Source organism: Bos taurus, chromosome 10 (genome assembly GCF_002263795.3).
Source record: "Bos taurus isolate L1 Dominette 01449 registration number 42190680 breed Hereford chromosome 10, ARS-UCD2.0, whole genome shotgun sequence".
NCBI classification, from domain to species: Eukaryota; Metazoa; Chordata; class Mammalia; order Artiodactyla; family Bovidae; genus Bos; species Bos taurus.
Window position 1 is genome coordinate 71,327,602 of NC_037337.1, and position 72,089 is coordinate 71,399,690.

At 39.6% G+C, this 72,089-nt stretch overlaps 1 protein-coding gene across 5 annotated transcripts; it reads right to left on the reverse strand.

Moving 5' to 3' along the window:
* Window positions 1-9,525: 9,525 nt before the first annotated feature.
* On the reverse strand, window positions 9,526-31,637 carry LOC112448504 (potassium channel subfamily K member 16-like). 5 transcript variants are annotated; one of them, XM_059890883.1, is made up of 7 exons: window positions 31,548-31,636; window positions 27,268-27,446; window positions 17,536-17,650; window positions 16,297-16,463; window positions 13,381-13,549; window positions 13,022-13,168; window positions 9,526-9,903 (listed from the first exon to the last, which is right to left on the reverse strand). In XM_059890883.1, the coding sequence occupies exons 1-6, from the start codon at window positions 31,579-31,581 to the stop codon at window positions 13,059-13,061; spliced, it is 774 nt and encodes a 257-aa protein (XP_059746866.1). In that variant the 5' UTR covers window positions 31,582-31,636; the 3' UTR covers window positions 9,526-9,903; window positions 13,022-13,058. The 5 variants fall into 5 exon arrangements, with proteins under 5 accessions (XP_059746866.1, XP_059746864.1, XP_024853842.1 ...); XM_059890881.1 differs by lacking the exon at window positions 13,022-13,168 and having other exon boundaries at window positions 16,366-16,463; window positions 31,548-31,637; XM_024998074.2 differs by lacking the exon at window positions 13,022-13,168.
* Between the last annotated feature and the right edge of the window lie 40,452 nt (window positions 31,638-72,089).

Below are 72,089 nucleotides of genomic sequence, written 5' to 3' on the forward strand. Positions count from 1 at the left end.
CCAGCCCCGGTGGATCCAGGGAATTCGAAAGGGAGACGGCATCGGAGATCAGGAAAAAACAGCTTATTTAAATGTTAATTAAAGATATAAAGAGTGGTTAAATAAGGATAGCTCAGTGAGGAAATGCAGTGGAGAAAAGAGGCTGAATAATTCAGCCAAAAGGTGAGAGAAAGAACAACATGGGGAGACCAAGCTTTGGTGAACAAGGCCCGCACTTTATTTTCCAAACTAGTTCTTATACCTTAAGTTATGCATAGAGGATAATGGGGGAAGGGGTGGAGTCATGCAGTAAGCCAGGCTTTCTTCCTGCAAACTTATCATATGCAAAAGTTTAGGTGATTTGCATCATCTTCTGGCCCGGAGGCCTGTTAACATTTTAAGACCCTTTCTTCAAAAAACTTTTTTTTCTCTAAAGGTGATTAGTCGGGTGCCACCCTCCAAAAGCATTAAAGTTGCATTCCTATAGGGCAAAGGTGTGGTGGGCTATACCAAGAAAAAGAATTAACTCAAGGGTCCCAGGTTACAAACATTAAAGCTACTACTTATACCAATCATATTAATCAATACACTGCCAGGGACACAGCAGGTAAGGGATATGGAGACTTAGCAGCAAACATTGGCCCAACAAGTGAAAAACCCTTCACCAATACAATTTCTAATCAATCTTTTAACTGCTCAAAGGAATCTGTATTTAGACAGTTTAGAACATCTCATGCCTCTCACAGTTGGGAGGCTCTGAGCAATCACATGTGGCGGGAAAAACCTATTCAGGCAGGCTAGAGGACTTCCAAAGGAGTTTGTAGGTTGAAACACTATCACACCCAGGAACTTTATTAACTGGAGCTGTAAGTTAACTCTTTTTTTCAGAGAGAGGTAGTGGGGGACAGCCCCCCGTAAAGTCAGAGGTGTAGGTGAGAGCACAAAGCAGAAAGTAGGCAGACTTTGGTTTTGGGGGTAGATGCTCGAGAATTTCCAGGGGGACTCCTGAGGCTCGATCCCGCCTTTGCGTATGCCAAGCCTCCTTCCTCATGACCTTTGCCACGAGTGGAGCTCCTCACCGCCGGCTCCCGGCACCTGTATATCAACGTTTACCTAGCTGAACATTATTCTAAGTGTGCCTGTGAAGGAGTTTCTAAATGAGATTAATGTTTGAATGAGTAGACTGGGTGAAGCAACCTGCTTTCCCCGATGTGAATGGACCTGATCCAATCTGTTGCAGGCCTGAATAGAATAAAATGCAGGGAGGGGAGGAGTTTGTTCTCTCTCTTTGACTGTTTTTGAACTGGAATATTGACTCTCCAGGTTCTTAGACCTTCTGACTCAGACTGAAACTATGCCACTGGCTCTTATGGGTCTTTAGCTTGCTGACAGCAGATCATGGGACTTATCAGGCTCCAGAGTCTTGTAAGCCAATTCCTTATATTAATAGTTTCTTTATATATATATATATATATTTTTTTTATATATTTCTCCGTAATCTGGAAACCAAGCTAGAAGCTATGATAAATTGTGTAAAATATTCTGAAATGTTTATAGTTAATGATCAATTTCAAATGAATTAATATTTCTAAGTATTATAATTTGCTAGGTCTCATGTCAAAAGAAAGACATGTAGAACATTAATTTTTGGCTGCTTATTGAAAGAGGTGAAGAAGTTGTAAAACCAACTAAAAGTATTTGATTTTGTATATTAATTAAGGAATCTGCCTGGATGTGAAGGAGATATTCACTGGAAATTGCTCACATTTTTGTTTGCAAACTTATTCATTATGGTAGTCATAGTCTTTCAAAGTCAGCTCTTTAGAATTTATACTTTAGATGTCCTAAATCATTTTATACTAACTTAGAAATTGTCTTTGGTATTAGACTGCAAAAATAATAATGTAAAATGTTTGGAATATATAGAAAGTATCAAATCACTTAAAATTGACCACTGAAGAGGGTACAATTCAAAGAATGAACCCTAATGTGAACCACAGATGTTAATTAGTAAAAGGTATAAATACAGGTTCATTGATCTTAACAGTTGTACCACACTAACACAAAATGTTAATAATAGGGAAAACTGTGCAGTGAGATAAGTGGTATCTGGAAACTCTCTGTTCTCTATTCTCTGTGCAATTTTTCTGTAAACTTAAAACTACTCTAGAAAATATGTATCAAAACTTTAAAAAGTAAACCCATTCATCTGTGGTCAATTTATTTCTCCATTCTCACTTCTGTTGATCTATGTGTCTATCCTGTGTGGGTACCATTGCTGTAAATTTGTAATTTTTTATCCAGGTATAGTGAGTCCTCAAACACTTTTTTTTTTTTTTAATATAAATTTATTTATTTTAATTGGAGGTTAATTACTTTACAATATTGTACTGGTTTTGCCATACATCAACATGAATCCACCACAGGTATACACGAGTTCCCCATCCCAAACCCCCCTCCCTCTACCATCCCTCTGGGTCGTCCCAGTGCACCAGCCCCAAGCAACTAGTATCATGCACCGAACTTGGACTGGCGATCAGTTTCATATATGATATTATACATGTTTCAATGCCATTCTCCCAAATCATCCCACCCTCTCCCTCTCCCACAGAGTCCAAAAGACTGTTCTATACATCTGTGTCTCTTTTGCTGTCTCGCATACAGGGTTATTGTTACCATCTTTCTAAATTCCATATATATACTGTATACTGTTAGTATACTGTATTGGTGTTTTTCTTTCTGGCTTACTTCACTCTGTATAATAGGTTCCAGTTTCATCCACCTCATTAGAACTGATTCAAATGTATTCTTTTTAATGGCTGAGTAATACTCCATTGTGTATATGTACCACAGCTTTCTTATCCATTCATCTGCTGATGGACATCTAGGTTGCTTCCATGTCCTGGCTATTATAAACAGTGCTGTGATGAACATTGGGGTACACATGTCTCTTTCAATTCTGGTTTCCTCACTGTGTATGCCCAGCAGTGGGATTGCTGGGTCATAAAGCAGTTGTTTACAGTTTTTTAAGGAATGTCCACACTGTTCTCCATAGTGGCTGTACTAGTTTGCATTCCCACTAACAGTGTAAGATGGTTCCCTTTTCTCCACACCCTTTCTAGCATTTATTGCTTGTAGACTTTTGGATCGCAGCCATTCTGACTGGCATGAAATGGTACCTCATTGTGGTTTTGATTTGCATTTCTCTGATAATGAGTGATGTTGAGCATCTTTTCATGTGTTTGTTAGCCATCTGTATGTCTTCTTTGGAGAAATGTCTATTTAGTTCTTTGGCCCATTTTTTGATTGGGTCATTTATTTTTCTGGAATTGAGCTACAGGAGTTGCTTGTATATTTTTGAGATTAGTTGTTTGTCAGTTGCTTCATTTGCTATTATTTTCTCCCATTCCGAAGGCTGTCTTTTCACCTTGCTTATAGTTTCCTTTGCTGTGCAGAAGCTTTTAAGTTTAATTAGGTCCCATTTGTTTATTTTGCTTTTATGTCCAATATTCTGGGAGGTGGGTCATAGAGGATCCTGCTGTGATTTATGTCGGAGAATGTTTTGCCTATGTTCTCCTCTAGAAGTTTTATAGTTTCTGGTCTTACATTTAGATCTTTAATCCATTTTGAGTTTATTTTTGTATATGGTGTTAGAAAGTGTTCTAGTTTCATTCTTTTACAAGTGGTTGACCAGTTTTCCCAGCACCACTTGTTAAAGAGATTGTCTTTTCTCCATTGTATATTCTTGCCTCCTTTGTCAAAGATAAAGTGTCCATAGGTGGGTGGATTTATCTCTGGGCTTTCTATTTTGTTCCATTGATCTATATTTCTGTCTTTGTGTCAGTACCATACTGTCTTGATGACTGTGGCTTTGTAGTAGAGTCTGAAGTCAGGCAGGTTGATTCCTCCAGTTCCATTCTTCTTTCTCAAGATTGCTTTGGCTATTCGAGGTTTTTTTGTATTTCCATACAAATTGTAAAATTATTTGTTCTAGCTCTGTGAAAAATACCATTGGTAGCTTGATAGGGATTGCATTGAATCTATAGATTGCTTTGGGTAGTATACTCATTTTCACTATATTGATTCTTCCAATTCATGAACATGGTATATTTGTCCATCTATTAGTGTCCTCTTTGATTTCTTTCACCAGTGTTTTATGGTTTTCTGTATATAGGTCTTTAGTTTCTTTAGGTGGATATATTTCTAAGTATTTTATTCTTTCCGTTGCAATGGTGAATGGAATTGTTTCCTTAATTTCTCTATTTTCTCATTATTAGTGTATAGCAATGCAAGGGATTTCTGTGTGTTGATTTTATATCCTGCAACTTTACTATATTCATTGATTAGCTCTAGTAATTTTCTGGTGGAGTCTTTAGGGTTTTCTATATAGAGGATCATGCCATCTGCAAACAGTGAGAGTTTTACTTCTTTTCCAACTTGGATTCCTTTTATTTCTTTTTCTGCTCTGATTGCTGTGGCCAAAACTTCCAAAACTATGTTGAATAGTAGTGGTGAAAGTGGGCACCCTTGTCTTGTTCCTAACTTTAGGGGAAATGCTTTCAATTTTTCACCATTGAGGATAATGTTTGCTGTGGGTTTGTCATATATAGCTTTTATTATGTTGAGGTATGTTCCTTCTATTCCTGCTTTCTGGAGAGTTTTTATCATAAAGTTCCTTAGATTTCCACATAAATTTTACTATTAGCTGGTTAATTTCTGCAAAAAAAAAAAAAAGTAGTTGAAATTTTCACAAGAAAATGTATAGATTGAATCTGTAGATCAATTTTAGGACTATTTTCAATCTTACAACATTGTCTTCAATATATAGACATAAATCTCTCTACTTATTTAGGTCTTGTTTTTTTCATTAATGTTTTGTAGCTTTCAGTGTGCAAATCTTGAACTTTCTTGATTAAATTTGGTCCCAATTATTTTATTCTTGTTCCTGAAATTGTAAAGGAAATTGTTTTCTTAATTTCTTTTGAGATTTTTCATTGTTAGCATTTAGAAATACAACTGATATTTATTGGTATTATCTTCTTCAACCTTGCTCTCTTTCCTTTATTCTGTTTTAATTATTCCATTTTTCATTCTGAAAAGTTTGCTTGATTTGTAACTCTATTGCTTTATGTAGCTTTGGTAAAAATCTGCTTGCAGTGCAGGAGACCAGATTCGATACCTGGGTCAGGATTATCCCCTGGAAGAGGAAATGGCAACCCACTTCAGTATTCTTACCTGGGGAATCCCATGGACAGAGGAGCCTGGCAAGCTACAGTCCATGGGGTTGCAAGAGTCAGACATGACTTAGTGACTAAAGAGAGAGAGAGGTATAGTTTCTGGTTCTCAAATAAATGCCTCTAATGATATATGTAGTTTAGTTAGGGAATCGTGGTGGTAAAAATATTTAATATGAGATCTACTCTCAACAGAAATTTAAGTGTAAGGTGCAGTATTGTTAACCAAAGGCTCAATGTTGTTCAGTAGATGTCTAGAATTAAATCATGTTCTATAACTAAATCTTTATATACCCATTGAATAACAACTCACTATTTCCCCTCCAGCCTTGGGCAATCACCATTCTGCTCTCTGTTTCCGTGTGTTTGACTACTTTAGATATCTCATATGAGTGGAATCATGAAGTATCTGTCCTTCTGTAACTGGCTTATTTCACTTAGCATGATGCCATTAAGGTTTGTTCATATTGTCACATATGGCAGAATTGTTAAGGCTGAAAAATATTCTATTTATACGTATCACATTTTCTTTATATATCCATCCATCATTGACATTTAGGTTACTTCCACATCTTAGCTGCTGTGAATAATGCTGCAGTGAACTTGGGAGTAAAAAATCTCTTTGAGATCCTGATTTCAATTCTTTTGGATAAATCTCCAGAGGTGGGATTACTGAATCATATGTTTATATTTTCAGTTTCTTAAGGAAACTTTATATTTTACACAGAGGCTGCAATATTTTGCTTTCATACCAAGAGTGTAAAAAAGGTTCCAATTTCTCCATATCTTTGCTAACGTTATATTTTTTATAACCATCCTAACATGTATGGATTTTTAATTTACATTTAGTAATTTTGAGCATCTTTTCATATGCAATTTTGGTAATTTGCATGTCTTCTTCAGGGAAATATTTATTCAAGTCCTTGGCCCATTTTAAAAAATAGGATGTTTTTAACTTGCTATTGAGCTAAAGCAGATCTAGGGGGGATGAACTCCCTCAGAATTTTTTGGTCTGAGAAAGATTTTATCTCTCGTTCACTTTTGAAGGACAATTTTGCCAGGTATATATAATATTCTTGGTTGACAGCTTTTTTTTTTCTTTCAGCACTTTGAATATATCATCTCAGTCCTTTCTGTAATGTTTCTGCTGAGAAAACTGCTGATGATCTTATGGAGGTTCCCTTGTATGTGACAAATTGCTTTTCTCTTGCTGCTTCCTAAATTCTCTCTTTGAGAGTAGGTCTTGTGGCTCAGACAGTAAAGAGTCTGCCTGCAATGCAGGAGACCTGGGTTTGATCCCTGGGTCAGGAAGATCCCCTGGAGAAGGGAATGGCAGTTCACTACAGTGTTCTTGCCTGGAGAATTCCATGGATGGAGGAGCCTGGCAGGTTGCAGTCCATGGGGTCACAAAGAGTTGAACACAACTGAGCAACTAACACACACACACTTAGCCATTCTCATTACACACAAAAAATGATTATATACCTATTAAGGATGATTTTTTCTAAATTCAAAACAATGGGATAAATTGGAATATACTTTTCTTTATATACAGTTCTGCTCTTGAATCTCTCTTGCCCATCCTTCCAAACAAAATTCACAAATTTCTTCCACATATTTCTAAGATGTATGTCAGTGGTAATGTTTTTATTAGATAACTGCCTCAAAAAAGCAAGAAAGAAACTTTTTTGTCTTTGATTTTTGACAATTTGATTATTAAGCGTCTAGGTGTAGATTACTTTGGATTCATCATATTCAAATTCTGTGGGGTTCATGGATCTGGATGTACATTTCCTTCCCAGGTTTAAGAAATCTTCAGCTGTTATTTCTTTGAATAAGATTTCTGCCTCTTTTTCTTTCTCTCTTCTGCCTCCAGAACTCCCATAGTGTATCTATTCATCTGTTTGGTGGTGTCCCATATTCTCCTTAAGCTTTCTACATTATTTTTCCTTATTTTTTTTCTTTTGCTTCTTTGACTAGATAAGTTCCAATGACTGGCCTTCACGTTTTTTAATACTTAATTCTGCTTATTGTTGAATCTGTTGTTGAACTCCAGTGAATTTTTTCACTTCTATTATTTTATTTAGCTCCATTATTTCTGTTTGGGACTTTTTATATTTTTATTTCTGTTGAAGTTTTCACTTTGTCAGTTTGTTCTCCTGATCTTGTAGAACACATCTTTGTAACAGCTATCTTAAATTCTCTGTCAGATAAGTCATATATGCCCATTTCATTAGTTTCTGATTACTGATCTTGTAATTTTGTTTGGGAAATATTTCCCCATTTCTTTTTTTTTTTTTAACTTTCCTTGACTCTTTGTGTTGGTATCTGTATATTAGACAAGACAGCCACCACTCCCAATCTTCACAGGTGTATAAGGACTTTACCTGAAGTATTTATAACTCTATGCCAAAGCTACTCCCTACCCAAGGGGGAGAAATCTCCAAACTGTGGTTGATCTTTTCTGGCCAGATCCCTCACTTAAGTAGTTATACCAAAAAATTAAGGTCTTGACTTCTTCTCTTGGCACAATACTGGACAATGACTCATTGTTTGCACAATATTGGGCAGTGACTCATCTTTTAAGACTTTCACACCTGAGTACACATTTTGAGCCTATGTAATTGAAGTTCCTGTTCCCCATTATAACTACATCCATTCATTAGCAAACACCAAGAAACTTTGTCCTTGTGATTAACAGACTCTAAGCATCACAAAACTTTCAGAGTTTTTCCTCTCCTAATCTCTTTCAATTCAGCATTATCCATCCAGTCTGAAGTCCCAGATGTATCCTCCTTCCACCCACAATGCAGCTCCATTTTGTAGACACAAAAACTGCTTGTGTCCTAAACCGAATCTCTTGCCCTACTATTATCTTTTCAGATCTCCATCTTCTGGGCACTATCAAGTCCTATCTCTTTACCCCAACCATCCCAGCTTGATTCACCTACAAGAGTCTTCAGGTGATTCAGACTCATATCACAGCTACCTTCTTGTGGATGCTGATTCGAATTTTCTGCAGTCATAACCTAGGCTTTTCCTTCTTTGATCTCAAAGCATTTTGATCCTGATTATGGTACTCATTTATCTGTATAAATAATGCATGAACACCAGAAGATATAAATCAATGCTCTGTACTTAACATGTCTTCAAAATGTAAATGCTAGATTTGGATTATTTTGTTTTTCTTACAATATATGAAAGATGACTTGGGGATATTACAAAGCTTAAATGAACTATGTTCAGCATCTTAGTTGCTGAGTGACTTGGGTAAATTAACATAGATTATTGCTTCATTTGTGAAATGTTATTACTTACCCACTTCTAAGATTTTGTCAGGATTAGAGAAAATGAGGAATGCAAATAATTTGCATATAAATTCTCAATATGTTTTAGTTATTCAAAACATTTGCCACAGTGAATGGCACACAACAGGCTTTCATTATTCTGCACCTTATGTTAGCTGATGTTTAATTTCCATTAAGACAGTGACTATATCATATTTCTCACAGTCATTTACAGGGCAGTCATTTACATTGGTTAGGTTCTCAATTAATTTGGTTAAATATATTAATCAGAAAATATCTTTAAACAAAATGGGAAATAGTATTAGAAAATATAAAATACATTTTAATTAAGAACTTCTGTTGATCAAAATATGCCATAAAAAGTGGAAAGATGAACAACAAAGTGGATATGATGTCTACAATAAATATAACTGAAAGTATATTAGTATTCAGAGTTTATTAAAAATAAAGTAACTCTTGCAAATTACTAAATAGAAGACAAGTAACCCAGTAAAAAAAAAGTGAGCAAAAGTCATGAAGAGGCAATTTACAAAAGAAAAAAAACCACAGTAGCCAGAAATACAAAGTACTCAGCCTCTATGGTAATCAGGAATAAACAAATCAAAACTACAGTGAGATCACATTCTTTACCCATTATATGGGTAACAATTTTAAATCTGACAATATCAAGTTTAAGTGAAAATACAGAATAATGAAAACTCACATGTACTTCTAGTGTGAGCCTAAATTGAGTAACTACTTTAAAAAATAACGTGGTAATCATGTATTAACATGGGTCGAAATAATTGTTGCCTCTGAGGAGCCAAGAGGATGGTATTGGGGAGCTTCACACAAGTAGTTTCAATTGGGTTGTCATTAATTCTACTTCACAAGTTATATGGTGGATTCATGGAAATTTATTATACTTTTTAACTTGCGTGATTGTGTAAGTCATTTTGTATATATCAAATGTTGCATACTGAAAGCCTTTGAAAATGAAAGGTTCAATGAGAACAGTTAAAATCGTGTGTTTTCAATTAGTTATTTAATACAATTCAAAATAAAATATGAATTTCAAAGCTTCACTGTGAATGTGATCCATATGGCAGGTTAATGGAAAAAAAATGCTTATTCTCTTTTATCACCTTGTCCCACTATTTTAAAAAAAGAAAAGTTTGAGATACTCTTTGATTATCTTCGCAGAGAAGGCCAGAAATGCGATCTTTTCCCAGAAAACTTTCTTTCTCTTTGCCATAACGTATTGCAAGTAACACTTATTTTAGTTTTTTCCAAATTTTTTGAAAGCAAATCAAAAAAAAGAGCCATCCAAGCAATACCAAAGGTACACCAAAGTGTTACTATTGCCATGTAAATATTTGAATAATTCTTAGAAGGATTTACACCTAAAGGCAAAAGGAAATCACATTTAAATTATTCAAGCACAACTTTTGCTTCCAATCTTCTCCTTGTAAACTATATCACAGTAGTGTAAACCCATAAAAAGTCAACTTTTAAATTCTAACCACCAATTGCTAAAGACCAACTAAAAACTAAAAAGTAGAATTTCTGAAATGAATATCGTATTCAACAGAATATGGAATTATAGTTACACATTTTAATTTACAGTAAATGTTTTGTAACATATCTATTACATGAAGGTTAAAAAAATGCTCTACTTCTATGTATGGTTTGAAAAGTGTGGAAATATATTAAGCTGAATTCTGAACATGTTACAGGATGGATTAGAATACAGATACAAATGTGCATAAGAGTTTGGGATACATGTATGTTAATTGGATCATTTCTTTTACTTGCTGTAGGAAATTTCTAAAAACAAGCATAAGATATAAAAAAAACTTTTAGAAATTCAAATTTTATTTAATGTATCATTCACAAATATATATTCCTACTCTGCCATTGGTTTTGGAGAAGGAAATGGCAACCCACTCCAGTGTTCTTGCCTGGAGAATCCCATGGACAGAGAAACCTGGTAGGCTGCAGTCCATGGGGTCACACAGAGTCGGACACAACTGAAGCAACTTGGCGGCGGCGGCGGCAGCCATTGGTTTATTCTTTATGGTTACAAATATGCCAGATATTTTGTAACTTTTTATTATGAAAATCAATTTGAAATAATTAGAAACACAAAGAATATGCATAATCCCAACAACCGTCTCACACTATCAGTCATGTCTGGCTCTTTGCAACACAATGGACAGCAACACGCCAAGGCCTCCCTGTCCATCACCAACTCCTGGAGTTTGCTCAAAGTCATGTCCATTGAGTCGGTGATGCCATCCAACCATCTCATCCTCTGTCATCCCCTTCTCTTCCTGCCTTCAATTATTCCCAGCATCTCACACTATATTGAGCCTCAATAAACATTGGCAGTATGCCCCTAATCTCTGTGCTATTTTTTTCTCAATATCCTTTAATATTTTATATCAAAATGTAAATAATCATATGAACTTTGGTGGCATTCTGGGTTTTGCTAATGAAGAAAATATGTCCTTCAATAAAAACTTCCAAGGAACACATGATAAAGTATGACTATTGAGCAAAAGAACACATTTTAACTGTACTTAAGATTATTTTAGGACGAGAAAGAGACTAAAATGTAAACCTATGGCATACATTTAGCAAACTTAACTTTATGAAAGACAGCATAATTTCACTGACCAAGATGAATGTTGAAAAGACTTTGTTTTCCAGTTTAATGGCCCATTAATTGGAGTCCCTTACCCAACTCCCTCAAATTTATACGAAAACATCTATGAAGTCCCCATTCCAGCTAGGTAATTATTGTTTAGTCGTTAAATCATGTCCAACTCTTTTATGACCCCATGGACTATCGCCCGCCAGGTGTCCATGTGATTTCCCAGGCAAGAATACTGGAGTGGGTTGCCATTTCCTCCTCCAGGGGATCTTCATGACCCAGGGATTGAATGCACATCTCCTGCATTAGCAGGTGAATTCTTTACCAGTGAGCCACCATAGAAACCCTCCAGCTAGGTAATGAGAGGATACAAAAGTTTCCTATTCCATAGTGAAAAAGAGAACAAACAAAATGAAAATCATTTTCAGTGGTCCCAGAGAAAAGCAATGGCTGCAAGAAACCTTGATTAGCTAAATTCTAGAGAGGAATAACGGAGAAGGCAATGGCAACCTACTCCAGTACTCTTGCCTGGAAAATCCCATGGACGGAGGAGCCTGGTAGGCTGCAGTCCATGGGGTCGCCAGGAGTCGGACACGACTGAGCAACTTCACTTTCAATTTTCACTTTCATGCATTGGAGAAGGAAATGGCAACCCACTCCAGTGTTCTTGCCTGGAGAATCCCAGGGACGGGGGAGCCTGGTAGGCTGCCGTCTATTGGGTCGCACAGAGTCGGACATGACTGAAGCGACTTAGCAGCAGCAGCAGCAGCAGCATCATAGAGGAATAAACTTTTCATAAGTGAGCGGAGAGATGTGGCATCTTTCCTACCTGAGCTGGCTGTATATGGGCATGGCAGACCTGCCAGAGAAGGTGGGGAATTGCAGACACAGAGTGAAATTATTCATTCTTTAAATGGCAGGGTGGGTTTGCAGGATGGATTGGAATCCAAATGTGCCAACCCCTCAAAAAAGATCACTCAGCCAAATAATTCTCTCACTCCCCACCATTCCAAATTTTTCCAAAATACTGGCATTGTAGGAGGGCCAGCACAATGCAGTCTTCAGCATAATTGCTTCTATTTCTGATCCAATACCATATACACCACACATACTATGTTCTTTTTCAGTATCGCCTTTCTAAATAAAGTGACTGCTACAGATTATTTCACTTCTGTGACATAGTGATTAAAAAACAAAACCCCCAAATGTCTATATATGTCCTTTTTGGTAACTTAATCAGAAATAGGTAAACATTAGAGCTGAAAGATTTATAAGTATTCTTCCTGAACTATTAGTTATTTTTCACTCCGTGACTGCTAAATTTATCTCTCTCCTTATGTTAGTTGCTCAGTCATGTCTGACTCTTGTGACTCCATGAACTGCAGCCCACCAGTGTCCTCTGTCCATGGAATTCTCCAGGCAAGAATACTGGAGAGGGTAGCCATGCCCTCCTCCAGGGAATCTTCCCAACCCAAGATTCGAATCCACATCTCTTGCACTGCAGGCAGATTCTTTACTGCTGAGCCACTAGGGAAGCCCCACATACATGCATAATGGGGTGCTATACCTGTGTTCTTTGGGCTAAATTTAAAAATATGTTAATAATAAGAATGATGCCTGATATGATGATGCTAATTTGGGGCAGAAGTGAGCCAAGAGCAGTGGAAAAGTTTCCCAAAATATATAGTCTGAAGATTTGCTTTGCTCCTTTAAGGAAGTTACAAACACGAAAAGGCCATATAGAATAAGCCTTTATACAAAAGACTTCTTGGATATTTTACGGTTGAAATTTAGGTATGTACGTGATTATTTAATATCTGGGAGGGTCTTTGTTTCTTCCGTGTGCAATTTGAAAGTGAACTTACCTACTGGAAAATATACTAAACGCATGTTGCATAGAATTCATCCTTTGTACCTACTGTTTCCATCACACATGAGCTTTAAATGCTTGTGTAAGTGGTAACATACTTTGTAAGAATTCTTCTGTTCCATTTTCCCATAATTAGTGTACTCTGTGGCCCAAACAAAGGAGAAAGTTTGATGGAAAGCATTTATTTGGGACTTTTTTGTGGATTGTCAGGTGGTTGAAAATTTTAAAACATCTTTGGCCTCTAAGTCCTGTAAGATATATGCTATCTTTCTGGTTATACATTTATTTCAAATTTTATTGATGCTGTGGCTATGAATGATAATACAATTCTAAGATTAATATCAACTGACTTACCTATTATGTAGTCACCAAAGCCAATGGTACTTAAAGAGATGAATGCAAAATATAATCCTTCATTGTAAGTCCAGCCCTCCATTTTCATGAAAAGTAATGGTGGTAGCAGGATGAAAATGGAAAGTCCAGTTACCAAGAAAAAGAGGAGCTCACAAGTTCTAATTTGTGTCTAAAGAAAAGAGAAAAACAAGAAAGAAAGAAGAAGAGAGGAGTGGAAGGGAGAAGAGGGAGGGAGGAAGGAAGGAAGATGTTAACATCAGCCTAATAGCAATCAGAGAGCTATAGTCGATTCAGTTGCCACTTCCTCTTACAAATCCTTTCCTGACCCAGCATGTTCTACTGTACTCTGACTTGCAGGTTTCCTTTGCATCCAGCAGTATATCCCAGTTCCATCAACTGAATCATCATCTTTCTCATGAATCTCTGTTGCTAATCTTTTATTTCTTCTGTTTTCTGTCTTCATGCATTGTACTTTTTGTGACTTTTATATAAAACAATCCCTGTCTTCCTGCCCTCCCTAGGTCTTAGACTAAAATGTTCTTTTGCTTTGCAACCTGCTTACTCTCACCTCTAGTTCTGGGTCCTTACTGCAAAATGGCTCTGCAAGAGTGTAGAATGGACAATCACCAAATGGAAGCTCAGGACATTAAGTTTTTTAAGCAAATAAAATAATCTTATTCTGATAAGAGACAGTCCAACACCTTAAATTGTTAGAGAAAGTATTTTCCCATCTAAAAATGGGATAATCCATTTATATAGTTCTACATCATATTAATTGATTAAATGTCTTTTATGGTATAATTAAAATTCATTCAACAAGCCTTTTTTGAGTGTTTCCTATTAGTACCATGGGAGATACTCAAGATACAAGGTAAAAATTAGACAGTTGGTACACACAGAGGTTATAGTTTTGGGAGGGAGAGGAGAGAGACAGACAAGTAAAACAATATTAGAAATAATATGTTTTAAACTTTTACATATAGAGTACCTCATACTGGACAGACCCTGTGCTAAGAACTTTGCATATTTTTATTATTATGTTCCTGGAACACCTTGTAAATATTTCCTTAAATTTTAACACATATTATATGCTTAGTGCAATGATTACGCTAATTTTATAAATTGTGGGATTTGTAATACTTTCTAAATTTGGTAGGTTATAAAGCTGATGTTATAAAAATTTTTACATGTCTTGTTTCTCCAAAAATTTGGAAACAGACACTCGTTATCAACTTTGGAGATACTCTAACCTGTGCAAGATACCCAAAGCAGAATACAGCAGAATTAGAGGAAAGTGGAAGAAATAGATAGCTGACTTTTAATGTCTTTTGGAGCCATTTAAAGAGCTTTCAGAAAAGGGGAAGACTGATATTGAAGGTTTCATTTTCTGTAGAATTACTGTTAATAGCTCCTTTTGTTTAACTTTGTACAGTGATAATAAGCTCAGAGCATTCTATATCACTGATACAATTTTATCTATTATTTGGTGCATTTGAGTGACTGTCTGATGAGTTTGTTTAGACATGTGTGTAAGCATATTACAAGGTCCAACTTTAGCTCTATGTAGGTTTTGAAAAGCAACTTTTAAGCAATCTCAAATCTCTGATATGGCGAAATCCTTGATCTCAGATATAATTACAAGGATTGGTAACATGGCTCCAGGAAAAAGAAAATGGGCAAAATCTTTCCAGATGCTGTCTGATCTTCTTTGAAGGGCAAAGAAACTTCTCTGGTCGAACTATTCCACGTAAGATTTTTGGTCCCTAAGGAATGCTCAAAGCTCTTGCCTCTTAGTCCATTTCTCCCAGAATTCACCTCTAAGAAAGAATTACTGGTAGGAATGGGTCAAGTCCAAGAATAGTCATCACCACCACTCTGGGATAGGTGGTTGAATGATTTTCCAGGAGTTTCTTTCTCTGGACTCCACTTCCTTGAGTCTAGTGGGAGAAACACCAGCCAGGGCCTGCTCTTACTGGCACTGCTCTTTGCTAAGAAGGCCTGGGGTAGCTGGCTTTGACCAGGCCTGTTTAGACAACAAACTGACCTTTTAGTTATTACTCTTAAGCCAGTGGATGTGAGTCCCGAGAGGAAGAGAAAAGAGCATGCTGCCTCAGTTGTCTCCTTAAATTGGGTAAGTTAGGTGTTAGGGATCACTGCTAAAGTGCAGCCTGGGTCACAGGAATTCCTCAAGGCAATAAGAGCAAACAATTTACCTGTCCTTATCCTCTCAGCATCTCTTTTTCTGGGACACCTGGACTGTCAGGAATGGACCATCCATCCATGTCATCTCTCTTTGTCTCATATGCCTCAACTCAACACAAATTTGACTAACAGTTTTCCAAACAGTCTCCTTTAATTATAGGCATATTTGTTTATATAACATATATAAATAAATTAAAGCCCTTATAAATAAATTAACATTAAATTAAATTTAAATAAAATAATATTAATTCCTTGCCCGTAGCAGTGCTGACAAATGTATTGTGGACAGAAAAGAGCTCAGAACCTAATATCAGAAAAATTTAAGTTGATTCTTTCCTCTAGAAAACCTAGATGTTAGGTTTTATACCATACTTATTTCAGAAGGTGGTTTAGGGAATTAAACAAGATCATGGTTGTGAAGTTGCATTTATACTATATTATTCTACAATGTTCTTTGGAATATCATTCCTTTTTTCTGAAGAAAAATAAAACACTATATAGTTATATTGGTCTGAATACCATTTATTGATCTAGGAATTCCATAAAAAAGAGCAAGCATATACCAGACGTATAACTACATATACATGTGTGTGTGTGTGTGTGTGTGTGTATACTTTTAGCATGTGTTTAACAAGAATATAATGTGTTGTGTGTTTATTCTACTTAAGGTTATGAACCTAAGCACATGTAAAAAAATCATTTGGTAGACTTTACCTCTTTCATTTCCATATTCTGAAGATATTTCTCAAATTCTGAAAGTGGTTGTAATAATGCATTACTCACAGATTGCAGGAATATGATAGTTAGAGGGATCCCCAGTAAAGAATAGAAGACACAGAACATCTGGCCCATAGGAGTTCTGGGTGCAATTAACCCATAACCTGATGGATAAGAGACAAATTTAATATCTGCTCAGTATTACTTTTGATGCACTTTTGATGTTTTGTTGTTGATGTTTTCTTATAAGAGATACTCCCAGAAGCACACACAGCTTTTGAGAGAAGCATATTATGCAGTCATTTCACATCCAGGAATTTTTCCTAAGGAAATGACCAGAAAACTGAGAAGTATGGATTTTCCCCTCAGGACAGAAACCAGAGGTCATGGTAACACTCTGACCTCATGTGGACCCATAAAATGCAAGATCTTAATTCTTTTATTGAAATATAATATACAACTAAGACTTCCAAAACAAATATCATTTTGCTGGAAATTTGCAGGCATTAGTCTCCATAACTGCAAATACACATCCTATTTTTAGTAAGGGAAAATAGATCTGAGTATGCCATACTTGAGGATCACGGTCATCACTTATTAATCTTCTCTATTCCCATGAGAAGGAAAATTCCATGACAGTGCCCGAGGTCTTTGCAGTCTAAGGTGGTATTTTCCAGGAATCTCCTGGGGGTCTCTGTCTACAGCTATCTTAAGCTATGCTTTTTTTTTTTTATAAATCCTAATGGCTCTTGGTTGATAATAAACTATCTTAGAATTGTCTAAATTTCAGCAGAAATCTATGCTGACTTTGTAATGTTTTGTTTTTAAGTTACAAAGTTCTCTAGCTACAGAATAGCTGAATTCCAGAGAAATTGTGGACATCATAGTTTATCAGAAATCCTGGAAAATCTGGCTGGATCTGGCTTTGTTTTTTATCTCACCAATAGTGTTGGAAGACTAGGTGGAAATGCCATTGCCAAGACCACCCATTAAAGAGAATGGGAACATAGAACTTGTTATGGAAGGGACAAATGATTTAAAGATAGAAAATAAAGGGGAAGCTACGTGTACTGATGAAACATCATCTTAAAAATAAAAGCAGGCTCTGAATTTGCAGGTTGAAGGGTTATGACTCATGTAGACAAAGTTCCATGCTATGATAAAAATTTAAATTACTGACCTCCTAAATTTAAAAAATAAAACTAAATTAAACTAAAAATAAAGCACCTTACTTACCTATTGTGCTTAATGTAGATGTCACAAATGAAAACGAATTCCTAAAATCCCAGCTAAAATAAATAGCTCCATTTCTTACGGGGATTATTCCATGTTTTATAGACAAACTCAGTATCTACAAGTTCAAACAAAAAAGACAAGCATTAATTTGATGAAATGTATAACCTGACCTTTCCCTTCTGAAACAGCGTATGAAAAAAATCTACCGTTGTGGAATTTAGACTCTAGCAGGGGGAGACAAACGCAATCATTCTATAACATGTTGAGACGTGATAAGAGATAAGGAGAACAAAGTGGAATGGATATGTTGGAGGGGTATAATCAGGGAAAATCTCATCAAGAAAATAAGATAGAACAAGGACTTGAAGGCAGTGAGAAAGTTAGCCAAACAAGTATTAGAGGAAAGAGTATTCCCAGCAGGGGAAATAACCAGATCAAGGGTAAAAGCCTTAAGGTAAGACCCTGGAATATTCTAGAAACATCAAGCTAGAGAAAGGTTGAGGACAGAATAATAGAAGAGGAAGTCAGAGAGGAAGCAAAGGAGGAGCACTGGATTCTGTAAGATCAAAGAAGTTTAGTTTTCATCTGAATGCAATGGAAAGGATCGCTGAAGACAATGAGCAGAGAAAGTGACTTAGATACCAGAAAGACACCAAAAGGATTACTTTGGTTGCTGTATTTAAAAGGGGATGTAGAAAGCAAAGTTGAAGCCAAGAGATCTATTAGGAGAATACTGCAGAACTCAGGATGCTCCAGAAAAGTCCAACCAGATTTTGGCTTAGTGAGACCAGCGACAACAGTGGTGATGGGGAGCATGTTTCTGAAGCCCCAGCCGGCAGGATTTTCTGAGAAACTAAAGCTAAGTCTAGAAAGAGCATAGACAAAGATGACTCTGAGAGCTCTCACGTGATGGTTGAGGGGTGGTGGCAGATTTTTCTTTTGAAAGGAAAAGGACGGTGATCATTTTTGGAAACGATGAATCTAAGTAGTTTGCTATACATTCAAGTGGAGATTTCAAACTAGTTCAATTCAGTGGCTCAGTGGTGTCCAACTCTGCAACCCCATGGACTGCAGCATGCCAGGCTTCCCTGTCAATCACCAATTCCCAGAGTTTGCTCAAACTCATGTCCATCAAGTCGGTGATGCCATCCAACCCTTTCATCCTCTGTTGTCCTCTCTCCTCCTGCCTTCAATCTTTTCCAGCACCAGGGGCTTTTCAAATGAGTCAGTTCTTCCCATCAGGTGGCCAAAGTATTGGAGTTTCAGCTTCAGCATCAGTCCTTCCAATGAATATTCAGAACTGATTTCCTTTAGGATGAACTGGTTGGATCTCCTTGCAGTCCAAGGGACTCTCAAGGATCTTGTCCAACACCACAGTTCAACAGCATCAATTCTTCGGAGCTCAGCTTTCCTTATAATTCAACTCACATCCATACATGACTACTGGAAAAACCATAGTATTGACTAGATGGACCTTAGTTGGCAAAGTAATGTCTCTGCTTTTTAATTTGCTTGTCTAGGTTAGTCATAGCTTTTCTTCCAAGGAACAAGCATCTTTTATTTATTTTTTTTTAATTTTATTTTATTTTTAAACTTTACAATATTGTATTAGTTTTGCCAAATATCGAAATGAATCCGCCACAGGTATACCCGCGTTCCCCATCCTGAACCCTCCTCCCTCCTCCCTCCCCTACCCTCCCTCTGGGTCGTCCCAGTGCACCAGCCCCAAGCATCCAGTACCGTGCATTGAACCTGGACTGGCGACTCGTTTCATACATGATATTATACATGTTTCAATGTCATTCTCCCAAATCTTCCCACCCTCTCCCTCTCCCACAGAGTCTATAAGACTGATCTATACATCGGTGTCTCTTTTGCTGTCTCGTACACAGGGTTATTGTTACCATCTTTCTAAATTCCATATATATGCGTTAGTATACTGTATTGGTGTTTTTCTTTCTGGCTTAGTTCACTCATCTTTTAATTTCATGGCTGCAATCACCATCTGCAGTGATTTTGGAGCCCCCCAAAATAAAGTCTCTCACTATTTCCATAGTTTCCCCATCTATATTCCATGAAGTGATGGGACCAGATGCCATGATCTTAGTTTTCTGAATGTTGAGTTTTAAACCAACTTTTTCACTCTCTTCTTTCACTTTGATCAAGAGGCTCTTTAGTTCTTCTTCACTTTCTGCCATCAAGGTGGTGTCATCTGCATATCTGAGGTTACTGATATTTTTCCCAGCAATCTTGATTCCAGCTTGTGCTTCCTCCAGCCCAGTGTTTCTCATGATGTACTCTGCATATAAGTTAAATAAAGCAGGGTGACAGTATACAGCCTTCATACTCCTTTTCCTATTTGGAACCAGTCTGTTGTTCAGTCCAGTTAGTTAGAACTGGAACAGTCCAGTTCTAACTGTTGCTTCTTGACCTGCATACAGATTTCTCAGGAGGCAGGTACCGTGGTCTGGTATGCCCATCTCTTGAAGAATTCAGCACAGTTTGTCATGATCCACACAGTCAAAGGCTTTGGCATAGTCAATAAAGCAGAAGTAGATGTCTTTCCTGGAACTCTCTTGCTTTTTCAATGATCCAAAAAATGTTGGCAATTTGATCTCTGGTTCTTCTGCCTTTTCTAAATCCAGCTTGAACATCTGGAAGTTCGCAGTTCACTTTCTGTTGAAGCCTGGCTTGGAGAATTTTGAGTACTACTTGGTTAGCATGTGAGATGAGTACAATTGTGAAGTAGTCTGAACTTTCTATGGCATTGCCTTTCTTTGGGATTAGAATGAAAACTGACCTTTTCCATTCCTGGAACCACTGCTGAGTTTTCCAAATTTGTGGCATATTGAGTGCAGCACTTTCACAGCATCATCTTTAGGATTTGAAATAGCTCAACTGGAATTCCATCACCTCCACTAGCTTTGTTCATAGTAATGCTTCCTAAGGCCCACTTGACTTCGCATTCCAGGATGTCTGGCTCTAGGTGAGTGATCACACCATTGTGGTTATCTGGGACATGAAGATCTTTTTTGTATAATTCTTCTGTGTATTTTTGTTACCTCTTCTTAATATCCTCTGCCTCTGCTAGGTCCATACCATTCTGTCCTTTATTGTGCCCATCTTTGCATGAAATATTCCCTTGGTATCTCTAGAAGAGATCTCCAGTCTTTCCCATTCTATTGCTTTCCTCTATTTCTTTGCATTGATCACTGAGGAAGTCTTTTCTTATCTCCTTGCTATTCTTTGGAACTCTGCATTCAAATGGATATAGCTTTCCTTCTCTCTTTTGCCTTTACCTTCTCTTCTTTTCTCAGCTATTTGTAACACCTCCTCAGACAACCATTTTGCCTTTTGCATTTCTTTTTCTTGGGGATGGTCTTGATCAGTGCCTCCTGTGCAATGTCATGAACCTCAATTCATAGTTCTTCAGACAACTCTGTCTTTCAGATCTAAACCCTTGAATCTATTTGTCACTTCCACTGTATAATCATAAGGGATTTGATTTAAGTCATACTTGAATGGTCTAGGGGTTTTCCCTACTTTCTGCAATTTGGCAATAAGGAGTTCATCATCTGAGCCACAGTCAGCTCCTGGTCTTGTTTTTGCTGATTGTATAGAGCTTCTCCATCTTCGACTGCAAAGAATATCATCTTCTGATTTCGGTATTGACCATCTGGTGATGTCCATATGTAGAGTCTTCTCTTGTGTTGTTGAAAGAGGGTGTTTGCTATGATCAGTGTGTTTTCTTGGCAAAACTCTATTAGCCTTTGCCCTGCTTCATTCTGTACTTCAAGGCCACATTTACCTGTTACTCCAGGTGTTCCTTGACTTCCTACTTTTGCATTCCAGTCCCCTATGATGAAAAGGACATCTTTTTTGGGTGTTAGTTCTAGAAGGTCTTACAGGTCTTCACAGAACAGTTCAACTTCAGCTTCTTCAGCATTACTGTTTGGGGCATAGTTTTGGATTACTGTGATATTGAATGGTTTGCCTTGGAAACAAGCAGAGATGATTCTGTTGGTTTTGAGATTGCATCCAAGTACTGCATTTCAGTCTCTTTTGTTGACTATGATGGCTACTCCATTTCTTCTAAGGGATTCTTGCCCACAGTAGTAGGTAAAATGCTAATCTGAATTAAATTCACCCATTTCAGTCCATTTTAATTTGCTGACTCCTAGAATGTCAATGTTCACTCTTGCTATCTCCTGTTTGACCACTTTCAATTTACCTTGATTCATGGTCCTAACATTCCAGGTTCCCATGCAATATTGTTCCTTACAGCATCCAATTTTACTTCCATCACCAGTCACATACACAACCCGGTGTTCACTGCCAAGCTCTTCCCTGACCCACACCTCTGCCAGAGACTCCTGGACACTCACAGGCAAGTCTGGGTCAGTCTCTTGTGGGGTCACTACTCCTTTCTCCTGGGTCCTGGTGCACCCAAGGTTTTGTTTGTGCCCTGCAAGAGTCTGTTTCCCCAATCTTGTGTATGTTCTGTAATAAAATCCCACTGGCCTCCAAACTCCAATTCCCTGGAGGTTCTCAGTCCCTTTGCCAGATCCCCAGGTTGGGAAATCTGTTTTGGGTCCTAGAACTTTCTTAACAGTGCAAGAATTTATTTGGTATAATTGTTCTGCAGTTTGTGGTTCATCTGCTCTGTGGCTCTATGGTAGGGTTTATGGCAACCTCCTCCAAAAGGGCTTATGCCACATGCTGTGTGACCCAGGTCTGCTGTGCCCAGCTGACCGGTACCTCCACAGGAGACACTCAAACCCTCAAAGGCAGTTCTGGCTCAGTCTCTGTGGGGTCTCTGGGTCCTAGTGCACACAAGATTTTGTTTGAGCCCTCCGAGCATCTCTGGAGGGTATGGGGTTTGATTCTAAATGTGATTTTGCTCCTCCTACCATCTTGATGGGCTTTCTCCTTTGCCCTTGGATGTGGAGTATCTTTTTTTGGTGGGATCCAACATTCTCCTTTTGATGATTGTTCAGCGGTGTGTTGTAAATTTGGAGTGCTCACAGGAGATGATGAGTGTACATCCTTCTACTCTGCCATCTTGTGTGTATACATGTTTCAAATATGCAAGCGATTTCAAATAGGCAAATGGTTATACAATATGGAGTTTGTGAGAAAGGCCTAAGCTGAAAATATAAATTTATGAGTTACTGGAATTTAAAGGAAATGAGTTGAAATAGAAAACAGGAAAGGCCTGAAGACTGAGCCCAGGAGTCCTTCAAAGGAACCAGCAAAGACAACTAGCAACAACTAATAAAAATTAGGTGGAAAATCAAAATTAGAATGTGAGATCTTGGAAGCCATATGAAGGTAGTTACCAAGAGGGAGAAAGCAATCGACCATGCAAACAGTTGTCAGGTAAGGACAGATTGTCAAATTTTAATTATGGCCACGTCCTTGAGTGAATCTATAGGAAGGAATGTATGGATTCCTGATTATTTCAGAAATTTAGGCAGGCACCATAATAATTTGTACACAGTGTATATCTTCCCTGGTGGCTTAGATGGTAAAGAATCTTCCTGAAATGCAGGAGACCTGGGTTCAATCTCTGTGTCAGGAAGATCCCCCAGAGAAGGAAATGGCAATGCACTCCAGTATTTTTGCCCGGAAAATCATCATGGACAGAGGAGCCTGGTGGGCTAGAGTCCATGGGGTGGCAAAGAGTCAGACACAACTGAAAGACTAAAACACATACACATGCAAAGAAAGGCATAGAGACCACATTAGGGCTGTCTGTGAATTAAAGCAATGGAATGGACTCTTTATTCTTGCCTGTTCACCTAAAATTCCATTAAAATAACACTAAAATTATATACTGGTGTGCTGCAGTCCATGGGGTCGCAAGGAGTTGGACATGACTGAGCAACTGAACAATAGCAACAAAATTATACAAAACAAAATAATGAAACATAACATTTATGTTATGTTATGGCAAGAAGCATAGAGAAATCTGATTTGTGGAGAATTTTTAAAAGACATTTAAAAGTTATATTGATTGCTAAAGAAACAGTATAGCACAGGAAACTATACTCAATGTTTTATAATAACCTATAAAGGAGAAGAAACTGAAATATGTATATATATATATTTATATGCATATACACACACATGCTGAAAGCTCAAAAGAAAACTCGGGGCAATCTGCATGGAGATGAATGCTGCTTTCACACAAAAATCCCAAAGGTACTTCAAACTCAGCATCATTCATTAAACATCAGCTAGACAGACGCTGCTGTCTGTGGGGTTGCACAGAGTTGGACACAACTGAAGCGACTTAGCAGCAGCAGCAGACAAACATATATAATAGTTATCAAAGGAAGAAAGGGAGGAAAAGAGGAGGCAGATTGGGGAGGGGCAAAGGAAAGAAGAAAATAAAAAGGGAAGGAGGGAGGGAAGGAAGGAGGAGGGAGAGAGGGATAAAGAGGATAGGAGAAGAGGGAAGAAAGGTTGGTTTTCTTTCAGTGTTCTATAAAAAAAATCTGCATAACTCTGACAGCACAGGAAAAAAATAGCATAAAACAATGCTTACACAACTCTGAATATACTAAAAACCATTGAATTGTAAACTTTAAATAAGTGAATTGTGTAAAATCTCATTAAAGCTGCTATTGTTAAAAAGCACATAATGACTTATATAGTCGCCATCACAGTCAACATTTAGAGCTATTCTGTCAACAAAACACAAAGGTCTTCCTCATGCTCCCTGTTTTCGGTCGCATGTACCACCACTGCCTTCTATCCTGAACCTCTGGTAACCACTAATCTGTTTTCCATCTCTCTGATATTGTTCTGATGCTCTTTTAAATGCGAATTTAGAAAGATGGTAACGATAACACTGTATGCAAGACAGCAAAAGAGACACAGATGTATAGAACAGTCTTTTGGACTCTGTGGGAGAGGGAGGTGGGGGATGACTTGGGAGAATGACATTGAAACATGTATAATATCATATAAGAAATGAATCGCCAGTCCAGGTTCGATGCAGGATACAGGATGCTTGGGGCTGGTGCACTGGGATGACCCAGAGGGATGGTATGGGGAGGGAGGTGGGAGATGGGGTTCAGGATGGGGAACACGTGTACACCCGTGGTGGATTCATGTTGATGTATGGCAAACACAATACAATATTGTAAAGTAATTAGCCTCTAATTAAAATAAATAAATTTAAATTAAAAAAAAGAATTTCAGCATTTCCTGAAATCCTCTACCCTTTCCTTGATTTTCTTAAATTATTAACCACACATTTAAAGGTCTTTAGATCACAACTTCATATCAAATTATAGATGAGTCTCTTTCTAATGACTGTAGTTTCACTTAGTTTCCAGTCAGTTGTTTCTACATTTAATTATACTTCCTAATTTTTAATTGGATTCTGGCCATTGTACATGAAAACTTGTAGAGACTCTGGATGTTGCTATGTTGCCTAATAGATGGTTCCGGGTTTTGTTTTGCAGGCAGATAGAATACCAGCAGATCACCCTTGCCCTGCTGAGAGTTATTTTCAAACTTGGTTAGGGCTTGCTCCAGTTTCAGGGTTACTTCTAAGGTGTGTTGTTTCTGGTATCTCAATGGGCCTGGGCATTTACTGAATCCCTCTAACTTGCTGAGCCTGGAATTCTAATTTCTGTCTCTCCAGCATCAGAGCCCTGCTAAAGTCTCTGCATGGTTCTTTAGAATCACAGATGCTGCTTTCATTTGCTTTTCTGAGGTCTTGGTCTGAACATGCACAGTTTAGAAGTGGACCAATGGTTTGAGAGGAATTCATAGCGGATTTAGAATTTGGGGGCTTTCTCACTCTGAAGATATCTCCTCTTTGTGATTTTGTCCTCAAATTCCAACTACTATTAAGCGTCCTCGAGCTCTGACTTTTCAATGCTTCAACCCTGTAAAATTACAGCTTTCTGCTAGGGCTTGTTGCCCCTCACCATGCTGGGTATTAATAGGGGAGTCCCCACAGAGGAAAGGACAAGTAACCGTGGAACTCAGCTCACATGCCTTATTTTATTTTTTAAAGGATTTTTTAATGTGGACCATTTTAAAATCTCTATTGAATTTGTTACAGTATTGTTTCTGTTGTTCATGTTCTGGTTTGTCAGCCACGAGGCATGTAGGAGCTTAGCTCCCCAACCAGGGATGGAACCCACACCTTCTGTATTGGAAAGATGAAGTCTCAACCATTGGACCACCAGGGAAGTCCCTCGTGCTTTCTTTAAATGGCCCTGTCCTTTTGGGTTCTGCCTCATTTGCTTACACCACTGTTTTCTGTTCTCTCTGTAATTTATGCTTTGTTTTATAATTGTTATCAGTGGTAGAGTTAGCCCAACACTAGTTTTTCTCTCCTGATCTTCAGCATTTCAGCATATCTTATATAGTTCCTATCAGTCAGTTCAGTTGCTCAGTTGTGTCCGACTCTTTGCAACCCTATGAACCATGCCTGGCCTCCCTGTCCATCACCAACTCCCAGAGTCAACCCAAACCCATGTCCACTGAGTCCGTGATGCCATCCAACTCTCATCCTCTGTCATCCCCTTCACCTCCTGCCCTCAATCTTTCCCAGCATCAGGGTCTTTGCAAATGAGTCAGCTCTTCGCATCAGGTGGCCAAAGTATTGGAGTTTCAGCTTCAGCATCAGTCATTCCAATGCTCACCCAGGACTGATCTCCTTTAGGATGGACTGGCTGGATCTCCTTGCAGTCCAAGGGATTCTCAAGAGTCTTCTCCAACACCACAGTTCAAAAGCATCAATTCTTCGGCGCTCAGCTTTCTTTATAGTCCAACTCTCACATCCATACATGACCACAGGAAAAACCATAGCCTTGACTAGACAGACCTTTATTGACAAAGTAATGTCTCTGCTTTTTAATATGTTATCTAGGTTGGTCATAACTTTCCTTCCAAGGAGTAAGTGTCTTTGAATTTCATGGCTGCAGTCACCATCTGCAGTGATTTTGGAGCCCAAAAATATAAAGTCAGCCACTGTTTCCACTGTTTCCCCATCTATTTCCCATGAATGTTGGGACAAGATGCCATGATCTTTGTTTTCTGAATGTTGAGCTAAACCAACTTTTTCACTCTCCACTTTCACTTTCATCAAGAGGCTCTTTAGTTCTTCTTCACTTTCTGCCATAAGGGTGGTATCATCTGCATATCTGAGGTTATTGATATTTCTCCTGGCAATCTTGATTCCAGCTTGTGCTTCATCCAGCCCAGCATTTCTCATGATGTACTCTGCATATAAGTTAAATAAGTAGGGTGACAGTACACAGCCTTGACGTACTCCTTTTCCTATTTGGAACCAGTCTGTTGTTCCATGTCCAGTTCTAACTGTTGCTTCCTGACCTGCATATAGGTTTCTCAAGAGGCAGGATAGGTGGTCTGATGTTCCCATCTCTTTCAGAATTTTCCACAGTTTATTGTGATCCACACAGTCAAAGGTTTGGGCATAATCAATATAGTTCCTATAGCCTTGTGATATCTGCTCTGTAATTTTTCCTCTTATCTGTATTGGTCTTATCCCTTTACATTCTTATACTGTTCTGTTTTCTTTATATCTCTTATTACTAAAAATGCTTGTCTTTTTTTTTCATCTCCAGATGACAGAAAACTAGTGCTATTTAAGTAAAACACAGAGAAAGGCTTTCTTTAAAATCTTCTGTCTACATCTCTCTTAAACACAACTGGCAAATTTATGACTCTCCCTTTATCTCTTACCTGCAAAAAGATCTCAAGTTCTTCTGAAGTTATGTTGACATAGGTCTCCATTAAATTTGTTTCAGCATCCAAAAAGGCAAGTTTCAACTCTTCCTGAATGTCTGTCTCCAAAGCTTGAAATATCTTTGCTCCCATCATGCAGTAGCATATAAAACCAATGAGCAGTACATACCTAGAGGCTTAAGAAGCAACTGGCTCTATTAAAAAGCTAAAGACCAGTGTAATGAGAAACACAGGAGGTCAGATTGCTTTAATAAAAATGTCTTCTCCACAAAACAAAACCAAACAAACTAAAAGGGTCTCTTCCCAATAAAGAAAGATAGCAATCTTATATTGAAACAAATATACAAAAGTAAACAATCCCAAAATAATCACAGCAAAATGAAATTGGAACTCCAGTTTTATCCTGACATGAAATATCCTGGACTGTGAAAAATCATGGGAAATTTTCTGTTTCTGAGGATGTTAGTTAACAAGAGTAAGGGAGGGGAGTTTTTCCAATACCACAATTTAATCACTCATATGCTGGCAGTTAGAGGCAGATGAGTCCAATACAGCTTATTCTTAGGGAAATAATTATTGTATGCTTGAAAATATGTATTATTACTTAGTTTGCCCAATCCAGATGGATTTGGGTGGATTATTTACCCAGAGGTCTCTTTTTCTAATCTTCATTTTCTGTTCCTCTGTACTGCTCAGTAGGAAGGAATAAAAACTACCTTTTAAGTAGAAAGATAACCATTATCTTAATGAGTTCTGGCTCTTAATATTAAAACAATTCAGCCAAATGATTGTCTTGCTTCTCAGAGAAATTCCTTGTAAATATCCTTCATTTTTATTTAGTAGTCCCATCAGATTAACCCTACCTCCCTACCAATCTCTTCCATCAGAAACTGAATTAGATCTCAATCGTATAAGCCCCCAGAACTTTGGGATAACTTTGTTATTGTTTGATTTACAAACTAAAAAGTAGCCTTGTATTACTGAAATGTCATAGTCATAACAGTTAAAACACTTCCTTAAGTATTAAATATGAAGTCAGTATACCAGTTGGAGTAAATACTTTAAAATATTAAGTGCACTACTGTAGAAATAGATGATAGATACATAGATAAACATTCTTCAAAGGATAGTAAATTTAATCTCTCTGTGTACAGATAGTTCAACTTATGTTAAAACAATAAAAGTGGGAACTTTAATTTTCTTCCAAATTTTGGCATGATGTTATTGTTTACTGGTCTATGTTTAAACTAAAGAATATTATTAGATTTCAAGAGAAAGGGACCTGTGCTAAGTACCATCTATCAGATTCATTTTTGTTCATATTTTATATTAGAAATTAATTCTAAGGTTTACCATGAGAGTATGAAAAATGAAAATGGATTCAGTAATGTCCAAGTCTATGCCCCGACCAGTAATGCTTAAGAAGCTGAAGTTTAACTGTTCTTTGAAGACCTACAAGACCTTCTAGAACTAACATCAAAAAAAGATGTCCTTTACATCATAGGGGACTGGAATGCAAAAGTAGGAAGTCAAGAGATACCTGGAGTAACACTCAAATTTGGCCTTGGAGTACAAAATGAAGCAGGTCAAAGGCTAACAGAGTTTTAGCAAGAGAACACACTGGTCATAGCAAAACCCTCTTCCAACAAAACAAGAGAAGACTCTACATATGGACATCACCAGAAGGATACCAAAATCAGATTGATTATATTCTTTGCAGTCAAAGATGGAGAATTTCTACACAATAAGGAAAAACAAGACCAGGAGCTGACTGTGACTCAGATGATGAACTCCTTACTACCAAATTCAGACCTAAGTTGAAGAAAGTAGGGAAAACCACTAGACCATTCAGGTATGACCTAAATCAAATCCCTTATGATTATACAGTGGAAGTGACAAATAGATTCAAGGCTTTAGGTCTGAAAGACAGAGTGCCCGAAAAACTATGGATTGAGGTTTGTGACATTCTACAGGAGGCATTGATCAAGACCATCCCCAAGAAAAAGAAATGCAAAAAGGCAAAATAGGTATCTGACAGGGCCTTAAAAATAGCTGAGAAAAGAAGAGAAGCAAAAGGTAAAGGAGGAAAGGAAAGATATACCCATTTGAATGCAGAGTTTCAAAGAATAGCAAGGAGAGATAAGAAAAGCCTTCCTCAGTGATCAATGCAAAAAAATAGAGGAAAACAATAGAATGGGAAAGACCAGAGATCTCTTCAAGAAAATCAGAGATACCAAGGGAATATTTCATGCAAAGATGGGCACAATAAAGGACAGAAATGGTGTGGACCTAACAGAAGCAGAAGATATTAAGAAGAGATGGCAAGAATACACAGAAAAACTATACAAAAAGGATTTTTACAATCCAAAAAATCACAATAGTGTAATCACTCGCCTAGAGCCAGATGTCCTGAAATCTGAGGTCAACTGGGCCTTAGGAAGCATCACTACGAATAAAGCTAGTCGAAGTGATGGAATTCCAGTTGAGCTCTTTCAAATCCTCAAAGATGATGCTGTGAAAGTGCTGCACTCAATATGCCAGCAAACTTGGAAAACTCAGCAGTGGCCCCAGGAATTTGAAAGGTCAGTTTTCCTTCCAATCCCAAAGAAAGACAATGCCAAAGAATGCTCAAACTACCACACAATTGCACTCATCTCATATGCTAGGAAATTAATACTCAAAATCCTCCAAGCCAGTCCTCAACAGTACGTGAACTGTGAACTTCCAGATGTTCAAGCTGGATTTAGAAAAGGCAGAGGAACAAGAGATTAAATTGGCAAAATCCACTGGATCATTGAAAAAGCAAGAGAGTTCCAGAAAAACAATGCTTAAAACCTTTGGTTCTGTGGATCACAACAAACTGTGGAAAGTTCTTCAAGAGATGGGAATACCAGACCACCTTACCTGCTGCCTGAAAAATCTGTATGCAGGTCAAGAAGCAGCAGTTAGAACTGGACATGGAACAGCAGACTGGTTCCAAATCGGGACAGGAGTACATCAAAGCTGTATACTATCACCCTGCTTATTTAACTTATATTCAGAGTACATCATGCAAAATGCCAGGCTGGATGAAGCACAAGCTGGAATCAAGATTGCCAGGAGAAATATTAGTAACCTCAGATACGCAGGTGACACCACCCTGATGGCAGAAAGCAAAGAACTAAAGAGCCTCTTGATGAAAGTGAAAGAGCAGAGTCAAACATTGGCTTAAAACTTAACATTCAGAAAACTAAGATTATGGCATCTGGTCCCATCAATTCATGGCAAATAGATGGGGAAAGAATGGAAATAGTGAGAGACTTTATTTCTGGGGACTCCAAAATCACTGCAGATAGTGATTGCAACCATTGAAATTAAATGATGCTTGCTCCTTGGAAGAAAAGCTATGACCAATTTAGCCAGCATATTAAAAAGCAGAGACATCACTTTGCCAACAAAGGTCCATCTAGTCAAAGCTACGATTTTCTCCAGTAGTCATTTATGGACTATAAGGAAGCTATAGAGTTGGACTATAAGAGTTGGACTATAAGGAAGCTGAGCACCAAAGAATTGATGATTTTCAACTGTGGTGTTGGAAAAGACTCTTGAGACTGCAAGGAGGTCCAACCAGTCCATCCTAAAGGAAATGAGTCCTGATTATTCATTGGAAGGACTGATGCTGAAGCTGAAAGTCCAGTACATAGGTCAGCAAAGAACTGACTCATTTGAAAAGACCCTGATACTGGGAAAGATTGAAGGCAGGAGGAGAAGGGGACAACAGAAGATGAGATGGTTGGATGGCATCACCAACTCAATGGACATGAGTTTGAGTAAGCTCTGGGAGTTGGTGATGGACAGGGAAGCCTGGCGTGCTGCAGTCCATGGGGTGGCAAAGAGTCGGACATGACTGAGGAACTGAACTGAACTCAACTGAATGTCAAAAATCTCTTATTACACCATTAGAGAAAACAACTCCCCAGGAAGTCTTCACCAAGAGTAGGCTAGAGCTTGTCAGGCCAAGCTTCAACTCAAATGTGTGTGTACATGTACTGAGTTGCTCCAGTCATGTCTGACTCTGTGTGCCCCTATTAACTGGAGCCCCCCAAGCTCCTCTGTCCTTGGGATTCTCCAGACAAGAATACTGGAGTGGGTTTCCATGCCCTCCTCCAGGGGATCTTCCCAGCCCAAGGATCAAACCCATGTCTTTTATGTCTCCTGAATTGGCAGGCGTATTCTTTTACCACTAGCACCACCTGGAAAGTCCTCCACTCAAATAGAATACCTTAAAGCAGTCCTACCTTTTGAAAGTTTTTCTTTATCTTCATTTTCCATGGTATGCTTAGACAATACTCCTTCAGCATCGGAGTGGTGATTTAGAATCCTTTGAGTAATCTCTTGTCAACATCATAATTCTCTCTGGAACCTTGGGAGGGGCTAGTTTTATAAATAGCCCCCCTCCTTTCAATCACAGTGTACTGGTTTCCCATGGCCACAGTTTACCTCAGCCTCAGTGGTTAAATTAGCACAAATATATGATTAAAAGTTTAGAGGTCATATATTCAAACTGGGCCTCATGAGGTGAAGTCAATGTTTTGACAGGACTGCATTACTAGGGGAAAATCTGTTTCCTTACCTTTCCAATTTATGGAGGTTGTCTGCATTCCTTGGCTCATCCCTCTCCCTCCATCCTCAAAGTGAGCAGATAGCATCTTTGAATTTCCCTGTGATACTAACTTTACTGCCGCCGTCTTTCACATATAAGAACCCTTGTGAAATTTTGCCTACTCTCACCATCCAGAGTAATCTCCCTGTCTCAAGTTCAGTGAATTGACAGCCTTAATCTCTCTCTTGCCAAGTAAAATGCTATATATATTAAATAAATAATACAGTTAAAAATCTTGACTCATAAGACATGGACACTACCTAAATGCCCACCAACAGATGAATGGATAAATATATAAAGTCATATATGCGTCTATATATGGATATATATATATATCCCATTGACTATGCCAAAGCCTTTGACTATATGGATCACAATAAACTGTGGAAAATTCTGAAAGAGATGGGAATACCAGACCACCTGACCTGCCTCTTGAGAAACCTGTATGCAGGTCAGGAAGCAACAGTTAGAACTGGACATGGAACAACAGATTGGTTCCAAATAGGAAAAGGAGTATATCAAGGCTGGATATTTCACTCTACTTATTTAACTTATATGCAGAGTACATCATGAGAAACGCTGGGCTGGAGGAAGCACAAGCTGGAATCAAGATTGCCAAGAGAAATATCAATAACCTCAGATATGCAGATGACATCACCCTTATGGCAGAAAGTGAAGAAGAACTAAAGAGCCTCTTGATCAAAGTGAAGGAGGAGAGTGAAAAGTTGGCTTAAAGCTCAACATTCAGAAAACAAAGTTCATGGCATCTGGTTGCATCACTTCATGGCAAATAGATGGGGAAACAGTGGCTGACTTTATTTTGGGGGGCTCCAAAATCACTGCAAATGGTGACTGCAGTCATGAAATTCAAAGACACTTACTCCTTGGAAGGAAAGTTATGACCAACCTAGGCAGCATATTCAAAAGCAGAGATATTACTTTGCCAACAAAGGTCTGTCTAGTCAAGGCTATGGCTTATCCAGTGGTCATGTATGGATGTGAGAATTGGACTATAAAGAAAGCTGAGTGCAGAAGAATTGATGCTGTTGAACTGTGGTGTTGGAGAAGACTCCTGAGAGTCTCTTGGACTGCAAGGAGATCGAACCGGTCCATCCTAAAGGAGATCAGTCCTGAGTGTTCATTGGAAGGACTGATGCTGAAGCTGAAACTCCAATACTTTGGCCACCTGATGTGAAGAACTGATTTATTTGCAAAGACCCTGATGCTGGGAAAGATTGAGGGCAGGAGGAGAAGGGGACGACAGAGGATGAGATGGTTGGATGGCATCACGGACTCAATAGACATGGGTTTGGGTGGACTCCGGGAGTTGGTGATGGACAGAGAGGCCTGGCATGCTGCGGTTCATGGGGTCACAAAGAGTTGGACATGACTGAGTGACTGAACTGAACTGATGTCCCATTTATATATACACATACACAGCTTCTCTGGTGACTCAGTCAGTAAAGAATCCACCTGCAATACAGGAGATCTGAGTTTGATGCCTGGGTTGGGAAGATCCCCTGGAGGAGGGCATGGAACCCACTCCAGTATTCTTGCCTGGAGAATCCCCATGAACAGAGGAGACTGGTGGGCTGCAGTCCATGGGGTTGCACAGAGTTGGACACAACTGAGCAACTAAGCATAGCACAAACATACACACACAATATAATACTGCTCCGCCATAAAAAAAAGATGAAATCTTGCCATTTGAGAAAACATGGATGGACTTTAAGGGTATTTTGCCAAGTAAAGTAACATACAGAAAGATAAATACTATGTGATTTCATTCATGTATATATATAAAAACAAGCTAAAGGAACAAAAACAACACATAGAGGGAATTCCCTGGTGGTCCAGTGACTAGGACTTAGTGGTTTCTTTCAGTGCCATGGACCCAGGTTCAGTCCCTGATTGGGAAACTAAGATCCTGCAAGTCATGAGACACAGCCAAAACAAAAAACAACAGATACAGAGAACAGAGTAGTGGTTACTAGAGGGAAGAAGAAGTAGAGTGAAACAGGTAAAGAGGGTTAAATGTATGGTAGCAAGTGGAAACTGAATTTCTGGTAATTAACACACAATAGTATATACAGAATTGGAGAAGGAAATGGCAACCCACTCCAGTGTTCTTGCCTGGAGAATCCCAGGGACAGGGGAGCCTGGTGAGCTGCCGTCTATGGGGTCGCACAGAGTTGGACACGACTGAAGCGACTTAGCAGCAGCAGCAGCAGCAGCAGCAGTATATACAGAAGTCAAAATATAATGTACAGATGAAACTTATCTAATGTTATAAAGCAATATTACCTCAAATTTAAAAAAGGGATTGTGAAAAAATCTATTTGACCTTGGGTTTGGTGACGACTTTTTATATACAACCCATGAAAAAAATTAAATTGGACTTCAGTATAATGAAAAACTTGTGTTCTCCAAAAGACACTGTTAAGAGAATGAAAAGGCAAGCTACACTTAGAGAAAATCTTTGCAAAACACATATCTGTTAAAGGACTAGTACCCAAAATATAGAAAGAATTCTTAAAATTCAAAAATAAAAAATGAACAACTCAATTTAAAACAATTTAAAACTAGCCAAAGACTCAAACACCTCACCAAAGCTACACAGATATCAAGTAAGCATATCAAAGAATTTTCATCATGTGTCATTAGAGAATTGAAAATTAAAACAACTATGAGATACCACTTACATACCTATTAGAATGGTCACTGACAATACCAAATGCTGGTAAGAATGTGGAGCAATAGGAACTCTCATGCATTACTGGTGGGAATGCAAAATGATCACCACTTTGGAAGACAATTTGGCATTTTCATATACATATAAACAGATTCTTACCATATGATCCAGCAGTTATGTTCCTTGCTATTTAACTAAGTTAATTGAAAACTTGTGTCCATACAAAAACCTGCACACAAGTGTTTATTACAGATTTACTGGGCTTCCCTGTAGCTCAGTTGGTAAAGAATCCACCTGCAATGCAGGGGACCCCGGTTCGATTCCTAGGTGAGGAAGTTTCACTGGAGAAGGGAATGGCTACCCACTCCAGTATTCTGGCCTGGGGAATTCCATGAACTGCATAGTCCACGGGGTCACAAAGAGTCAGACATGGCTGAGCAACTTTCACTTTCACTCATAATTGCCAAAACTTAGAAGCAACCAATAGGTCCATGTATCAAACTTTGATAAACTTATACAATGGAATGTTATTCAGCATTACAAAGAAATTAGTTATCAAGCTGTTTAAGACATAGGGGAACTATATTCATATATTGCTAAGTGAAAGAAGCCAATCTGAAAAGACTGCATACTATATAATTCCAACTGTATGACATTCTGGAAAATACAAAACAATAGAGAAAACAAAAGACCAATGTTCAATAACCAAAAAACAAACACTCTAATTTAAAAATGGACAATGAATTTGATGCCTTTCCAAAGAAGGTATACAAATGGCTAGAAAGCACATAAAAGATATTCAACATCATTAATCATCAGATCAGATCAGATCAGTCTCTCAGTCGTGTCTGACTCTTTGTGACCCCATGAATCACAGCACGCCAGGCCTCCCTGTCCATCACCAACTCCCGGAGTTCACCCAGACTCATGTCCAATGAGTCAGTGATGCCATCCAGCCATCTCATCCTCTGTCGTCCCCTTCTCCTCCTGCCCCCAATCCCTCCCAGCATCAGAGTCTTTTCCAATGAGTCAACTCTTCGCATGAGGTGGCCAAAGTACTGGAGCTTCAGCTTTAGCATCATTCCTTCCAAAGAAATCTCAAGGCTGATCTCCCTCAGAATGGACTGGTTGGATCTCCTTGCAGTCCAAGGGACTCTCAAGAGTCTTCTCCAACACCACAGTTCAAAAGCATCAATTCTTCAGCGCTCAGCCTTCTTCACAGTCCAACTCTCACATCCATACATGACCACAGGAAAAACCATAGCCGTGATTAGACAAACCTTCGTTGCTTCCTGACCTGCATACAAATTTCTCAAGAGGCAGGTCAGGTGGTCTGGTATTCCCATCTCTTTCAGAATTTCCCACAGTTTATTGTGATCCACACAGTCAAAGGCTTTGGCATAGTCAACAAAGCAGAAATAGATGTTTTTCTGGAACTCTCTTGCTTTTTCTGTGATCCAGCAGATGTGGGCAATTTGATCTCTGGTTCCTCTGCCTTTTCTAAAACCAGCTTGAACATCAGGAAGTTCACAGTTCACATAGTAATGCAAATCAAAATCACAATGAGATACCATTCCATATCCATTAGAATGGCTATTATTTTAAAAAAATGAAAGACAAGTGTTGGTTAGGATGTAGAAAAATTAAATCTCTTGTGCATTGCTAGTGGGAATGTGAAATGGTACAGCTACTGTGGAAAGTAATTTAAAAATAGAATTACCGTATGATCCAACAATTCACTCCTAGGTGAAAACCCAAAGGAATTGAAAGCAGGGACTCAAACAGATGGGGCTTCCCAGGTGGCTCAGTGGTAAGGAATCTGCTTGCCAATGCAGAAGACACAGCTTCAATCCTTGGGTCAGGAATATCCCCTGAAGAAGGAAATGGCAACCCACTCCAGTATTTTTGCCAGGGAAATTCCATGGGTAGAGGAGCCTGGCGGGCTACAGTCGTTGGGCTCACAAAAAAGTCGGCCACAACTGAAATAGCAACAACTCAAACAGATGCTTGCACATCAATGTTCAGCAGCAGCATTTTTTTTTTGCAACTGTCAAGAAGGAGAAACAACTGAAGGGTATATCAATAAATGGATAAACAAAATGTGATATATACATACAATGGAATATTACACATTACAAATATAAAAAATATAATATTACAAATATAAAAAAATTCTGGTACATGCTACCACATGGCTGAACTTTGAATGAATATGCCGAGTAAAACAAGCCAGGTACATATTGTATGATTCTACTTATATGAAGTATCTAAAATAGAGAAATTGATAAAGATAGAAAATATTAATATAATAGAAGTTACCAGGTGCAGGGATAGGGTGGGAGAAATGGAGTATTATTGTTTATACAGTTTCTATTTGGGTTGACAAAAAATTTTTGGAAATTGAGAGTGATGGTGATTATACATAATTGTGAATGTCCTTCAGTTCAGTTCAGTTGCTCAGTTGTGTCCAACTCTTTGTGACCCCATGAACCGCAGCACACCAGGCCTCCCTGTCCAACCCCCCAGTTTACCAAACCCCCGGAATTTACCCAAATTCATATCCATTGAGTCGGTGATGCCATCTAACCATCTCATCCTCTGTTGTCCCTTCTCCTCCCACCTTCAATCTTTCCCAGCATCAGGGTCTTTGCAAATGAGTCAGCTCTTCGCATCAAGTGGCCAAAGTATTGGAGTTTCAGTTCAGCATCAGTCCTTCCAATGAACACTCAGGACTGATCTCCTTTAGGATGGACCGGTTGGATCTCCTTGCAGTCCAAGAGACTCTCAGGAGTCTTCTCCAACACCACAGTTCAAAAGCATCAATTCTTCGGCGCTCAGCTTTCTTTATAGTCCAACTCTCACATCCATACATGACCACTGGATAAGCCATAGCCTTGACTAGACAGACCTTTGTTGGCAAAGTAATATCTCTGCTTTCTAATATGCTATCTGGGTTGGTCATAACTTTCCTTCCAAGGAGTAAGCGTCTTTTAATTTCATGGCTGCAGTCACCATCCGCAGTGATTTTGGAGCCCAGAAAAATAAAGTCAGCCGCTGTTTCCACCGTTTCCCCATCTATTTGCCATGAAGTGATGCAACCGGATGCCATGAACTTTGTTTTCTGAATGTTAAGCTTTAAGCCAACTTTTTCACTCTCCTCTTTCACTTTCATCAGGAGGCTTTTTAGTTCTTCTTCACTTTCTGCCATAAGGGTGATGTCATCTGCATATCTGAGGTTATTGATATTTCTCCCGGCAATCTTGATTCCAGCTTGTGTTTCTTCCAGTCCAGCGTTTCTCATGATGTATTCTGCATATAAGTTAAATAAGAAGGGTGACAATATACAGCCTTGACGTACTCCTTTCCATTGCTTAATTTAAAAATTTTACAAACATCAGTCGTTGCCAGAGGTTTGGTTGAAGGGAGAAAGGGATGAATAGGAGCACAGGAGATTTTTTTAGAGCAGTGAAACTATTCTCTATGATACTGTATTAGTGGATATATGTCATTATACATTGATCAAAACCCATGTATAACACAGAGTGAACCCTAATGTAAACTATGAACTGTAGTTAATAATAATTATTAATCACTATTGGCTCATCAACTCTAACAAATTTACCACACTAAGTGTAAGATGTTAATAATAGGGAAAACCATATATGTAGCCAAGGGTGGGAAAGAGGTATATGGGAACTCTCTGTACTTGCTGCTCAGTATTTCTGCAAACATAAAACTGTTTTAAAAATAAGGTCTATTAATATTTTTAAAAATCTTGCCTCAAATTAAGGAATCAATAAATAACTATTTGGAAAAGAAATGCAAAAAAGCAAAATGGCTGTCTGGGGAGGCCTTACAAATAGCTGTGAAAAGAAGACAAGTGAAAGCAAAGGAGAAAAGGAAAGATATAAGCATCTGAATGCAGAGTTCCAAAGAATAGCAAGAAGAAATAAGAAAGCCTTCCTCAGAGATCAGTGCAAAGAAATAGAGGAAAACAACTGAATAGGAAAGACTAGAGATCTCTTCAAGAAAATTAGAGATACCAAGGGAACATTTCATGCAAAGATGGGCTCGATAAAGGACAGAAATGGTATGGACCTAACAGAAGCAGAAGATATTAAGAAGAGGTGGCAAGAATACACAGAAGAACTATACAAAAAAGATCTTCACAACCAAGATAATCATGATGGTGTGATCACTCACCTAGAGCCAGACATCCTGGCATGTGAAGTCAAGTGGGCCTTAGAAAGCATCACTATGAACAAAGCTAGTGGAGGTGATGGAATTCCAGTTGAGCTATTTCAAATCTTGAAAGATGATGCTGTGAAAGTGCTGCACTCAATATGCCAGCAAATTTGGAAAACTCAGCTGTGGCCACAGGACTGGAAAAGGTCAGTTTTCATTCCAATCCCAAAGAAAGGCAATGCCAAAGAATGCTCAAACTACCACACAATTGCACTCATCTCACATGCCAATAAAGTAATGCTCAAGATTCTCCAAGCCAGGCTTCAGCAATACGTGAACCATGAACTTCCTGATGTTCAAGCTGGTTTTAGAAAAGGCAGAGGAACCAGAGACCAAATTGCCAACATCTGCTGGATCATGGAAAAAGCAAGAGAGTTCCAGAAAAACATCTATTTCTGCTTTATTGACTATGCCAAAGCCTTGACTGTGTGGATCACAATAAACTGTGGAAAACTCTGAAAGAGATGGGAATACCAGACCACCAGACCTGCCTCTTGAGAAATCTGTATGCAGGTCAGGAAGCAACAGTTCGAACTGGACATGGAACAATAGACTGGTTCCGAATAGGAAAAGGAGTATGTCAAGGCTGTATATTGTCACCCTGCTTGTTTAACTTATATGTAGAGTACATCATGAGAAACACTGGACTGGAAGAAACACAAGCTGGAATCAAGATTGCCAGGAGAAATATCAATAACCTCAGATATGCAGATACACCACCCTTATGGCAGAAAGTGAAGAGGAACTAAAAAGCCTCTTGATGAAAGTGAAAGTGGAGAGTGAAAAAGTTGGCTTAAAGCTCAACATTCAGAAAACAAAGATCATGGCATCTGGTTCCATCACTTCATGGGAAATAGATGGGGAAACAGTGGAAACAGTGTCAGACTTTATTTTTCTGGGCTCCAAAATCACTACAGATGGTGACTGCAGCCATGAAATTAAAAGACGCTTACTCCTTGGAAGGAAAGTTATGACCAACCTAGATAGCATATTCAAAAGCAGAGATATCACTTTGCCAACAAAGGTCCGTCTAGTCGAGGCTATGGTTTTTCCTGTGGTCATGTATGGATGTGAGAGTTGGACTATGAAGAAGGCTGAGCGCCGAAGAATTGATGCTTTTGAAGTGTGGTGTTGGAGAAGACTCTTGAGAGTCCCTTGGACCTCAAGGAGATCCAACCAGTCCATTCTGAGGGAGATCAGCCTTGAGATTTCTTTGGAAGGAATGATGCTAAAGCTGAAACTCCAGTCCTTTGGCCACTTCATGCGAAGAGTTGACTCACTGGAAAAGACTCTGATGCTGGGAGGGATTGGGGGCAGGAGGAGAAGGGGATGACAGAGGATGAGATGGCTGGATGGCATCACTGACTCGATGGACGTGAGTCTGGGTGAACTCCGGGAGTTGGTGAGGGACAGGGAGGCCTGGCATGCTGCCATTCATGGGGTCGCAAAGAGTTGGACACGACTGAGCAACTGAACTGAATTGGTATTAAGGACTAATGTACAGTAGATGACCGTTGAATTTAACTATTAATAAGTGATAATTATTACTAATCACAGTAATTATTATGTTTAATGTGGGTCTTATATCTTATTTGTCTTGATATTTCTCTTGGTAATTTACAGTGATACTTAGTGACTGTTTATCATTATGTATATATATTCAAGTAAGCAGTATATATCTGCTATATGTATTAGTCAGGATTCATTTGTTTAAAAGTGACATAAGCCAAACTCAGATTTTCTCAAACAAAAATAGGAAATTTATTAGCTCACATGGCTGAAAAATCAGGCCCATGGGGCAGATATTTATGATTTCTCCAAACATGTATCTCTCTCTAGTAAAATCCTGAGGACTTTTGTCTGGCTTTGGGAGAGGCCCAGCCATCAAGCATGGCCAAGGCAGAAGTTTCAAAGAATTAATGTCTCTGAAAGCAGTCAGAAAACAATGATTATGGGGAGCTGGTGAATAACTCCACCAGCTTTGCCAACCATCCGCAAAGACACTAGTCTAGCATGAATGGCAGTCCCTGGAGTTGTGCCATGTCACATCTGCATCCATATAGAGAGACCCTATCTCTGGCTATCTCGCATATTTTGATCAAAGAATTAAAGCTTAGAAAGGGGTGATCTTACCAGGAACATTGCTAATAATGGTGAAAAATTAAAACAGCCTAATCCATATAAGCATTGGTTAGTAAATGGGATCTAGCAGATTTTTAAAAATGTGATAAATCTATATGACATGGGAAGGTATATGCATATGTAAGATAGAAAAGGAAGGGTATAAAAATTGTGTTTACTTTATACTTACATTTGTATTTAAATGCATCCCTATGTTTTGGTATTGCCTCAAGGGGACTGTGACTAATGTAATGAGCCCTAGGATAGAATTCTCACTGCTATGTCTCCTGATGCCAATCTCCAGGATAAGAGGCCCTTTGAAAGTCTTATGTAGGCTTTCAGTGAAGCTTCCTGTCATCTGTGTAACTCAGGTCCAGGATCATGCCACGCATGTTTTAATAACTAGAGCTGCTAGACATAGTCCTAGGGGAAAAAGAAGAATAGGGTGAAGATTAAATGTAAATGTGCAATGTTGAGTGTTATTTTACCACATGATGGCCAGTCTTGCTCTGTGAAGTCAGCTAGGAATTAGGATCACATCTGTGCGATAACTGGTGCCCAAGTTCTGAATTCTCTAGATCAGTGTACCTGTCTGCCAGTTCTGACTCAACTTCTCAAGTAGACCTAATGGTTAGAAATTATGCCCTTGGTCTGTACACCATGGAATCATTGACAAGGCTCCCAATTTGATTGTCTTCTTTCTGTGTTTGAATTGATCACACACACACACACACACACACACACATTGCACCCTACCCTTGGCCAAGAAAGCCTCATGTTTAGTTTGAATCATCTGTCTGACTATATTTTTCTATGTCTTTGTGAATGGGAAGTACACATTCATACTTCAGTATATTTGATGTGATTGTAAAGATTATGGATCCTCAAAACCTGATGTTCCAGTGATAATTTTGGTTGTTCTTTTTTAGGTAGAAACTTGAGACCCAAGGAAATAAATTAATTGGAATTTGATGGATTTATTTTTGCTATTTGAGAAAATAGCAAAGCTCTTGAAAAAAAAAAAAATCTAGCTAAGAAGTTGCAGGAATTCTCAGTTGAAACTAAAAGATTGTCCAAAGTTCTTTGGCAAAAAAGTGAAGCGGACCCAACCTGATGCTAAATAGCTGCTTTATATATACAGTTAGAATAATATCAGTTTGTTCAAGATATGGCACAAAAGGTTGATTTTTAAATCTCTGACTGAGAGGGGAATGGGCTTCCCTGGTGGCTGAGCAGTAAAGAATCCACCTGCAATTTAGAAGACAGGTTTGGTTCCTGGGTTGGGAAGATCCTCTGGAGAAGGAATTAGCAATCCACTCTAGTATTCTTGCCTGGGAAATGCCATGAACAGAGGCACCTGGCGGGCTACAGTCCATGGGGTGGCAAAAGAGCAGGACATGACCTAGCAACTAAACAACAATAAACCAGGGACGTTCCAGTTCAATTAATTACATGTATGCTATCATGTTTAATTATTTATATTTAATATGTGTATTCTGATGTTGTTTCTTTGCTTTTAAAAATAAGTTCTTCAGCTTTCTAAAAGAATGCTAAACTTGTAACTCTGAATTTGTGGATGAAGCACAAGCTGGAATCAAGATTGCTGGTAGAAATAACAATAACCTCAGATATGCAGATGACACCACCCTGATGGTAGAAAGTGAAGAAGAATTAAAGAGCCTCTTGATCAAAGTGAAAGAGGAAAGTGAAAAAGTTGGTTTAAAACTCAACATTCAGAAAACTAAGATCATGGCATGTAGTCCCATCACTTCATGGCAAATAGATGGGGAAACAATGGAAATAGTGAGAGACATTATTTTGGGGGGCTCCAGAATCACTGCAGATGGTGACTGAAGCCATGAAATTAAAAGATGCTGGATGCTTGGAAGAAAAGCATCCTAGACAACCTAGACAGCTTATTAAAAAGCAGAGACATTACTTTGCCTACAGAGATCCATCTGGTCAAAGCTATGGTTTTTCCAGTAGTCACATATGGATGTGAGAATTGGAGTATAAAGTAAGCTGAGCACCAAAGGATTGGTGCTTTTAAACTGTGGTGTTGGAGAAGGCTCTCGAGAGTCCCTTGGACTGCAAGAGGTCCAACCAGTCCATTCTAAAGGAGATCAGTCCTGGTTGTTCATTGGAAGGACTGATGCTGAAGCTGAAACTCCAATATTTTGGCCACCTGATGGGAAGAACTGACTCATTTGAAAAGACCCTGCTGCTGGGAAAGATTGAGGGCAGGAGGAGAAGGGGACGACAGAGGATGAGATGGTTGGAAGGCATCACCAACTCAATGGACATGAGTTTGAGTAAACTCCGGGAGTTGGTGATGGACAGAGAAGCCTGGAGTGCTGCAGTCCATGGTGTCTGAACTGAACTGAACTGAATGTAAACCACTGGGTTTCTAGCCCAGCATTTCTCACGATGCATAAAAGTTAAATAAGCAGGGTGGCAATATACAGCCTTGATATATTCCTTTCCTGATTTGGAACCAGTCTGTTGTTCCATGTCCAGTTCTAATTGTTGCTTCTTGACCTACCTGCATATAGATATCCCAGGATACAGGTCAGGTGGTCTGGTAGTCCCTTCTCTTGAAGAACTTTCCAGTTTGTTGTGATCCACACAGTCAAAGGCTTTGGCATAGTCAATAAAGCAGAAGTAGATGTTTTTCTGCAACTCTCTTGCTTTTTTGATGATCTAACAGATGTTAGCAATTTGATCTTTTGTTCCTCTGCCTTTTCTAAATCCAGCTTGAACATCTGGAAGTTCATGGTTCATGTACTGTTGAAGCCTGGCCTGGAGAATCTTGAGCATTACTTTACTAGCATGTGAGATGAGTGCAATTGTGTGGTAGTTTGAGCATTCTTTGGCATTGCCTTTCTTTGGGATTGAAAGGAAAACTGACCTTTTCCAGTTCTGGGGCCACTGCTGAGTTTTCCAAGTTTGCTGGCATATTGAGTGCAGCACTTTCACAGCATCATCTTTTAGGATTTGAGATAGCTCAACTGGAATTCCATCACCTCCACTAGCTTTGTTCATAGTGATGCTTCCTAAGGCCCACTTGAGACTTCGAATTCCAGGATATCTGGCTCTAGGTGAGTGATCACACCATTGTGATTATCTGGGTCATAAAGATCTTTTTTGAATAGTTCTTCTGTGTGTTCTTGCCATCTCTTAATATCTTCTGCTTCTGTTAGGTCCATACCATTTCTGTCCTTTATTGCGCCCATCTTTGCATGAAATGTTCCCTTGGTATCTCTAATTTTCTTGAAGAGATCTCTAGTCTTTCCCATTCTATTGTTTTCCTCTATTTCTTTGCATTGATCACTGAGGAAGGCTTTTCTTATGTCTCCTTGCTATTCTTTGAAACTTTGCATTCAAGTGGGTATATCTTTCCTTTTCTCCTTTGCCTTTTGCTTCTCTTCTTTTCTCAGCTGGTTGTAAGGCCTCCTCAGACAACCATTTTGCCTTCTTGCATTTCTTTTTCTTGGGGATGGTCTTGGTCACTGCCTCCTGTACACTGTCACAAACCTCCGTCCATAGTTCATCAGGCACTCTGTTAGATTTAATTCCTTGAAAATATTTCTCACTTCCACTGTATAATCATAAGGGATTTGATTTAGGTCATAGCTGAATGGTCTAGTGGTTTTCCCTACTTTCTTCAATTTCAGTCTGAATTTGGTAATAAGGAGTTCATCATCTGAGCCACACTCAGCTCCTGGTCTTGTTTTTGCTGACTGTATAGAGCTTCTCCATCTTTGGCTGCAAAGAATATAATCAACCTGTTTCGGTGTTGACGATCTGGTGATGTCCATGTGTAGAGTCTTCTCTTGTGTTGTTGGAAGAGGATGTTTGCTCTGACCAATGCATTCTCTTGGCAAAACTCTATTATACTTTGACCTGCTTCATTTTGTACACCAAGGCCAAACTTGCCTGTTACTCCAGGTATTTCTTGACTTCCTACTTTTGCATTCCAGTCCACTATAAGGAAAAGGACATCTTTTTTTTGGTGTTAGTTCTATAAGGTGGAGAAGGAAATGGCAACCCACTCCAGTGTTCTTGCCTGGAGAATCCCAGGGACGGCGGAGCCTGGTGGGCTGCCATCTATGGGGTCGCACAGAGTCGGACACGACTGAAGTGACTTAGCAGCAGCAGCTAGAAGGTCTTGTAGATCTTCATAGAACAGTTAAACTTCAGCTTCTTCAGCATTATTGGTTGGGGCATAGACTTGGATTACTGTGATATTGAATGGCTTGCCTTGGAATCGAACAGAGATCGTTCTGTCGTTTTTGAGATTGCATCCAAGTACTGCATTTAGGAGAAGGAAATGGCACCCCACTCCAGTACTCTTGCCTGGAAAATCCCATGGACGGAGGAGCCTGGTAGGCTGCAGTCCATGGGGTCGCTAAGAGTTGGACACGACTGAGTGACTTCACTTTCACTTTTCACTTTCATGCATCAGAGAAGGAAATGGCAACCCGCTCCAGTGTTCTTGCCTGGAGAATCCCAGGGACGGGGGAGCCTGATGGGCTGCCGTCTATGGGGTCGCACAGAGTCAGACACGACTGAAGCGACTTAGCAGCAGCAACTGCATTTAGGACTCTTGTTGACTATGATGGCTACTCCATTTCTTCTAAGGAATTCTTGCCCACAGTAGTAGATATAATGGTCATCTGAGTTAAATTCACCCATTCCAGTCCATTTTAGTTCACTGACTCCTAAAATGTCAATGTTCACTCTTTCCATCTCCTGCTTTACCACTTTCAATTTGTGTTGATACATGGACCTAACATTCCCAGTTCCTATGCGATATTGCTCTTTACAGCAATGGATTTGTCTTCCATCACCTGTCACATCCACAACTGGGTGTTGTTTTTGCTTTGTCTCTGTTTGTTCATTCTTCCTGGAGTTAGTTCTCTGACCTCCAGTAGCATATTGGGCACCTACCAACCTGGGGAGTTCATCTTTCAGTGTCCTATCTTTTTGCCTTTTCATACTGTCATGGTGTTCTCAAGCAAGAATCTGAAGTGGTTTGTCATTCCTTTCTCCTGTGGAGCAGATTTTGTCAGAAATCTCCACCATGACCCGATCATCTTGGGTGGCCCTCCATGGCATGGCTTATAATTTCATTGAGTTAGATAAGGCTGTGGTCCATGTGATCAGATGGTTAGTTTTCTGTGATTGTGGTTTTCAGTCTGTCTGCCCTCTGATGGAGAAGGATAAGAGGCTTATGGAAGCTTCCTGCTGGGAGAGACTGACTGAGGGGCTGAGGGGGAAACTAGGTCTTATTCTGATGGGTGGGGCCATGCTGGGTAACTCTAATCCAATTTTCTGTTAATAAGTGGGGCTGTGTTCCCTCCCTGTTATTTGACCTGAGCCCAAACTATCTTGGAGGTAATGAAGATAATGGCCACCTCCTTCAAAAAATCCATGCATGCACTGCTACACTCAGTTTATCTAAATCCCCATCCAAGATATCCAAAGTCCCATCCAAGATATCATCGAGTTCATAGTCCAGGATCTCTTGGCAATGGGAAAGTGAAAGCGAAGTCACTCAGCCATGTCACTAAGTCTTGTCTGACTCTTTGGGACCCCATGGACTATAGCCTACCAGGCTTCTCCGTCCATGGGATTTTCCAGGCAGGAGTACTGGAGTGGGTTGCCATTTCCTTCTCCAGGGGATCTTCCCAACCAAGGGATCGAACCCAGGTCTTCCACATTGCAGGCAGACGCTTTACCCTCTAAGCCACCAGCAATGGGAAGTTCTCTCCATTATATGCCTCCTTTTTGTATGATCACCTAGAGTCTAAGAAAAGTTCTATTCCTACCCACAGTGATAGATTTGGAACAGAAAAGGAAGATAGAGGGAACACAGCATGATCATCATTTCCACAGAAGTAATCAAGTCCTTTTGGTTGGGGATCCTGAAGATACCTGTCCTGGTGATGAACCAAGTCCCTGATTTGGCTCCAAGAGGAACTCCCTAGTGTCTAAGACTTCTAGTTCAGGGAGGTGCAATTTCTTGCCCACCAACCCCTGAAGCCACATCTGAAAGGCATGGAAGAACAGGCCTTTCTTGGGTACCATGCAGTTTATTTATGCAGCCAGATTCCTGTTGGAGCATGTTTACAAGTCTGGAGGTTGCTTAGAGAGGCAGGTACTACATCTGAATCATACTCACACTTCCAATTCCAATCAAATACCACAAGATCCTTCATCTCCTTGACCCACTCTATGTTTGTACCACCTTAATCTTTTGGTAAGAGCTTAATTCCCAGCAATATCAATATCAGCCTGTTTATCTGTCTATCCTCATTTGCTCAATTCTAAAGTATGCACAAATAATTTCAGAATGACTACCTCACTACCTCTACTACTATTAAGTAATGTTTAATATTTCTTTATAGTCCTTTTTGTCCTTGAAATATATTCTACTAAGGGTGTATGTCAAAGCCCTGTATTCAAAAGTCACTTGGATTAATTATTTCTGTTCTGTGTGGTTATCATTTTGACACATGCTGAGGTCCATTTGTTTCTGTTTGTATTTGATTTCAGGGTTTCCCCATGCTTTCTGATTTATCAATTATTTTGGCCAATAGAAATACCAGTGAAGACACATCCCTCAGAAAAGGAGATTATAAGGAAAGGGTTGATTTCCTTACTGTTTATGGCATATTTCTACACCTTTTCCCAAATAGGCAAAAGACTCAAACAGAGATTTGTGAATTAATAGCACCTACTTCATTGCACTATTCTGAGAAAATAAGATGCTAGATTATCACAGTGGTTGGCCACACAGTAAGTCCTAAATAAATGCTAATGTAATAATGACCTTTGTTCTCAGAACTAATCTTAAGAAAGGGATATATCATTTTTCACATTTCAGATTAGACAAATTTTTAAACTATTTTTCATTATACTGGCAATATGCAATATTGGTGACAGTATCATTAAGAAAATAACTATCATCATATGCTTTTGTGGAGGAATCAATTACTATCTTTTGGCAGACAACTTATCAAAAACCTTAAAGTTGTATAAACTCATACTCAACAATTGCATTTTAAGGCAATTACCATAAAGTGAAAGTGAAAGTCACTCAGTCATGTCCAGCTCTTTGAAATCCCATGGACTATACAGTCCATGGAATTCTCAAGGCCAGAACACTGGAGTGGGTAGCCGTTCCCTTCTCCAGGGTATCTTCCCAACACAGGGATTGAACCCAGATCTCCTGCATTGCAGATGGATTCTTTACCAGCTGAGCCACAAGGGAAGCCCAATTACCATAAGGGTGTAATCAAATAAATGTGACAAGATATATGTACAAGGGTGTTTGCAAACCAAGAAACTAAAAAGAGCCAGAAATAAACTATGTGTCTATCTGTAAAGAACTGGCCAGGTGAATTATGATGCATCCAGCCTGTTTCAGTTTTCTTTAGACCCACTGAATAATTCAACTGTTTTAATGTCTTTCTACCATCAACATTTAAGAAGGGAAATAATTCTAATTTTGTTCTTTTTAGAACAAAATGAAAGCTACAAGCCATTTCCAGTAACATTCCCCACCCCTCCAAACCCTCTCACTCCTGTCTCAGAGAAAGACTTCCATGGATTCAGATGTTTCCCTTCAGAATGAATGTGTTTTTCACCTCCTGGGTCATAGGTCACCTACATAAGTCCATAAGCTTTTCAACTAAGAATGATCTAGAAGAAAAAGTTTGCTCAGAATTTCATCCAATAAGATAAAAGTAATACTGACTGCAACAGCCCCAGGGTATCCAGAGCTTGCATCTTTTATAGTGTCTCCCCAGGTTTCTGTCCACCAAAATTGATAGCTTTTTATCCTAGTTCAAACCTATTATATCAGAAGATGTAGGGGCATTATCTCTCTTTCATATATATTTCATTTTAAGACTCAGGAAGAAAGGAGTTGTTCAAACTAACATTGGCTCAACTGTTTCTCTAACACTGAGACAATTCTAATAAATTAGAATATTCTTCTGCCAGGTTTCTGATGACCTGAATCACAAAACTATCTTTTAATTCATGAAAATTCTCATTATCTTAACTCTGAATATGTATATGGTTTTGGTTGCTTTTTTTTTTTTTTTTTTTTTACAGTAAGAGAAGAAAGCATCTGTAAGGGAAATTTCCCAGACTCCTGTTCACTATCATGGTCTCAGCTGTCACATTAGACCCCCACAATCAGAACGTGAAATACGTCACTACAGCATACTATAGAATCCTCTGCTGCTGCTGCTGCTATGTCGCTTCAGTCTTGTCCGACTCTGTGCAACCCCATAGACAGCAGCCCACCAGGCTCCACCGTCCCTGGGATTCTCCAGGCAAGAACACTGGAGTGGGTTGCCATTTCCTTCTCCAATGCATGAAAGTGAAAAATGAAAGTGAAGTCACTCAGTCGTGTCTGACCCTCAGCCACCCTATGGACTGCAGCCTTCCAGGCTCCTCCATCCATGGGATTTTCTAGGCAAGAGTACTGAAGTGGGGTGCCATTGCCTTCTCCGTAGAATCCTCTACAGCCTTTAAAAGAGATGATGTAGATCTATATGTATTGATGTAAAAATATACACCAGGTAAAATTTTAAGTTAAACAACTTGTAAGCAACAATAATATGGTGTTACCCTGTTTCTTATGGAGAATCTAGAAGGATATATGATAAAATGCTATCTGGAATATTCCTTAAGCTAATTATTTTTATTGCAATTTATTGTCTCTGTATTTTTCCCCCCTAAGGAAATTCTTGTTTTATTTATGTATTTATATGGACTCCTTACACAAATAACATTCCTGTTCTCCTAAGGGTTTCTTCTTCCAATTTATAGTCTCTGTATTTTTAATCTTATTGTTTTATTTTTATAACTATTGAGGGTTTTTTCCTAATCTTAATCATTCGTGACTTTTATTACACCAGTCCATCTCATTTTATAGCATTTTATCTCAGCATCTTCTTTGTATGTGTACTTAGCAAATTTCACCTCCTTATTTGTAAAAAATGACAACTGTTAGGTCCCATTTTGCCAATTTGGAGGTACAAAATAAGTTCACATTTCCTTCTAAGGTTTCAGCTAAATGATTTGAGTCTGCATCTTCCCTTGGCAGAGAGACCTTTGATGACATCGTATGTACCTGGGATCCTCTTTCTGGTCTAAGGCATCAGACCAGAGCTGGAAGCTAGGCTATGGGGCAAGACGGTTCCTGTCTTCACTCCACCAGATCCAACACAGCAGTTTTCTTTGGCAACCATTTCGTACTACCCCTTTCTCTCCATGTGATGATTTATCCATTTCTTAGGATGTATTCCCATATACTAATCTGCTGAGCAAGTCTATTTGTAAAACAATTTGACAGTCTTTCTTGTAGGAACAGATCAAAGGGGGATGTAGCTTTCTATCACCCAATAAACGAGATGTTTCTTTGGTTTTGACTTTTTAAAAAATGTGTGGCCTAAAGTTTGCCCTAAGATAATCCATTAATAGCTAGAAATCTGTTCTTCAAGTGTTTTTTTCAATCCCAAATGCACTCCCTTTAAATCTGAGAATACAAAACATACAAATTGATATTTTCTTTCATTAAGGTAAGACCTTCCTCAAAAGCAATAATCCCTCAGTTATAATCAACAGGTCAAATAAATTGGACTCCAGTATAAATCTAATGGTGCCCTTATTCATAAGGATTGCTTCAGACTCTATATTTTAGCTGATTTCAAGTGAAGCATCTTTTTTTTTTTTTTTAAGTGAAACATCTTTAGAGCTGGCATTAAAGCAAGATCATCACTGCCAATGTTTAGAGGTGATCTGGAGTTAACAAAGACCTCCCTGTGGATTTTCCACACATGGCAGAGAAGGTTCCCCTACCTGCTTTTGCAAATACCTTCACTGCCTACATCATTCGAGTCTTCTCAGTTTTGTGTCTGTTGGTTATACACTTTACTAACTTTGGCTCATCTCCATGGGCCTTAAAAAATATAGTATTAACTCCCTTTATGAAAATTCATTTTATGTTGGTTTACTTTAACTGCGTAGTTTTTTTTTGTTCTTTTAGCACAATACTCTCTACAAACTTTGTTTTAATTTTTAAACCTAATTTTATTTATGTATTTCTTTATCATTTGCTGTGCTGGATCTTTGGTGCTGCATGTGGTCTCTCTCTAGTTGAAAAATTATTCACATGGTACATACAGGTATGAAAGTGAAGTTGCTCAGTCGTGTCTGACTCTTTGTGACCCCATGGACTGTAGCCTACTAGGATCCTCCATCCATGGGATTTTCCAGGCAAGAGTACTGGAGTGGGTTGCCATTTCCTTCTCCAACATACAGGTATAAGCCAATTCAATTACACTTTAGAACTTAGGGTCAAACCACAGGATATGGAGGCTAATGTGCAACTATGTAGATTATCTCATACAAACTGTAGTGCTTTGAGATTTTTTCTTGGGAACTAGCATGGTACCTATGGCTTCTTCATCCAACTGAAAATTCCAACTGACCCAGTTAAAACACGCAAAGTGTTTTAATGGTAAAGCATACAGAAATGTATGGAGGTGGTTACACAAAGCCAGAGACATAGTCTGCTCTCAAACAAATGTACAGCCTCCCAGATTCCCACAAGGATTAGCATCAGCACTGAGAGAGGATTCCACCAGGCCCAGGAAATTTCTCTTCATCCCTCTGCTCACCCCTACTCCCACCATTCTGTACCTGCTTCCAACTGCTCTGAACACAACCTATTCACCAGGAGCAAGTAACAGATGCAGACAACCCCAGCACGTTTTCCAGTGTTCACTGTGAGATGAGGAAATGAGAGGTCAGTTTCCCAGGCACAGCTTTCCTTCGCAGGCCCCAGCTTCAGGCCCATCAGTTTAGTCCTGCAACATGATCAGGCAGATGGGATGAAATGGCATTTAAGATTTAAAAAATGGTAACCAGGAAGTGCAGAAGGAGACAGATGCTCTCACCTGACTCGTTTTTAGGATAGTGAAACTTACTGTATAGATTCCATAAGTTAATGTCTTGCCAACTGGTTTGGAGATGATCATTATTTTATTTAACTATTTGTTTAATTTTGGCATGTCTTCTAGCCCTGCCTGTAGTATATAATAAACAATGGAATCTGGTTCAGAGTCTGCCCTGTGCCTGTTTTACAACCTGTTCATAAAAGCAAGACTTCATAAAAAGAGACCACAAATGATAGAGGAAGAATAATTTAATGGTTTTATAAATGTATACAGTTTACTTTTGACCAATTGCTTAGAAGCAAGGTGGGAGAGAGGATCGAGAGGGAGGGGGTATAGGTATACTATGGCTGACTCATGCTGAGGTTTGAAAACAACAAAATTTTGTAAAGCAATTATCCTTCAATTAAAAAATAAATAAATTTTTTAAAAAGGAAAAAATTTGAAATTGGAGGCGGGGAGAATCACAGATTTTCTCATATTGGTCACAAATAGTGATTTGAAGGAAAGATTAAAAATAAAATATGATTTCTTAATTTAATATGAACTATGGTGACACTTGGCCTTAAGAACCAGGTGAGCATCTGCCTTGGCCCACAAAAACACAATACAGGGATGGAAGACTTGTTAGCAGTGTCAGGTAGGGACAAGCTTCAAATGACCAAACAAGTCCCTGGAGAAAACTTTGTCACACACAAGCATTTTATTGTTTGCCCAGACGGTTATTTTATTAGCTGCTGTGAACATGTATTGAGCAGCATATAGAAATAAATGGTTTCTATTATGTTTTGGAGACAGTAAGTTCTGGTGTTAACCAGACTGTCTTGGAAGTTGCCTTATTTGTGGGATGTTAGCAATCCCCAAATAGTTGAAAACCACTGCTTCATAGTAGTAAATAATTAAAACAATGCAAAATTTTCTCCTTCTGCCTCTTTTTCCCCGAGAAAATGATGTGTTTGTTTTCTCTTTGGGGGTCTGTGAATTCACAAAACTTAAATCACCTCTGTACTCTGTGACTCATACTGTTTTCAGTTAATATCATCTGGTCTTGTTCTAGTTTTTATTATTGTCTAGTTCAGATTTTGGAAATTAGTTCTCAGTCATTAACAGAGAAAAATTAAATGATGGCTTTTGGCTGAAAAAAGAGGAGCATCTGTGGGGAATCTACTAAGATTATGACACAGTCATGCCGTCCAACAGAGACAGAAGTGTGACAAGATGTCCCAGGAAAGTATTTTGCTGGGACAGGGGTGGCATATTCCAGAAGGGCTGGCCTTTCTTGGACTCCACTGCATCAACCCTATCATTCATTCTGCTTAAACAGAAACCTGTAATACCTCCATTTCTGTCTCTATCAAGGAATGAAATCTTATATATCCTTAAAGATTTGTATTAATAAATTAAGATTTATATTAATAAATATATTAAATTAAGATTTATATTAATTAAATCTAATTTAATTGGATTTATGTCAAATCTATTTAAATAGATTATATATAATCTATTTTTCTTGTGTTGTTGGAAGAGGGTGTTTACTATGACCAGTGTGTTCTCTTGGCAAAGCTCTATTAGTCTTTGCCCTGCTTCATTCTGTACTCCAAGGCCAAATTTGCCTGTTACTCCAGGTGTTTCTTGACTTCCTACTTTTGCATTCCAGTCCCCTATAATGTGAAGGACATCTTTTTTGGGTGTTAGTTCTAAAAGGTCTTGTAGGTCTTCATAGAACCGTTCAACTTCAGCTTCTTCAGCATTACTGGTTGGGGCATAGGCTTGGATTACCATGATATTGAATGGTTTGCCTTGGAAATGAACAGAGATCATTCTGTCATTTTTGAGATTGCATCCAAGTACTGCATTTCAGACTCTTTTGTTGCCCATGATGGCTACTCCATTTCTTCTAAGGGATTCCTGCCTACAGTAGTAGATATAATGGTCATCTGAGTTAAATTCACTCATTCCAGTCCATTTTAGTTTGCTGATTCCCAGAATGTCAACATTTACTCTTGCCATCTCTTGGTTGACCACTTCCAATTTGCCTTGATTCATAGACCTAACATTCCAGGTTTCTATGCAATATTGCTCTTTACAGCATTGGACCTTGCTTCTATTACCAGTCACATCCACAGCTGGGTATTGTTTTTGCTTTGGCTCCATCCCTTCATTCTTTCTGGAGTTATTTCTCCACTGATCTCCAGTAGCATATTGGGCACCTACCAACCCGGGGAGTTCCCCTTTCAGTATCCTATCATTTTGCCTTTTCATACTGTTCATGGGGTTCTCAAGGCAAGAATACTGAAGTGGCTGGCCATTCCCTTCTCCAGTGGACCACATTCTGTCAGACCTCTCCACCATGACCCGTCTGTCTCAGGTGGCCCCACATGGCATGGCTTAAGTTTCATTGAGTTAGACAAAGCTGTGGTCTGTATAATCAGATTAACTAGTTTTCTCTGATTATGGTTTCAGTGTGTCTGCCCTCTGATGCCCTCTCGCAACACCTAACATCTTACTTGGGTTTCTCTTACCTTGGACCTGGGGTATCTCTTCACAGCTGCTCCAGCAAAGCGCAGCCACTACTCCTTTCGTTGGACGAGGGGTATCTCCTCACGGCCGCCCCTCCTGACCTTGAATGTGGAGTAGCTCCTCTTGGCCCTCCTGCTCCCGCACAGCTGCTGCTCCTTGGACATGGGGTAGCTCCTCTCGGCCGCAAAGCCTTTGACTGTGTGGATCACAATAAACTGTAGAAAATTCTGGAAGAGATGGGAATACCAGAACACCTGACCTGCCTCTTGAGAAACCTATATGCAGGTCAGGAAGCAACAGTTAGAACAGACTGGTTCCAAATAGGAAAAGGAGTATGTCAAGGCTGTATATTGTCACCTTGCTTATTTAACTTATATGCAGAGTACATCATGAGAAACGCTGGGCTGGAAGAAGCACAGGCTGGAATCAAGATTGCCAGGAGAAATATCAATAACCTCAGATATGCAGATAACACCACCCTTATGGCAAAAAGTGAAGAGGAACTAAAAAGCCTCTTGATGAAAGTGAAAGTGGAGAGTGACAATGTTGGCCTAAAGCTCAACATTCAGAAAACAAACATCATGGCATCCAGTCCCATCACTTCATGGGAAATAGATGGGGAAACAGTGGAAACAGTGTCAGACTTTATTTTGGGGGGCTCCAAAATCACTGCAGATGGTGATTTCAGCCATGAAATTAAAAGACACTTACTCCTTGGAAGGAAAGTTATGACCAACCCAGATAGCATATTAAAAACCAGAGACACTACTTTGCCAACAAAGGTCCATCTAGTCAGGCCTATTGTTTTTCCAGTGGTCATGTGTGGATGTGAGAGTTGAACTGTGAAGAAAGCTGAGCACTGAAGAACTGATGCTTTAGAACTGTGGTGTTGGAGAAGGCTCTTGAGAGTCCCTTGGACTGCAAGGAGATCCAACCAGTCCATCCTAAAGGAGATCAGGCCTGGGTGTTCATTGGAAGGACTGATGCTAAAGCTGAAACTCCAATACTTGGGCCACCTCATGCAAAGAGTTGACTCATTGGAAAAGACCCTGATGCTGGGAGGGATTGGGGGCAGGAGGAGAAGGGGACAACAGAGGATGAGATGGCTGGATGACATCGCGGACACTATGGACATGAGTCTGAGTGAACTCCAGGAGTTGGTGATGGAAAGGGAGGCCTGGCGTGCTGTGATTCATGGGGTCACAAAGAGTCGGACATGACTGAGCGACTGAACTGAACTGAATCTATTTTTATAATATATAAAAATTTTATATTACATGAAATAGATTATATTAAATCTATTAAAATTTATATTAAATTAAGATTTATATTAATAAATTAAGATTTATATTAATAAATTAAACTACAGTTTGTATTAATAAATATGTTTTTTATTATATATATAATTGGAGAAACAAAATTCTGAAAAGTGTACTACTTCAAGTCAAATGCTCATGTCACAGAGAAAACTTAAAAACATATGACCCTCTAAAAATGAGGGTCCCATGAATTCTCTAATATGGTTTCATTTACATAGAGTCAAAGGAAGCATGAAGATCCCCAAATGTGGTTGTAAAACATCACATATTTTGTAAAGTTGGAATAAAATTTGCATCATACAATCATCCTTGCCATTCTACTACGATCTTTTCATCTGGTATCTGACAATGACTGAAGGATGCAGTTTATTTGGGTTCAGCTTTTCAAGAAAGGATAGAAATCTTTGGTTTTTTTTTTTTGCAGTTAGACTTACACAGTTGATTTTTTCTTTTTTTGGAATGGGATGTCCATCTTAGCTTTATTTCCTTAGTAGGAAACTTTCTGCCATAGAAAGTGCTGGCACAGTGGAAAAGAGTTTTTTTATATTTTAGTTCCCTCTCCCTTTTTTAAAACAAAATACTGCATGCCAACTTGTAGGCAAAGCTCCGAAAGCCCTAATTTTCCTTTCTGAATCCTCAGTTGCCAAGAATGGCATTGACAAGGAGAGATCTATTTTACACACACAGCCAGCCAGGTTTCCTCTCAATTGCTGGTAACATCTGGTATCCCTCAGGGGTCTATTTGAGACCCATAATTTTTGTTTCCATGTAAATGATTACAAATATCTCTTTCCAAATACCCTGCTTCTTCTAGACTTTTCATTACTATTGGCACATCATTGTAAGAAAATGAGTAAGACAATTCCCAATTCCACAGCTGATGTCTCTGCCTCACAAAATGATAATCAGCAGGAACACTGGTTCCTAAGTAGTGGTCTGAACTAGTGATTCTAATACAGAATGTAAGATAATTGCTTTTCTTAGGAACCATCAATTTGCTGCTCTCTCTTCACTATTCCTTGTGGATCCAAGACCCCTCTCCAGGGACGTGCTTGGCTTTCAATATTGTGGGGAATTTTTTTTTTTGACAATGCAAGTAATTTGGAAAAAGACCACCCACTCTTAATTTACTTCTATGTTTTCTTTCTCTATTGGCAGGAAAACCAAATTTTCAAACCAGTATCTTACTAAGGCCTGGGAAAATATTTAACCATAATGGATATGCCAACTCCTGACTCCTGAGTGAAAAAAAAAAAGTCCTTTAGCCACTAGATACATTCAGGTTGGAGAAATAAAGACACTCCTTGTGAGGTGTCTGCTCTATGAGCACCTTGGAAATGCTACCAGCCTTTTTACTGAGTTTTAGGAGAATTCTAAACTCAACTCTAAAGTCACCAGAAACATATCAAAAGTCAATATTTACATGCATGTGTCTTTAATGACAATCAGAAAATACAGATTTTAAGACAGAAAAAAAAAATATGTCTGAGATCTCACTGTGCCTGAGATTCAGGGCTTATAGATCCTACTTGACATCTGTGGACCATCTTCCTTAATTACCAAGAACGCCCAGATATTCCAGTGTGTTCCGAAGGGCTTGCAATATACCACTTCTTGAAGAGTGGTCTGAGAACTGTGCTCACCTGAGTGTCTGTAACCCTTTTCTCCTTGTGACTTTTCATTAGATCGAGACAAGAGCCTGACGCACACTCAAGAGCAGGAGTGGTCATTCTGTCTCTTCCCCTCTGGAATGGGAGTACCATGAAGGCAGGGTCCTGATCCTGGTGGACACAGTGGTCTCCCCAGTACCTAGAACAGACACACACACCAGGAGTTCAGTACCTGTTCAGTGAAGGAATGAGAGAAGACTTTAGGACTGATGGGTCATTGAATCAGTGTTTCAGTCACTGACTGAAGCATTGATCATCAGATGCTTCTCTGTGGGGTAATCTATACTTGTGGGAGCAGTTCTGAGGAGGAGCAGAATAAGTGGACAGAACAGACTTAGCAGAGGAGATAAGACTTGAGCTGGCCATTAAGGCAGAGGAAGATCCCTGTAAGTAGAAGGCTCTCCACAGAAGGACAGAGGGAGGCGATAAGAGCCAGGGCCCAGGAGTGAAAGGGAGATCTCTTCGCTCTTCACCTTCTCCACAACCTGTCTCAACAATGCAAAGTCTTTACATTTTTTTTACTTTTTTAAACTGGGGTTCAGTTGCTTTACCGTGTTGTGTTGGTTTCTGCTCTGCAATGAAGTGAATCAGTTATACGTATGTATATATCCCCTCCCTCTTGAACCACCCTTCTGCCTCCCACATCCCACTGCTCTTGGTCATCACAGAGCACTGAGGTGAGTGCAGAGTGTACAGTGTGCGCTATACAGCAGGTTCCCGCTAGTCATCTATTTCACACAAGGTAGGGTATATATGTCAGTCCCAATCTCCCAATTCATCTCACCCTCCGTCTCCCCTCCCCCAACACGTCCACACATTCGTTCTCTATGACTGCATCTCTATTCCTGCCCTGCAAATAGTTTCATCTATACCATTTTTCTAGATTCCACATATATGTGTTAATATTTGATATTTGTTTTTCTGACTTACTCCACTCTATAACAGTCTCTAGGTCCATCCATGTCTCTACAAATGACTTAATTTCATTCCTTTTTATGGCTGAATAATACTCCATTGTTTATATGTACCACATCTTCTTTATCCATCCATCCGTTGATGGACATTTAGGTTGCTTCTGTGTCCTGGCTATTGTAAATAGTGTTTCAATGAGCATTGGGGTGCATGTGTCTTTTTGAATTACAGTTTCCTTTAGGATATATGCCCAGGAGTGGGATTGCTGGGCCATATGGTAGGGCCTTAAATCTTGGTCTGTGCTTTAAGGCCTACCTCCCCTGGGTGCACAGCCATACCCAGTTGAGGCTGCTTCCCCTGTACCCCTTTTTGGAAGTCACAACCAGTCCCCTTGCAACTCCACCACAGATGGGCAGAGAGGAATGTGCAGGATACCCAGTCCTTCATCCTTGCCAGTCCCCAGGACTCTTTCCTGCTCCTTCCCAATCCCCAGTAGTTTCCCCATGCTCTCTCAAGAATATTCTCTTCTCTCTTTCTTTCTGGACACCCAGCATCATCTTATTAATGGACTTGACATTTTGTGAAAAATAGGAAAAATTTTTGGTGTTTGTGCTTTCTATACTACAAAGAAAAAAGTTTGTGCTTTCCTAGGCTGGACTTCCAGTAGGTCTTAGTAACATCAAATCTGGGAGAGAAACAATTCAGGGGGAGAAGCATAAATAAATATTTTACCTAATTAAGCTACTGCAATTTCTGCCAGTATCTGGAGGTCCTCTTCCTACTTCCCTAATAAACTTTGTGTGTATAAATAAGTGTACAAAGTTGTCAAAATAAAAAGAAATGGAAATCAACCCCAAATACTTGGTTCAAACCCATCTGTGTCCTCGGGGAAACCTGGAATCTAACAGAAAACTCTGCAGCACATCCGGGACCCTTTTTGTCAATGATCATGTTAATCAAATACTACGACAGAGGCTGGGCTTTCCTGGTGGCTCAGATGGTAAAGAATCCGCCTACAATGCTGGAGACGTGGGTTTGATCCCTGGGTCAGGAGGATCCCCTGGAGAAGGGAATGGCTACCCACTCTAGTATTATTGCCTGGAGAATCCAATCCCATGGACAGAGGAGTCTGGCAAGCTACAGTCCATGGGGTTGCAAAGAATCAGACACGACTGAACAACTAACACACACAACAGAGACTGGTCTGGACTCCATGTGACTAAGATAATTAAATTGAGGAAAATACAAACTGAGCTGAAGCAAAGTGGTTTGATTTCCTGTATGAGTCATCCAAAGAGAGTGATGATTTGCCTATTTCAGAGATGAGATTAAATAACTCAGAAAATTTAGTAACATCGAAATTCAACACCACCAATTTTCTCTCTATAGACCGCCCACGTAGTCTCCTGAGACTTCCTAGTGTTCTAGAAATGAATACATCCTGCATGTGAGGCAGGCAGGCTAAGTTGAACAAAAGAAATTGTGTGTGATTTGTACAGTAAAACCACAATTAGCTGAAGTGTTTGGAGAATAGAATATTGGAGAATTCTCCAATAGAATATTGGAGAATAGAATATCATGGTTGCTTCAGGGTTAACTGAAGGAAGTTTTAGAAAATACTAGCGGAGGCTTCCCTTGTGGCTCAGTGATAAAGAATCTGATTTTCAATTCACAACATATGGGTTCAGTCCCTGGTCCTGGAGGATTCCACGTGCCACGGAGCAAGTAAGCCCCTGTACCACAAACCGCAACTACTGAAGCCCTAGAGCCTGTGCTTTGTGACAGGAGAAGCCACCGCAGTGAGAAGCCCACACACCTCAGCTAGAGAGTAGCCCCTGCTCGCCACAACTAGAGAAAAGCCCTGTCCCAGAATGAAGAGACACAGCACAGCCAAAACTAAATAAATAAATAAAATTATTTTTTAAAAGAACTGATTTGTTAAAAAAAAAAAAAAAAAAGGAAATGATAGTGAATTCTCTTTCTCTCTCCCTCTCTGTCTCTCATGACTTTATATAAAAAGCTGGAGAATACTTTATAAAATCATTAGACCCAGTGAGCCACTTTCCTTCCTCAGTAAGCAGAGCATGATGACTTTTAAAAATTCCTTTTCACTTTAAGGAATTTAATATTATATACGCTATGTAATATGTCAAGGAATTTCATAGAATTAACGATAATTCTAAATCTCATGTGGCCTCTGAGTTGTGTCCCAGGGCACTCACAGGACTGGCCTGGCCCTGCTGCTGCCTCAGTCTCTCTGCAGAGCCAAGAACATCACCTGGAGAGGAGTCTTGAGGGAAAATGGGGTTTGTGCCTCCAACTCCACGGAAATTCTGTTGCACAGTCATCTACTCATTCACACCAGATATTTACTTGCCCTGGGACCGTTTTTCGAAATGTTCAAATCCGTGTATCAAGGTCCCTTTGTAGTTTCTTTGAAAACTACCAAAAAAATTATCCAACTTTTTGGATAATTCCTTGAGAATTCTAATTCCTTGAGCTCCATTTAACTGGATTTTTCCAGTGTCCCAGGCCTCTCTGTTCTCTCCATGTGGCAGCCCTTCACTTTGTAGAACAAGATCAAAGGGGAAGTTCCCCAAGTTGTGATCAGAAGGGAGTCCCAAGAAGGGCCACGCATTGATTTTTAGTGAAAAAGAACAGTGCGTACTTTGGTTCTGGAATCACTCAATCAACATCTGTTAGCATATCTGCCGCCTGATATCCAAGGTAGCTTCTAGTTTACAATAAGACTTAAATTGGGATCATTGTTATTTCTATTTCACTTTTTCTCGTGGTCATTGCTTTGTGAGTCTCTGTGTGTGTGTTTAATCTGAGCCCCTGAACAGTACTGAGGCCAGCACTGATGTAGAGGCGGGGCAGCTGCTGGAAGACAGAGCAAACTTGCCAACTGTCCATCCCTGACACAGGTGGGCGTGGTGGTCTTCTGGGCCTTTGCAGTGAGCTCTGCTGACTTTACACGGAGACTGAGAAAAGTAGAGGCAATCACTGATGTCCTCCTTTCTGCTCAACCAGCACCACTTCCCATATCTGGTTGGTACTCATCTTCTGGGACTTCCCAGGTGGCACTAGTGTTAAAGAACCCACTTTTCAATGCAGAAGACATAAGAGACATGGGTTCGATCCCTGGGTTGGGAAGATCCCCTGGAGGAGGGCATGATAATCCACTCCAGTATTCTTACCTGGAGGATCCCATGGACAGAGGAGCCTGGTGGGCTACAATCCATGGGGTCGCAAAGAGTCAGACACTACTAAAGCGACTTAGACTGCACAGCACCCATCTCCTGGTTTCCCTGGGGCTTCCTTCCTCAGGGCTGTCATTCCTTAGCCCTGCACCTCATTACCCTCAACCATTCCCATGCCCCAGCCACTCAAAATAAATGTTTTCCTCCCCCTTTCTTAGGGAGCCTGCTCTTGGCTAGTTATCCTATGGGATAGAGTTTGCCAAGGTTCAGTTCAGTTCAGTTGCTCAGTCATGTCCCATCTTTGCGACCCCGTGGACTGCAGTACCCCAGGCTTCCCTGTCCATCTCCAATTCCCGGAGTTTACTCAAACTCATGTCCATTGAGTCAGTGATGCCATACAACCATCTCATCCTCTGTCATTCCCTTCTCTTCTGCCTTAAATCTTTCCCAGCATCAGGGTCTTTTCAAATGAGTCAGTCCTTTACAATGGGTGGCCAGAGTAATGGAGTTTCAGCTTCAGCATCAGTCCTTCCATGAATATTCAGGACTGATCTCCTTTAGGATGGACTGGTTGGATCTCCTTGCTATCCAAGGGACTTTCAAGAGTCTTCTCCAACACCACAGTTCAAAAGCATCAATTCCTTGGCGTTCACCTTTCTTTATAGTCCAACTCTCAGGTCCATACATGACTACAGGAAAAACCATAGCCTTGACTAGACATACCTTTGTTGGCAAAGTAATGTCTCTGCTTTTTAATAAGGTGTCTAGGTTGGTCATAACTTTACTTCCAAGGAGCAAGCATCTTTTAATTTCATGGCTGCAGTCACCATCTGCAGTGATTTTGGAGTGCCCCAAAATAAGGTCTGTCATGGTTTCCATTGTTTCCCCATCCATTAGCCATGAAGTGATGGGACCAGATACTGTGATCTTCATTTTCTGAATGTTGAGTTTTAAGCCAGCTTTTTCACTCTCCTCTTTCACATTCATCAAGAGGCTTTTAGTTCTTCACTTTCTGCTGTCAGAGTGGTGTCATCTGCATATCTGAGGTTACTGATATTTCTCTCGGCAATCTTGATGCCAGCTTGTGCTTCATCCAGTCCAATATTTCACATGATGTACTCTGCATATAAGTTAAATAAGCAGGGTAACAGTATACAGCCTTGAGGTACTCCTTTCCTGATATGGAACCAGTCTATTGTTTCATGTCCAGTTCTAACTATTGCTTCTTCACCTACATACAGATTTCTCAGGAGGCAGGATAGGTAGTCTGATATTTCCATCTCTTGAAGAATTTTCCACAATTTGTCGTGGAAGTCATGGGCTTTGGCATAGTCAATAAAGCAGAAGTAGATGTTTTTCTGGAACTCTCTTGCTTTTTCAATGATCCAACCGATGTTGGAAATTGGATCTCTGGTTCCTCTGTCTTTTCTAAATCCAGCTTGTGAACATCTGGAAGTTCACAGTTCACTTCTGTTGAAGCCTGGCTTGGAGATTTTGAGCATTACTTTGCTAGCATGTGAGATGAATGCAATTGTGCAGTAGTTTGAACATTCTTTGGCATTGCCTTTCTTTGAGGTTGGAATGAAAACTGACCATTTCCAGTCATGTGGCCACTGCTGAGTTTTCCAAATTTGCTGGCATATTGAGTGCAGCACTTTCACAGCATCATCTTTCAGGATTCGAAATAGCTCAACTGGAATTCCATCACCTCCACTAGCTTTGTTCATAGTAATGCTTCCTAAGGCCCACTTGACTTCACATTCCAGGATCACTCTAAGTGAGTGATCATACCATCATGAATATCTGTCATGAAAATCTTTTTTGTACAGTTCTTCTGTGTATTCTTGCCACCTCTTCTTAATGTCTTCTGCTTCTGTTAGGTCCAAACCATTTCTATCCTTAATTGTGCCCACCTTTGCATGAAATGTTCCCTTGGTAGCTCTAATATTCTTTTTTTTTTTTTTTAAACTTTACATAATTGTATTAGTTTTGCCAAATATCAAAATGAATCCGCCACAGGTATACATGTGTTCCCCATCCTGAACCCTCCTCCCTCCTCCCTCCCCATACCATCCCTCTGGGTCGTCCCAGTGCACCAGCCCCAAGCATCCAGTATCGTGCATTGAACCTGGACTGGTGACTCGTTTCATATATGATATTATACATATTTCAATGCCATTCTCCCAAATCTTCCCACCCTCTCCCTCTCCCACAGAGTCCATAAGACTGTTCTATACATCAGTGTCTCTTTTGCTGTCTCGTACACCGGGTTATTGTTACCATCTTTCTAAATTCCATATATATGCGTTAGTATACTGTATTTATGTTTTTCCTTCTGGCTTACTTCACTCTGTTTAATAGGCTCCAGTTTCATCCACCTCATTAGAACTGATTCAAATGTATTCTTTTTAATGGCTGAGTAATACTCCATTGTGTATATGTACCACAGCTTTCTTATCCATTCATCTGCTGATGGACATCTAGGTTGCTTCCATGTCCTGGCTATTATAAACAGTGCTGCGATGAACATTGGGGTACATGTGTCTTTTTCCCTTCTGGTTTCCTCAGTGTGTATGCCCAGCAGTGGGATTGCTGGATCCTAAGGCAGTTCTATTTCCAGTTTTTTAAGGAATCTCCACACTGTTCTCCATAGTGGCTGTACTAGTTTGCATTCCCACCAACAGTGTAGGAGGGTTCCCTTTTCTCCACACCCTCCTACAGCTCAACTCCAGAAAAATAAACGACCCAATCAAAAAATGGGCCAAAGAACTAAATAGACATTTCTCCAAAGAAGACATACAGATGGCTAACAAACACATGAAAAGATGCTCAACATCACTCATTATCAGAGAAATGCAAATCAAAACCACTATGAGGTACCGTTTCACACCAGTCAGAATGGCTGCGATCCAAAAGTCTACAAATAATAAATGCTCTAATATTCTTGAAGAGATCTCTAGTCTTTCCCATTCTATTGTTTTCCTCTGTTTCTTGGCATTGATCGCTGAGGAAGGCTTTCTTATCTCCTCTTGCTGTTTTATGAGGTTTCTAAGCAACATAACCAGAGACAGTAAACAGGGCTTGAGTCACTATTGCTACTGGAGATCAGTGGAGAAATAACTCCAGTAAGAATGAAGAAACAGAGCCAAAATAGGAACAACACCCAGTTGTGGATGAGACTGGTGATAGAAGTAAAGTCCGATGCTGTAAAGACCAATATTGCATAGGAACCTGGAATGTTAGGTCCATGTATCAAGGCAAATTGAAAGTGGTCAATTAAGAGATGGCAAGAGTGAATATCAACATTTTAGGAGTCAGTGAACTAAAACGGACTGGAATGGGTAAATTTAACTCAGATGACCATTATATATCTACTACTATATGGGCAAGAATCCCTTAAAAGAAATGGAGTAACCATCACAGTCAACAAAAGAGTTCAAAATGCAGTACTTGGCTACAATCTCAAAAACAACAGAATGATCTCTATTCGTTTCCAAGGTAAACCATTCAACATCACAGTAATCCAAGTCTATGACCCGACCAGTAATGCTGAAGAAGTTGAAGGGTTCTATGAAGACCTACAAGATCTTCTAGAACTAACACTCAAAAAAGATGTCCTTTTCATTATAGGCAACTGGAATGCAAAAGTAGGAAGTCACGAAATGCCTGAAGTAACAGGCAAGTTTGGCCTTGGAGTACAGCATGTAGCAGGACAAAGGCTAACAGAGTTTTGACAAGAGAACACACTGGTAATAGCAAACACCCTCTTCCAACAACACAAGAATAGACTGTACACATGGATATCACCAGATGGTCAATACTGAAATCAGATTGATTATATTCTTTGCAGCCAAAGATGAAGAAGCTCTATACAGTCAGCAAAAACAAGACCAGGAGCTGACTGTGGCTCAAATCATGAACTCCTTATTGCCAAAATCAGACTGAAATTGAAGAAAGTAGGGAAAACCACTAGACCATTCAGTTCAGTTCAGTTCAGTTCAGTCACTCAGTTGTGTCCAACTCTTTGTGACCCCATGAATTGCAGCACACCAGGCCTCCCTGTCCATCACCAAATCCCGGAGTTCACTCAAACTCATGTCCATCGAGTCAGTGATGCCATCCAGCCATCTCATCCTCTGTTGTCCCTTTTTCCTCCTGCCCCTAATCCCTCCCAGCATCAGAGTCTTTTTCAATGAGTAAACTCTTCACATGAGGTGGCCAAAGTATTGGAGTTTCAGCTTTAGCATCAGTCTTCCCAATGAACACCCAGGACTGATCTCCTTTAGAATGGACTGGTTGGATCTCCTTCCAGTCCAAGGGACTCTCAAAAGTCTTCTCCAACACCACAGTTCAAAAGCACCAATTCTTTGGCTCTCAGCTTTCTTCACAATCCAACTCTCACATCCATACATGACCACAGGAAAAACCATAGCCTTGACTAGATGGACCTTTGTTGGCAAAGTAATGTCTCTGCTTTTCAATATGCTATCTAGGTTGGTCATAACTTTCCTTCCAAGGAGTAAGCGTCTTTTAATTTCATGGCTGCAATCACCATCTGCAGTGATTTTGGAGCCCCCAAAAATAAAGTCTGACACTGTTTCCACTGTTTCCCCATCTATTTCCAATGAAGTGATGGGACCAGATGCCATGATCTTCATTTTCTGAATGTTGAGCTTTGAGCCAACATTGTCACTCTCCTCTTTCACTTTCATCATGAGGCTTTTTAGTTCCTCTTCACTTTCTGCCATAAGAGTGGTGTCATCAATCAGGTATGACCTAAATCAAATCCCTTATGATTAAACAGTGGAAGTGACAAATAGATTCAATGGATTAAATCTGATAGACAGAGTGCCTGAAGAACTATGGATGGAGGATCGTGACATTGTACAGGAGGCAGTGATCAAGACCATCTCCAAGAAAAAGAAATGCAAAAAGGCAAAATGGTTGTCTGAGGAGGCCTTATAAACAGCTGAGAAAAGAAGAAAAGTGAAAGGCAAAGGAGAAAAGGAAAGATATACCCATTTGAATTGCCAAAGTGAATTCACACTAAAGTTTTAGAAATTAACAACTTAGTATGCAACTTCTTCCACATAACAAACTCAAATTGAAACTAGTATTCCATGAATTGCACGTCCAGGTTTGATGCAGGATACAGGAAGCTTGGGGCTGGTGCACTGGGATGACCCAGAGGGATGGTATGGGGAGGGAGGTGGGAGGGGGGTTCAGGATTGGGAACACGTGTATACCCGTGGTGGAGGTATGTTGATGTATGGCAAAACCAATACAATATTGTAAAGTAAAAAATAATAATAATAAAAAAAGAAACTAGTATTCCTCCAACAGTGTTTTAACCTCCCATCAACACCCCCATATAAGCATCTGATGGTGAACTTCTAGAAATATCAATAGGGAAGAAGTTTGAAGGAAAAATAGAACTTTCCTGACATCCCTCTGTGGTCACCTTGAAAGAGCCTGCTGACTTCTATGAGCAAGGCAGGGCCTGGGCAACACGTCACATTGTACAGAGGTAGCTGCCATTGTTCTGGGATTTGTGGTCCATTCAGCTAGTTGTTTTCCAGCATCCCCCTACTAAAATCTCAGAATCGGGAGTAATAAGGATGTCAGCTCAACAGAATACCATGTAAGGGAAGTGGTGGCCTGAGAACTGTGACTGAACATTCATTATATTTTTCTCACTGGCTCGCAGCCTGCTTTTCATCATGCTTGTTGCAGTTGTTAATATCACCAGAGTGGGTCACAGATATGAAATCCACGCCTCAGCTGACCTGGTTAAAGCTAGGAAGACAGGAGAGCTATTTATTTTATAGTGACTCAAGCCCTGTTTACTGTCTCTGGTTATGTTGCTTAGAAACCTCATAAGTCTGACTTAACTCCAAGTTCCACATGGAACATTTGGAAAACTATAGAAGAATGTTCTTGGAACCCTAGTATCATTCAAGAAACTTTTTTCCATGTTAACTCTGCATATTTATTATACATATGTACAACTGCATAGATGAAGCTTAAAACTATAATTTTGGTTGTTAATCCATGTGTTATAATGGGGGAAACATTTTCTTCTTTTCCCCTCACATGATAAAAGAGACAATTGCACTAAATTGATGGTGTTGAAAAGAAACCTTTCACCCTCATTTCCTCTATTCATGCTTTCCAGGGAGGAAAGTGATCAAAACAAATGAACAGACCTGCCCCCTGTTGGGCAGCAACCATTGTCCACGTGTGGTCTCTTGTTCGCTCTGCTGGTGCCCACCTCCCCTCCATGCTGTGAGCCCACTGAGGAAGAAAGGACCTGTCCTTACAGGCAAAGGCCAATGCTTGCCCAGTTGCTCTGCCAGGACCAGGTGGGAAAATGCAATCCAAGGCACTAGGTAAAAATGATCTCTTGGCTCCTGGTCCAAGCTACATTCTCCAGTCTGGCTTTACCAGTAATCATGCTGTTATTTTGGTTTCTTATTCCTATATCGATTTCTTAATCTGCTCAGAACCTGAGAGAAGAGTATGATTTACTCAATCCCAGCAGACTGTTATAATGAAATCTTGGAACAGTAATATTTTTACAACTGGATAGAACTTTAGGGATCATCACTCCTTACTGTTCTATGAGCAAATGAACACCTGGAGGCATTAAGCTCCTTGCCCAAAGTTACTCAGATAGTCCATGACCATGATGGGATGAAAACTCAGTTCTCTGGAGTTTGGAGTCACTGATCTTTCCTGTATTGTTATGCTATTCAGAGTCAGCCTCAGTCATGGGCACTTGAAATCTTTGTCTCTGTCTCCTCCCATCCTCTTGAGGGACTTCAGCATCCAAAGATGCCCCTGGAGCAAGCAGGTGTTTTCTGCCTTTCCACATGTCCAGTGAACCTTTGCCACCGTCTCACTTGAGCCAGTCACTGTAGGAGCCATGCACAGAGTACAGTCAATAGCTGAGACTTCTGTACCACCAAAACCAGTAACTTAAGTATTTTTGCTTTCTTCGTATCCTCTTGCACATCCTTCCTGCTTGCTCACAAATCACTACCATTGCAACTGTTTTTTAACCACTGAGACCTCCATCAATTAGCTCTCTAATTTCTCCTCCTTGTTTTCACTTTCTGAGTTTCAAGCTTAGATTCCAGGGTCCTTCATTTCAATCCTTCTTCTTATTTATTCTCCTAATCCTACTGACCCTTCATCCTTTCATTAGACCCTAACTAAATGACCTGGGATGACTAACTCTTCGACTTCCCCGTTCCTGAACATGGGCAAATGAATATTGCTGAAGAAAGTCATATAACCAGGAAAATCTGCCCCTCTATAAATTCAAGATCTCTAGTTTCTCATGCAAAGGCACCATCACCCAAGAATCCTACTCAGTTTCTCTGATCATCTCATTCTCATCTCAAACCTTGTCCAAGCTCCTCAAACCTCCAAATCCCTTTCTCCCTCATCTCTCAACAGCAGTTACCTCCTTGTTTAGATAAAATATAAATCACCGGGAGATAACTCCTCAACTTTACATGACCAACTTCATTTTCTTCTCTTCCCATCACAATGTAGGAGGCATGCCTCCCTTCCAAAGTCAAGTTCCTCACCCATGCTAGGACCACCCCCCCCCAACCTCACCTCCTGAATAGCCTACACAGGGGTCTCTCTCATAGCATGCCACAGCACACATGGGATTCTGGAACCCTTCACATACCTGGGCCCTAGGACTTACAGGCTCAGTAGGTGTGATGCATGGACATTGTTGCCCTGAGGCATGTGGTATCTTCCTGAACCAGGGATCAAACCCATGTCCCATGAATTGGAAGGTGGATTCTTGACCACTGGACCACCAGGAAAGTCTAAGACTCCTTTGTTTTGATAACTGAATCAGTATTGAATCAAGATATTCAAGCTTCAGGCTCACAACTAATGTGCGATGGAGAATTGGATTTCATTCTTAACATTTATGTGCATTGTACATGGTTCAGATTAAGCACCATAATCCCATTCTGTTGTTGTTGTTCAGTCACTCAGTTCTATCTGACTCTTTGAAACTCCATGGACTGCAGCACGCCAGGCTTCTTTCTCTTTCACCATGTCCCAGAGCTTGCCCAAACACATGTCCACTGAGTTGGTGATGGCATCCAACCATCTTGTCTCTGTCATCCCCTTCTCCTCCTGCCTTCAATCTTTCCCAGCATTAGGGTCTTTTACAGTGAATCAGCTCTTCATATCAGGTGGCCAAAGTATTGGAGCTTCAGCTTCAGCATCAGTCCTTCTAATGAATATTCAGGATTGATTTCCTTTAGAATTGACCAGTTAGATCTCCTCACTGTCCAAGGGGCTCTCAAGAGTCTTCTCCAACACCACAGTTCAAAAGTATCAATTCTTCGGTGCTCAGCCTTCTTTATGGTCCAATTCTCACATCCAAACATGACAACTGAAAAAACTGAGCTTTCAGTTCAGTTCAGTCAGTCACTCGTGTCTGACTCTTTGCAACCCCATGGACTGCAGCACGCCAGGCCTCCTTGTCCATCGCCAACTCCTGGAGTTCACTCAAACAAGGTTTACCAAATTTTAACTCAGGGATAGGCATGTGGCCCAACACCAGACAATGAAAGAAGAGCTTTTACCAGGGACTTCAGAGGGAAAAGCCTCCCCTTTCCCTGAGAAAATAACAGACCTACCCTCCTTTTTCATTGTGGAAAAGAGGCATGTAGCCTCAGAAACTATTGGGAGCTATTCTGAGGCTGCAAAATGATTTAGCCTTGGAAGAAAGCTAACACCACACAAGGCAGCGCCCGGAAGTGGGAGAAAAGTGACTGGCCTTTGATCTTTAGATTTCGTCTAGTATCTGGTTGTTTTTTCTCTTTCCAATTTTCATCCATCCCCATGGCGCTAGTAACCATTTAAAGGAACTTTGTAAAATAGAAATTTATTACGATTTTCTCTGTTTATACTTAGTGCCCCAAATTATTATAGTTAATATCACGATCTCACATAAATTCTATGGGCTTCCCTGGTGGCTCAGATGGTAATAAATCTGCCTGCATTGCAAGAAACCTGGGTTTGATCCCTGGGTCAGAAAGATCCCCTGGAGAAAGGAATGGCAACCACTCCAGTATTCTTGTCTGGAGAATTCCATGAACAGAGGAGCCTGGCAGGCTACAGTCCATGGGGCCACAGAGAGTCAGACATGCCTGAGTGACTAACACATAAATTCTGCCCCAAAGCAATAACTGTAGTTGTTTTTTATTTCATTTATTTGGCACATTTATTAAGCTCCTAAATTTTTTGCAATATTTTATTTACTCTTCCTAAGAACATTATGGAAAACCTTGTATGTTTCCATTCACTTACAAGAGAGGAAACTGAGGTTTAAGAGATTAAGCTGCTTTCGCAAGGTTACCTAACTGGAAATTGGAGAGTTGGAATTTGCTCAATTCCGGTGATTGAGTTCTTAACTGGTACTTAGTATGACTACAAGCTTATGTACGACTTGATCCCTCCTCATCCTTCTAGATTTATCTCAGGAAACTCTTCCACAGGTTAATAGTCCAGACACAACAGTCTTCTTTCTGTTTCTCAGATATGTGGCCCTCCCTCACCAGTTCCCTCTGTTGGGAACATTCTTTCTCTCCCTGCTTCTCTGAGACAGGTCAGGTATCAGAACTTGCTGATGTGGTGTCTCATGATATCATCAAAGACCCAGGTTCTTTGTGCTCTCTGCTGTGACATTCACAGCCTCTTTCCATCCCTCTTGGCCCTGAACCAGCATGTGCAATACTTAGGGATGCTGCAGAAAAGGCTAGCTTGGCTCACTTATTAGATTTCCTAGGTCTGATTTTTCTTACCATGATTTGGGCCATTTGTTCTTGGAATAGTTTGGCACTATGGGGCCAGTAGATATAGTTTAAAGTATAGAAGTATATTTTTGATAGACCATACAGTAGACCTTTAGAGGCTGAAGCTGACAAAATTGGGCCACAGCTTGCTATAAAGACCTGTGTGGACCTGAGAGCCAGTTCAGTGTTTTGGCAGCAGATGAAATTTGCAGATAGCCTCCATGGTCATCCCAAGTTGCCAGGATGGTTATTCACACACCCTTCTCATGGAAATCATGATAAGCACTTGGATAGACTCATCCCTCAGGCTTTCAAAATTAGAGACATCTATAATTCTCACCACTTTTCTGGACCAGATCCTCAATTACTATTTAAACTTTGCATGAAGGATTTTCTTAAAGAATCAGAGAAAGAAGGCCTAAATATCACTGTTAGGAAATAGAAAATGGATACTCTACCCATTCAAAAAAACAGCAGCGAATACCACTGCCATGTATGATTGAGAAAAGAACAAATGGAATTAAAATTTGTAAAACACAGGATATGTGAATAATGCAGCAATCTTTATTTTTATGTTACTTTTCAAAAAAATGATGTTTGAAGGGAAGAAGAGTGGATATTCAGCATCAAATCATGCATATTATAGGTATTATCTAAATTCTTCTAAGAGGTATTTATTTTTCATA

What these genes read in the sequence shown, in the direction of transcription:
- LOC112448504 (XM_024998074.2), bottom strand. Translation starts at nt 31,581, where the DNA reads ATGGAAAATGAAGATAAAGAAAAACTTTCAAAAG. An exon ending in TAAAGAAAAACTTTCAAAAG is followed by an intron (nt 27,447 to 31,547) that starts GTAGGACTGCTT and finishes TTGCTTCTTAAG; the next exon opens with CCTCTAGGTATGTACTGCTC. An exon ending in AGAATATGGAAATGAAAGAG is followed by an intron (nt 13,550 to 16,296) that starts GTAAAGTCTACC and finishes TCTTTTCTTTAG; the next exon opens with ACACAAATTAGAACTTGTGA.